Here is a 72,089-nt window from a genome sequence, read left to right as displayed (position 1 = left end):
GAGCTCTCCCTCGTAGGTGAACTCACTGTGAGAGGTTTTTCGTAAACCAGAAGGGAGCTGCACCAATTATTGCACAGGATTAATGTGGTGTGAATTGAGAAGGATGTTTCCATACAGGTAATGGGACATATATGAGGGTCAGTGCAGTGGCACATAAAGTATCCTTGGGGAGTATTGAAAGAATAATGAAGTCCTGATTGCATATGAACAGAATAGAAAGAAATACAATTGAACCGCCCAGTTGTCTTGAGACTGCTATGCTGCCTCAAGTTTTCTTTTCAGAGACCTAAAAATAGTCGGGATGATGCATGTCCTTTTTTCTAAATTATATTGTCATGTCAACTTCTGGGGTTTTTTTGTTTTTGCTTTTTGTACTGTTAGGGACCTGAACAATTTTCATATGGAGAGTCAGTATTGGAAAAGGCTTTGTATTACCAATAACACAATTTCAATGAGTGTTGAATTCTATACTGACTGAACTAATCATAACAGCAGACAAACATATATAATCCCCTCTATGGGGCCATGATAAATGGTTAAAGTCATTAGTGTGGGGTACAACAGGTTATCTTGTGTATTATATCAGTGTTGCACTGATACAACATGTCAGTGATTTATTAGTCAAAGATGTATTTCTCACACTGGTTTGTGTGATAAGAAGATTATTTCTGGCTTTCTTTAGTATTTGTTGCAACAATTCCTTGAACTTTAGTCACATCACTTTGGTAATAGGTTATACAGGACTCAGCGAAAAATAAAAGTTGGAGGTGAAGATGAGGTCATTATGGCGACTTTCTAAATAAAAGTAAACATTTCGATGGCAGAAACTTCAAGAAATGATTTATTTTAAGTGTTCAATCGACTGGTTTTAGATGAACAGATTTTAGAAGTAAATTTTTTAAAGGTCATGTAACTTATATGTCTCATATAATGTATCACTGAACAGCTTCTTTTTAATAGTTTTCTATATGTCATACTAACATATTGGACATAACTTAGAGGCAAAGTTAAAAAAAAAGTTAAGAATATGAAAAGTGTGTCAGACATCACATGTTATAAATAGCAATATCAGCATAAATGGCATCATATACCCCCTCATAAACTGCTCAGTGGTTAGATAATGAAGAATTAAGTGAAAAGAAAATAACGATTTCCAAAACTCTTGGCTACACTTCAAAATTTGTTGCTGCTTGTTAAAAGTTTAATTACAAGGATAAACCCATTGAGATGTATCGAGTCAATTTTCAAGGGTCGCAAATAACATGAAGTAAACAATGAAATAACTGAAGAGAAAATGTGGTACAACTACAGAGTGGGTTGATGGAGTATTAGAGGGTCTATTGTAAGAAGACAAACATTTGTCTTGAAGTTGCATGTCTGCTAGAAAAAAAGAAAAAAAAAGAATCGCATGTGAAGAACAGTGAACTTTCATCATGATCTTATACTTCAGAATAAATAAACTAAGTTTTTCCTCTCCCTGGAGGTGAATCGATTTGAGTCTCGACCTCGAGTCTGTGGCACAGATGCTTAAATCCGAGTTGCTGCAGGAAGGACATTTGGTGTGAAAAGCAGCCAAGTCTACAGTGCGATGATTTGCTGTTGTGACCTCTATGAAAGGGTGCAGCTAAATAGACACTTCATTTTCTCCAAAGTAATACATTTGAACAAAAGTGACCTAAAATCAGAGGCATATTTATGAGGAGATAATGGTCATGGGGTAATGTCACATATACTCCGTGCAGCAGATTTAGCTACTGAAGTTAGTGAGCCAAGCAAGACGTCCAACCTGTCCAATCTTGTTGTCCTATTTCACGCTACAACATGGCATATTGAGCTACCAACACCTTATCTGTTAAACTACAGAGGAAGAAGAAGCAATTCGGGCACTCAATGTCTCAATCTCTCTGCACCACAAAGTGTCTGAGCAGCTGGATTGAGGATTCTAGAGTGCCTCAATGCTCCCTCCATCCAATCCAATGTTTGTTTGAAAACATCTTTCGACTTTTCCAGCGATTTTGTGTTGGCTCGTGCTTTAGAAGAATATTATAATACACTAATATAATCTGGGGTTTTCTAAATAATCATGCAGGTTTAAAATCATCTCCATATAAAGCAGATCTAACCCAAAGAAATGCTGATATCTGCATGGAGGTTTGTGCAGACGCAATCACAAGCAGAAAAGGGGAATACATTGCAAAGCCATTTTCATATAAACTACTGTAAAGAAGGATTTCCATCAAGGGAAGTGCAGCTACACTGAGGTCATTAATCAGCACTTGCTCGAGGTGACTGGACACTGTAGTGCCTCTGCAGCAGCCGGGATGTAGTTTCACAGAGTAGCACTGCACACTCTGCCAGTCAGAAGGCTGTGTGTGTGTGTGTGTGTGTGTGTGTGTGTGTGTGTGTGTGTGTGTGTGTGTGTGTGTGTGTGTGTGTGCGTGCGTGTGTATAGGAGTGGATTTGGTGTAAGATGGCTCAGACACACCTGCAGACGTGGTGAGGCTTGTCTCATCAATTTCCATGTAAGCATGCCCTGTAGCTACAACAGAGCCTGCTGCTCGTTCAGCCGCTCCGGAAGTGTGAATATCGGACAAAATGTTTCCATCTCTGGTCACTGCCATAGATCGCTACAAAACAGCACCGGTGTTTTGATCACGTATTAAATACAGACCATCCAATTTTCTTTACTCTTAAGTGTCAATGTGCTTGTTACAACTTGTCAAATCATTCACCACTGACAACTTCAGAGATCCTTAAGAGTGAATTCCTCCTCTGGGTTTGCTAACACAGAGCATAGTTATAGTATAGTCTCCCATGAGAAACCAGCATCACACTGCAATTGTAATTGCACCGAGGTATTCCTTTGCTGAGTTATATATAATAGTGTAGAAAATAGTGATTGATATTGTACCATGATGCACAACATAACACTGTCAACAATACTGAGACATCTAAAATGGTTATAGCAGACACCTGAATATACTGTTACTGTACAACCACCTAAGCATGATGTAGGATTCTGTCTGAAAAACTATGGTATGGCATATCTATCGTATGGTCAAAAATATGGCGTACAGTATGGTGCTGTCAGAAGATAGCCTTGTATAGAGTATTGACATAGTACAGAGTATCATTATGTCACAATTACCACAGAAGAAGATCATTTTAATAGTCACATATAAAACCCCAATTGGCACCTGATGTGACATTTGAACCAAGACCCTCCGATCCAAAACCCACACCTTAGCCATGAATACCAGTACTGGATGATACTGCCAAGTTACTGTCAAATATGATATAATACTGCCAAATTGCATGGTGACTTGTACCAGACTTCAAAAACTACATGGTATCCATAGGGATACCATGGTCAAATAGGCCATGCTATATAAAGCATGACACTATCAAGCACAATAAATCTGGTATAGACATTAAAGAAACTGTGTTATACTCTATGACTATGTCAGACATGCTATACTATATAGTGTGATACAGTTAGAATCATTTGCTGTGTTAACTTGTAAAACATACCATGTTATGGAACATTTACTAGACAATTATGACTCAAATGCGATGCTACTATATTTTATACAATAGCTGAGCACGGTAAAAAGAAAAAAGTCTTGTGTGAACACTTTTTGAGTTCTTCCAGGCGGCTGCATGTCCAGAAGCACACATTATACAGTATGTGAGCACATATACAGGACACATCTGAATGAACTTTAACTCTAAAGTACCCCTTAAAGGAGCTACACACTTCTTTTTTTTCGTTTCCTCACTTGAATGAGAAATCTGCGTTTGCTCGACTGAACTGAAAGGGCATTGACCACAATGCCACAGGCACAAAACGTGTGTATGTGTGTATTTGTGTGCACTTTGCATGACCTCACTCTTTCATATCTCGCTTGCGTCTGACTCCTTCACCTGGTCGCGTTCACCACACATACACAGTCTTGCAGTCTTTGGTTCCCATTTGTATGCTCACTTCGGGGCTCCAACACGGGTGGTGATGTCGTTTGTTTAAATAGTCATTTTGGGTTATTGTGCAAAGTGCTTCAATCTTTACTCAGTGCAAGGTTTTACAGAGCAGTGCTCATGAGCACCTCTTTATGGAAAATGTGTTTTGAGACATTTAATCCAGCATTTTGTGTGACTATTTCACACATATCCTGAGTGGGTTTACTTAACTCTCTGCCTCTGCTCCTGACGTCATCCAGCTCTACTTGTGTGGGTTATAGTGAAGTAACCACAAGAATCCAGGAAACACATATGCGCAGACAGAGGGCCCATTCTTACACAAAGTGGGCAGGGTGCAGTGACGTTGTGACCAAAACACACACTCACAGAGCAAGGAGGAGGTGGAGTAAATGAAGGAGGATGGGAAACAAGGGCAGGGAGGGAAACAGGAACAGAAAGTGAAGACTTGTCAAGATGTTTGGGTGAGGGGGACCAGAACTGAGCACAAGCCAGATGCCAAAACAGAAACAACAGAAGTCTGAGCAGCTGACTGGATTAGACATGAGGGGAGACCTGACCTGCTACTTCACAAGTGCCTGCAGGGTAAGATGCTGCTTTCAAAGAGATCTGGAGTGCCAGCGAACACTTTGAAACTGTTCGGAGTGGCTTATATGAGCTGGTGATGCTTTCTTGTTGTGTGACTCAAGGTAAAACTGCTGCGTCTGTGGCAGACTCCACTTAAAAACATGTTGCTTTGGCTACGGTTCGTTTTGGCAGGATGTATGACAAGATGCAAAGATAAACTGATAAGTTTCTTCCTGTCTTTGTGTGCTCCAGAGTGTCACACTCTGAACCTTTCCCTTAGTAAATCCATTCAATTCAAATATCATTTCATGGAAAAACATTCACATTTAGCCATTCATTAGAGCTGCTTTAAGGGCAACATCATGCTTTCGGAGCAATTTGGTGATTTATGACCGCTTTTAGTGTCATCCGGAGACTTCCTCCTACGTTACAGTAAAACCTCCTTTCATGCTGCTCGCCTCATTCAAACATGATCGAGTTGACACAAGTCAGAACTATAACAGACTTGTGCAAATGCTACACTGTCGAGAACTGTACAGAATGTCAGCAGGCCTATTGCTAACTAAGTAAAGCCGCTGCCCTCTGACCCCACAAAACGTATGTCTTCTGCCCCCAAAATAGAGCAGCAAGCAAAAATGCATTGCCTCAAGTTGTTTATTGGTGTTTGACTCAAGTCCAACTGAGCGTGTCTGAGCGCTTTGTTCTGATACTGACTGATAAAGGAGCTGCTGTGACCGTGTGCTCGGGGCAACTCATTAAAGATTCCTGCTTTGCCTTCTGTCACAACTTTGTCTTTTAGGTCGCACATGTTCCTTGAAAAGCAGCAGGGGCTCACTGAGTGCAATCCTAACATTTCTCAGCTCCTTCCTGGCTTTGTGTGTTCCAGAAATGGCCTTTTCCTGTATATGAATTGCTCAAGGATAGGACAAAGTCATGAGAAAGCGAAGGAGTCACCGAGAGTCTTCAGATGGCATCTCAGTGAGGTCATTTGAAGTGGAGATATATTTAAAGGCTGGAGACTTGTTTAAACAGCATCGAGGGAATTCTGTCAATCGTAGCTTTACTCCCTTCATGGGTTGTATTTCATTTCTAAAATGACTTGTACTCTGTTTTATGGAAGTCAAAAGTGTCAAAAGTGTGAAAACATCCAGCCAGTTCCCTCTAAACTAAGATGTTAAAAAAACAGGAAGTCCAATTAAAAACTCATAAATCTCTTTTGGCTGAGGTACCGTGCATTTGCAAAACACAGTAACAGGTAAACAGACATATCAACCTCCTACAAACAGTATCAATTCTTCCTCAGTAAAACCTGTGTGATACCATTGAATCTATTAAATACGTCCTGGTATTTGTGCTGTAATACCTGCTGGCCTGCTGAGGCACAAACCTTTATTGTAATCACTTTGTTTACCTTCTTATGTGCAAAGCAGACTTAACTGGGGAGACATTGATTCACAAGCCACTAAGTAACAAAAAAAATGACATCATGATATGAATTCTCCAAGATCCCTTTTTACATTAAATCTGTTAGTTTGAAACCCACACTTTACCAATGTGAGCACATACCTTACAGGGAGCTCATTGTCCCCTGCCAAAGACTGTAATTATCATAACTCGTTGTGACTTATTCATTCTACTAAATGACTTTACAACTCATTCAGCATTAGTCACATCTTTCACGTGGCTCGATCATACCTCTGTGCCTTAGCTCTCTGTTCCCTCTCTCTCTCTCTCTCTCTCTCTCTCTCTCTCTCTCTCTCTCTCTCTCTCTCTCTCTCTCTCTCTCTCTCTCTCCCTCTCCTGCAGACTTATTGTTCAGTGACTCTGGCTTCTTGTGTTAACAACGTTTTCATAATGTGAAGAAGATCACAAAGTGCACAAAGGGGCTGCAGCTCAGTCACGCTCATCACAACAACATGTATTTGCTGCCAGTAATCAGCAAAGATGCGGCAGCGACATTGTGAATCCAAGGTCTTAAGTGGAGAGCCCGACAATAAAATGGGTTCAATAACTACAGAGATGTACTAGTTGCATTGGTCTACACAAGGATATGACAGATTTTGCTGTAAATGAGACAAATGCTCTACTACAATCACCAGTTTATTTCCATCCATCCATCCATGCAATTACAAATCACTAATTGATGTAACAAGGGTGGCTGTGGCTCAGATGGTAGAGCAGTCGTCTCCCAATCGGAAGGTTGGAGATTCAAATCCCCATCTCCTCGGTCCCCCGGCTAGCTCAGTTGGTAGAGCATGAGACTCACAATCTCAGGGTAGTGGGTTCCTGTCCCACGCTGGGTGCCACCTTCCCGTGGACTCACCACCTGCAGGAAGGTTCTTAAATGGTGCATTGTGATCTGGGTGACAGTGCTCAGACTGTCACCCCCGTGACCCGGAAACGGATAAGCGGAAGAAAATGAATGAATGAATAATTGATGTAACCTGAGAAGCAGGTCTTTGAATCGTGGGAGCAAACTGAAAGAGGGAGTAACATACAAACTCAAAAGAGAAAGGCCCTGACTTGTAATGAACCTGAAATCTTTTTGGTTGTGAGTCAAGAGATGCTCACCACTTTACACAGTCTGTTACTGTAGTACATTTATTAACTTAGTTGAAAACACTTTGTTTTGGTTCCGTTTCTGATTTCCATTTTTTCCCTAAGAAGAAATGTGGTCTCGCCACCTAAATGCTCTACTAGGTTCACCAGTTCTTCTGTAGTCTTTAATTTCTCCATCTTCCATGCCACTTTAATCAAAGTTGGGATTTCCTGCGACTGAGCTACGCCAACAATCCTGGAGTCTAACCTGGACAGGTCACCAGTTCATCCCGCCAAACACAGTGTGACACAGATAATTATCTCCATTCTGTATGTATGGACAATCAAGAGCCATTACCTCATCCAACATGCATGTCTATTAATTGTAGGAGGAAGCCAGAGCGCCTGGAGATAACCTACTGTATATGTATAGGTTAGCACAGGGAGAACATGCAAACACCACATAAAAAGGCCTCGGACATTGAAGCTCTTCACCAAGTGCTGCAGTGGTTTTCCAATCCCTGAAGGGTGAAATCTGGCTTTTTATATACTAAATACTGTTTCTTTCACCATTTTTTGTCGTGACATAAAAATATTAATTACAGATGTAGGACTCAACAAGGGCATATATATTCAACGTTTAAAATGCAAAGCTCTTTGTTGCCTTGCTTTCAAAATAGCTATTAAATCATCCCAACTTGCTACTTCAAGAAATAAAATAATAATATCTCTCTTGCTTATTAGCCTTACTTCAACCTGATTAATTCAACTACAGTATATGATAACTGTAAGAAAACATCCACCTCTGGGCCAGCTGTATTTAGGCTTTGTAAGCCAGTTTAAAGTTTCCATGCAATTATGATGTGAATTTAAGAGAGCGCCCTTAGAATATCTATGATTCTTTAGCTTTTTGGAAATGAAGAGTCGGTGAAGGAGCTCATTTTCCCCCTCAGTTGCCTTTAACTGACTCATTATGATGCGGATGTATCAGATGTTTTTGACTGTCATTATTTTGCTTCACATCACTGGAGCAATGATTAGCAATAAAGTTGCATGATTTGCAGATTAATCACTTGGTCTGTTTGCGTGTCGGGTTTATTGCCTCATCAAAATGTCAACGCAGGCCTCACAAGTTGAAATATGCATAAAAATAATTGGATGCATGCAAAAAGGGCTTGTGTTGTGGTGAGCACTCTCGTCTCATAACCAGACGTTTGCATGTTCTCCCTGTACTGGTGTGGATTTTCTCTGAGCACATTGGCTCCCACAATCCAAAAACAAACAAATATGGGTTTCTGTTGCTTTGTGTCTTTTTTGTCTGTCAATAAACACGGCTGCGGGTGTGACTTTTTAAATTATAGGTAGGAAAAATATATATATACAAAAATAAACATGTCTTACATCTCATGGAAATTACTTTTGGTTTGCTATTTCTTCTGCGATGAAACTGCTTCCTCTTGACTGTTGCTTCAACATCTCTGACACGACTTACCTTATAGGCACTTGTAGCTTCCTGTTGAACAAATGAAGAGGTGGAAGTTAGCCAGCCGACTGCGGGTGAACTAAGTTCGCACATGAGGCACAATGTGTGGTGACGCCAGCGTCAGATCTATTTGCTCTCCTCTTGCAGGTGCATCTTCCCCTGTCTCTTCATCTCCCTAAAAAGAAACTCAATGTAAGATGAAAGTCTTTTTGCTTTCCTGCGACTACAAAACAAAAGCCTCCACAGCTTTGGGCTAGGGAGGCTCTGTAAGGAGAGGACTTGTTAAATGGTGTTTGAAATAATTTGAAAGACCATAGTTGTTAAACACAATTTAAATAAAGATGTTGCCGTGAGGCTTCCGACTTAATCAAACAGTTTATCGTCTCATGGTAAAAAGGAACAATATCACTTTTATATCTAAGGTGGCCTCTTTTGCAGACTCTTCAGTGGCGACTGGGTTACCACACTATCACAGTGAGAAAAACTCCAGTTGAATTGCATGCACTTTGCATGTTCTCCCTCTGTGTACAGTACGTGTGGGTTATTTCTTATGCCTTCTTCTTGAAACCGAAGACATAGAGGTTTGGTAAGGGTACAGTATTTAAAATGTTCCCCTATGGGTGTGATTGTGTTATACTGTCGCTACTTCATTTAATTCATTGATTCTGAACTAACCCAGTCCCATTGACAGCAACACAAACGACAACAGGCTTTTATTAACATTAACATCAGACTGTATCCACATGTGACCTATTAGCTTTTTCATATTAACATCATCTTTCGAGAGCTGTCCTTGTCACTGTGTTAAAACGGTTTCTGTCAACACACAGATTATAAAGAGGATCTCCCTCCAACTGATGACTCACACACTGCTGACAGCTCAGCTAATGTCACTAAAATGAAACCACCACATGCACATGTAGACGGGGAAAGAAGAAGTAACAATTAACTGTGGTTTATACTGTGAACTTGCTTAACATTGCTTGAGAAGGACCCGGCATTCACCTAATACCTCCTGGGATTGACTTCAGCACAGCACATCAAGTGGGCTTAACTAGGTTCAAAGAATGGATGAATGAAAGTTCATCGCCTCACTTTTTTTTTTGTCCTGGATCGATGTGAGATTCTGGCGTCAGCTGGATAAAAAAACTGGTACAATCAGACACTTATGAAAACTTAAACCGCAATCCATCTATTTCATGCAATGGGAACCATTAGCTGAATATATTCGTATGAATCTACTGCAGCAGGTCCGTTTCTGACACTCTGTCGCACTCTCCATCTCAGTGGGCCGCTTAGGAAGATTGGTTACCTCTATCACTGTCCTGCCTTCTCTCAGACACAATCTCCCTCCATTTCTCCCTCTCCTTCTTCATCTCGCTCTCTTTTTCCTCAGTGGGAGACTTGGAGAGATCTGCCTTGAATCCTGAATGACTTCTCTGCAATATTAATGAGAAAAAAAAATCAGAAGCTGACATTGACAGTGGGAGAGAGCAGTGGAAGAGATGTTAAAGACAGACACAAAGATGGATTGGAGGGAGGGAAAAGAGAGGGAAAGTGAGGAAGACGAGCTGGAAAACCTCCTTTTTAACTGTCTTTACTTTGTTGTTTCACAGGTGCATCTATGTTGAAACGTCACTACGCAGGCTCACAAAAGCAAAGCAGAAGCCAAAGGGCGAGAGGACGAGAGGAAACAATCAGTGGAATGTCCCACCTGCATTAACAAACCTGGCTTTGGTGCTGGTTGTGGCATTCTTCGTCAAGATCTGGATCAGTTCTCCTGATTTCACAGGAGACCCGAGGGACCTCTTTATTTTTTTTTTTGAAAATTGCTGGCAGAGTTTGAGGTATCCATGAAGTGAGCATTCAGAGTCATTGTGCACATCGACAGGGGCTGTGAAAGTCTTTTCCTGGATCTTCACAAGTCAAAGGAGAGTGTCACAGTTGAATGTCAAGTCACAACTCACACAGAAACTGTCTGACTCGACAGCTGTTGGATTGAAGGTTGTTTTTTTGAAGACCGAGTCTAAAAATTCAAACTTTTAAAGTGGAGGCAGGCCACGTAAAACTCAAATGAACACCACATCGTCATTATTTCTGGTGTCCTGAACAGCTTGATGTGAACATTTACTGTCTTATAAACCTTTCCGGTCTTTGAAGGATTTATTAAAAAAATATATATTTTTATAAGAGCAGGGAGCCTCAATTAGAAGAAGCGACAGCTGTGCATCCGAAAGCCATGGATGGGAATACAGACGGCATTCTGGATTTTTTCAACCAGCTTTGGAACTTCGCTACGGAGAAACACAACCAGGGGGTGTATAACACCGTCTGCCTGGTGGTGCTCCTCACTCTGCCCCTGCTGGTGGTCCTCACCACGCTGGTGGTGTGCTGCCACTGCTGCTGCTGTCGCCATGCCAACAGCTGCTGTGGCTGCTGCCGTGGAGACGGCGCGGCAACCTCCAGGTCAGAAACGAAGAAGAAGAAGAACTCAGCCAACACCGATGACCTGTGGATCTCCGTCAAGACAGGGCCGATGACGCCGGACAGGGTCGCTCTGGCCATGGAGTAGCAGTCTGACCAGCGAGATGAAGAAGATTTGTATTTGGTGAATTATTTCTGGGCCGTGACGATGATAAAACGGTAGCAAACATATCATATTTATTTACACTTTAATACGATGATGAGTAAGCTCTGCTGCTCGTCCCACAAACGCACGTGGAAATATCATTTAAAGGTTAAATCAACAGGCTTTCCAAGAATTTCAGATTTATTGCCTTTAAGTATATTCACAGCAAAGAAATAATCATCTACCAAACAGAAATGTCCTTACTTTATGTACCATGTTCAGTCCTGAGTCCTCCGACACTTGTGGCCCTGGAACTGCTGGATTGTCTCACAAGTGTAAATCTGAATCTGCCCTGGACTCAATGGCGGCTGAACACATTGTTCAAACTAATAGGAATGACTTTGGGCACCGATTGGGCTGAAATATGTAAATTATGTGTATAGTCTTGTCACTTTGTATTCATACAATGCTGTGCACGGTGGTTTTATGACAATGTTTACAAGATTTTTATGAGCTTTTTTTTTTTTCAGTGTGTGGTACATAAAGGAAGAAATATGCAGGTAGAAGCCTATAACCTATACCTGCCAGTGTGCTTGTGTGTGAGAGGAGTACAGTGTTATTGGGAGCACTTTGTTCTTAGCGCTCCCTTGTGAAATTCATTGGCTCTGTATTTGTGGTTAGAGCCAATTTGAGGTCTGCCCAGTGTTCAAATAGCTGTATTACTGCTACTTTTCATATTCAATAGGACGTGTAGACCATGGTTGGCTCTCCATTTTTGAAATAAAAGGCACTGACATGCAACTAACTAAAAAGACTACCTGCAATGCAATACAATCTTCTCTTCATTTGGATATTTGTCCATTATTTGAAATCACATCATTCACAGGAAAAGAACTTCACCTATTTTTCATAGAGTTGCACTATTTTCTCAAAAGAAATCCAAATGTAAACCACTAAAACACAGAATATTGACAGTGAAGTTACTTATTATTACTTTGCATGTGAGGTCAGCATTATAAACCAGTATTGATATTGTTCTGATCAAACTTTGCAAAGATTCTACTGATGCATAGTTATCATGTATAAATCATGTTGACCAATGACTTAATATTAGTTTAATATATTTTTCAAGAAGACGAGGTGAATGGATATTGAACAATATATTAAAATAATAAGAAATGATCATTGCGACTATTAGCCCAAGCAATTATTTTTAAAATAAGCCTCAAAAAGTCATGGGTGTAGGGTAAACTTTACAAAAGCACAGGTTGCAGGTTTCGAGGTTTAGCTGTTGGTGGTCAGCGAGCCATGACTCTTTATGACTCCCAACAGACGTTACAATCATATTTCTCGTCAGACACTTGAGAATTGTCTGCATTAAATTTAAGATTGTTGGTAAAGTGGCATTAATCACAAAAAGTTATAACATTGCTGGATTAAAAAAAAAATGTTTGTCTTGTGAAGATGCTCCAACTTTGTTGATGAGAGGATATTGCAAGACCTTTTGTTTTACAGTCATCGTACAGAAATGATGTTTGAGATTGAAGCAGCGTCTATCATTTTGAAGACTGGCCCATTTTTTTGCCCTTGATCAGATGATACACTACTTTTTTCTCCTTTTGAAAACATTCCACAAAAAAACAATACAACGTTTTTGGACAAAGTTATAATTGCAAAACATTACAAAGAATCAGCAACATTTTTCTTTCATTGGCAGTATAGCTGTATAAATGTTTTCAGTGTTTTATTTTAATTTATAACATAGACACATCAATAGTGTTATCATAGTCTACTAAAAAACAGGCAAAATGTAATGATTATTGATTTCAATTGCAACTGTTGTTCTATTAATCAGGTGCTCAAACTTATTAAAGCCAAATTCAACAAAAAACATCTGTGTAGCATTAGCATCTTGTGTATTTAAGAGCTGCTGAGAAAACAGGTGTCACTCATGTCATTACAGTTCAGACAGAAACATCACATGACACGTGTGGAAATTGGACTTTTTTTTCTTCTAGTTGTGAAATCAATTACTGTAACAGCCAAAACTGTGAGCGCTCAAAATACATAGCAGGGGTTGCTGCATATGTTACTGAAGTTCATATGGAGTCAGTGTGGAATTTACTGACACTGTGAGTATTCAACTAAATTTAGAGGAATTTTTCAACATGTTGGGAAAAAAATAATTACTGCATTTGCTTGCTCGGATGAGTCATTGCCACTTTTTTGGGCTAAATGTCAAGTCAAGTTTGAATGACCAGCACTGAGGGGAAGAGACATCTGAGTGGTATCTATGGCTTCATCAGGTTGAGACATTCTCAAACCGCAAGCCGAGTTTTCTCAGCCGAGTGGACTGAGAAAAGTAATCTCAAGTTTCTGAGAGGCAAAAGTTATATGAACGTGTATTTATTGACAGCCACAGTTCAAGAAAACTTGCTTTGCTTGCAGTATTCTGCCACACATTTCATCCGTGTAATTCAAGTTGGGCAAGTTTGCAATCACTTTTTTCTCTTAACATGCACACACTATTCAGGCTTAATTATACTTTTTTCACAGTGTTTGTAAACAAATGTGGAATTGTCATAAATTGCTGGGATAAGAAAAGACTACATTCCTTTATATTCTAGAGTTTTTGTTTTGATTTTGATAGTTCATATACAAGAATTAAATCAAGAATGGTGAGTCAATATAAGACTTTTAAGTAATAATAATGTTACCATCAGAAATAGAAGATACGGAGATTTAAAGGTTAGAAGAATAAAAGTATCTTGAACATTCGCTTTGTTATTTTTGGAGGCTTGTTACTGTGGATCAAGTTTTTTTCACTTTGAAGCACTTCCACTGATTCACGGGCAGGAAAATGTACCAAGCCATTGTAAGATGAATCGAGACTGATTTATACATTTTAGAATTAACAAATGCATTACTTTGTGTGTATTTTTGGCACATGGGATCTCAGTTTTAGATATTTTCTAGTTTGAAATTGTACAGTTTCCTCAAATGTTGTGTTGAGGGACACATTTACCAGGGATACACGCCCATGTTTGTCATGTTGAGCCTGGCTGTGTTTCACTTTCATTCACTTTAATAAAACTATTTTCCCTGTTTGATGTATTATGTAAATCAGTTTGTGGGAGTCAATAATGGGAGGGGTACTAATATGAAGGGTATATGTTTTCCTTATTTTTCCCCCGTCGTCAGTTTTCTGTGATCAAAGGGAACGGAAGCGGGAGGATTTTGTCATCCGTTTGAAGACAATCTGCCCCACTGGATGGTTTCTCCATACAATGACAGGTTTTTTTTTTCTTCTTCTTTTTCTTTTTTTTTTTCAATCCCATCCTATTATGCATGACATTGTATATTTAGGATGTTTGTTTGTTGCGCCACAGTGGAAAAAATGCTGAGGTGATTTCTTCTTTTGTTTTAATTATGTGCCTGGCTGGTTTCTGTCGGTTCTTCCGCATGCATAATTTGTTATTACGTTGAGAGACGCAATGATAATGCACATACAGCTCAATGTGAAAGATGGCACGGGGGGAATAAAGTATTTTTCTATCACTCCGGGATCTTTTTTTTTTTTCTACATCGAAATGTAATCCAATGTAACAAAACTTTTAAATTTTGAGTTAATATGTTTACGCCTGCGCCAGGCTGTCATTCAATTTACTAGAATTACCAGAATAAACTTCATAAAAAATGTAATGAAGGGGTGGAAAAGAGTTTGTTACGGTACTAACTGTGTAATTAACCAAAACTGAACGCTGCTGAGGCGATGTAATTATTAAACACTTTTGCCCCCAGTGATCTTTTAGAAGATGTGATTTTCGTCATCATTTTGATGGCCGCGGCTGAGAAGCCTTTGATGCGACTAATCAGTTTGGCTTTAGGAGAGATTTGTCTTTTTACAATACCTATGTTTAGTCGGAATTAGTTCCATCTCACAGTTTTGTCACCTAGGAGGTGTGCGAGCCTTAACTTTGCTTAAATTTCAGATTGTAAACATGTTTGTTTATTTCATTCTTTGAGGCTCGAGGTCAAAATCATCTGATGATTTCTCACATTTTCCACACTGACGTGTGCACAAATGGCTATAATCGTGCAAGTTGCTTTTGATCTAGGGGTGTATCAACTCCATGACAACTGCTCTTTAATCATTGATGTGCTCAGCCTGGGTGTGGAAAATTCTCAGCAAACAATTGGTGTGATGACAGGAGGTTTTAACACTTCAGAGACATCGACTCTGAACTATTTATTAAGATGCAACACCTTCTAGTTCAGCTGATGTTAACCCATCCCCAGCAACACATGAGTGGTGCCAAATAAAAATGCCATGTGAAAGTGTGTCAGTCGTCTAACTGAAGATAACTGAGCTGTTAAATGAATGCGGAATATTCACTAAATGAAGTAGTGGGACTCTCAACATCTGTTGTGACATTTGTGATTCAAATCTATTTTAGGAAATTGTAACAACCACCTCACATTGTGGCTGCTGGGATTAGAAAACGAGCCAGCCCCTCTTCCAGCATGTGGACATACTTTGTCTGCAGTGTTGTACAAGTTAGTGAGAAGTAGTTTTTGATTACATTCACTCATTACTGTTACTGTATATTAGTGGAGATTTACTTCCTGTAAATGAAAAAGTAACAAGTTAAACATAAAACAACTCTTGCATTACGCTTGATATTCTCCCTCAGTTCGGCCTGTCCTGATGATGTGAACACTGTTGCAGAGTTTCTTTCCTGTTTTCTGAGGTGCAGTTGATAAACTCAATTGGTTCTACTAAAGCTCCACTAATTAGTTGGAGGAAGATGCTCAGAAATCTGAAGGTTAGCACTTTGTGAAAAAAGTGGATTTATGAACATATGACAATGAGAAAATGCACCGATAAAACAGCTGAGATAAAACACCCATGTGCAGGCAGCTCTTATTAAGTGACGGGAGGATATTTATTTAGGGCTCCAGTGTGTTGCAGCAGCAGCTCTTAAGGGGGACTGGAGAAATCACCAGGCCGCAGGACCCTTACTTGATCAGAATCAGCATTGCCTTGAGTGAAATGTGTCTTTCATACTAGCAGTCAGAACCAGAAGAACAGATCTACTGTTGCATAATATCCAAATACGACCACTCGGTGAGTCTGGTTTACTAGGATTCTGTATTAAAGCATACTAATTGGCATGCTCACAGGAATGGATTGCAATTTGCAAAAGAGTTTTGTGTGTACGAGAACCTGCTAACACAATAAAAATCTGCATGTATCATTTCCATGAAACGTAATTAGAGCATCGCATCAAGTTATTTAAAAAAACAAAGCAAAACAAAAAACGCATAGAAGAGATGATCGAGTGAAAGATCTAGGAAGTTGTAGAACAACAACAACAACAAAAAGATATCATGATGAAGTCTGCAAATAAAAGTCATGGAGGGTCAGCCGAGGAAGTACCTCCCACCAAAATAAAAGGGGCATCTTAGATGACATATGTTGCACCGTAATCTATTTCATCATCCTCCCAGTAGTTTAACACACAGCATATTTTAACACACTGCATATAAATGAAGGCCAACATTCTAAATGGATTGAGTGAGTTGTTAAGCACATCTGTCGAACGGCATCATTGCATCTCATTAAAAGATCAGCTGCAGCACGTGTGAAAGGTTTAATAGCATCATATAGTGACTAACAGCTCCATGGTGTCAGGAGGGAATAAACAATCAGTAGCCCCAACCCACAGTCGTGTTACACTAATGTGTCCCCTCATCGGTCTTAACTGAGCATCTTGTGGGGCACACCTGACAATTCAGCCAATCATGTTCATTGGTCTGAGACAAACCTCGTTTTTCACGCTCAACAAAGCACAATCATATGGAAACATGGTCACGTGGTAACAGTTGCCTCAGGGCATTCCCATACAAACTGCCCATCAGGCTACGGCAGGCTGATTACAACCACACAGTCATTAAACTGTTAAATTATAGTACATTTTGTCTCATTATTGCTGTTTAGAACTATCATAGCTGTCACATGCACATAGTAATGAATATATACGTAGTTTAGCAGACAAACTACTCATCTGCTGGAATGATATACAAGTTACTTGTTATCTTGATTGAGTTGTTCCTTTGTGTTCACAGTTAAGTTGGATATTCACAATATACATAGATAGATATGAAACACATTGGCAATATTGACATAGTAACCTTAATATCACAACTTTATCTAATGTTAAGGCTGAGATTGGGCTCAGCGAGCTGAGATGGGCGGCAGCTTTCCACCAATAAGGAACTAAACTAACATCACTTGCTGTAATTACATTACTAATTTCACAATAGTAATCAGTTTCAAGCTTGTTACATCCCCAAAACTCTCGTTACTATACTACAACATGTTATCCACAACACCATCTGTGTGTGTTCTTGCATGTGACGTGACAGCGAATCGTTTTTTTTCACTCTTTCCATTTTCGTCTCACACTCCACCCCTTTAAACAAACATTCCCTTGTTGCCACATTACCGAGACGTCTCATGGAAAAAACGCATCACGCTGAGCCCAAGACGTAAGTGTCAACTCAAGTGACACAGACAGACAAATGTGTGTGTCAGCATGCTTATACTGCACTCTCTATATGTGCACACACGCACGCACACACACACGCACGCACGCACACACACACGGGAAAGATTGAAAAAGAAACAGAGAGAGGCGGTAAAATGCTACTTCTCCTCCTTTCTGTTTATCCTGGCACACAGCACACCACTTGCCTCACAAAGCAACGGCAGGAACCAATCTTCTTAAAGTAATTTGCAATCACTGTGGCTGAAAAGGCCTCTCGCATCAATGAGCTTTTGTAAGACATTTCATTTCAAAGTTGAAATGAAACGTTATTCTCGAAATGTTTGCTGCCAAATTTCAGGCTGGAGCCCTCTCAAACACTCATTTGATTTTGATGAATAAACACTCACAGAATATTATCATTCCACTTCCTCATTTGGCTTCTTGGACGGATCGACACCCCTCCCAGTTTCATTGTTGCTTGAATGCATAATATCTTTCATCCATATCTGCTTGTGTTTGTGATGCGCTTTTATTATCCTTTCCGTGCACTTTTAACAGCTGTGTGAAAACAGTTCCTGCCCAGGCTGTTTCCGTGAACAGATTTTGGGAATTGGGGAAACTGTTATGAGACCAGACGGCGAACAGTTATCAGTTCCTGCAAGTACAGTTGCTCAACTCAGTGTGACACATGCATCGGTCTGTAGAAACCCTGTAGTTCTAAAAACAGAAACACAACTACAGACATGTATAATACCACACTCAGGGTAAAGAAGGAGTAGTTTGATTTATTGGTGTTGTCAAAGTTTAAAAAAAAAAATGAAACAATCAAAGACAAGCTTTGCAGGCTCTAAAAAAGAGAAAGGATCTCAGCTTGAATTGAGTGGAGTTCAATCAGTCAATTAGAAATATATTAGTAGAGTGGATATAGCCCCAATAACCAAATAAAAAACACAATACATTTTTTTGTGACATGCAACTCTACAATCATTGCTATGATATAAGTCTTCGCTTACAGAATATCCAAAGACAGCAGACGAGTTTTCGAGCACTATGGATGCTTTTTGAATTTGTGAGATGGAGTCTTTGCATGTCTGAGGTGCTCTTTACTGCTTCCTATTGGCCATTATGACATACAGCGTTTAGTCGGTCGAATGCTATGTTCTAATGCCACTAAACTCCTGTTTCTGCAGAAAGAGTCCGACCTTAATCCTGAAATAACTCCTCCTGACAGCAACATGAATGATCCAACACTGTTAGTGACACTTACAATGACAATTTATCTCCACTATATGATGCAAAAGGAGTATGACATTATAATTAACTTACATTTATCTGGAGTAACTCGTATAACAACTGTAATGAATTACTAATGATCAATAATCTGTATAATCAGAATGACGTATGATCATATTAGCTGTCAGCTCAAAGCCTCACTTAAATTTTGAATGCACACATTATAACACACCATGTTGGTGAAATCAGAAAAATTACCATGCATACACTCATTGGATATCTAATCAAATTCTTTCTAATTCTAATTCATTTTGACAATATTTGCATTTTGTAGCTTCTGTCACACCTGTACAGCATTATATTTACACTTTGCATGTGTCGTTTCCGTCAGCTATTTGTAAAGATCTTTATTGACTAAACTTTTAATTCTGTTTCGGTTAAAACTCATGATAGGCTTGTAACATTTGTACTAGTTGAATTTGATTATCGTTTCTTTTTTTTCAAAACTGCTGAGAAAATGAAGTTGTAGAAATCATAATGTCTAGCATAAAGCAAATAAAATCCATTGGTTTGACTGGAAACATGTGAACACAATAAGGGAGGGCCAACAGAGCATTAGTTCAGGTTTTGTCGACAGGAAAAGAAAAACCACCATGTCGTCATGTAACAAAAATTTAATGTCTTTATTTATAAATGGCGGGATGAATATGAATGTGCAACTATTGTGCCAGTTCGACGATACAATTAGTAAAAGAAATTATTAATATACATTTGTTTTGCCCGAAGTGAGGATCCTACTTCCTGACCTTGTATATGCTGATGAAGGAGTAGACGAGTGAAACTTTACAAGCTATGAAATCTCAAAAAGAAATCTTTCAGGGGGAGTAAAACATATGAGAGGAAGAGAACACAAATCAATTCTGGCAGATTAGCTGAAAGGTTGATTGATGAGCTCTGTCTTTGTCACATAAACCGAGTTTGTAGGGGAAAAAAAAAATGTAATTAAGTAACGTCAAAGTCAAAACAGTATTAATAACTGCTGTCAGGTTTCCCGATTGAACACACCAGTTTGGTCATTAAGTTCTCGGGGTTGGAGCAAACAAACTTCATTCTTATTGACATGTGATATAGACGCATCACAGTGATTGATATGAGCTGTCACCGCCATATGAATGTAAAGCAGGAGCAGTATGGCTAATCCAGACAGCCGTCTGTTGTTATTCTCGGGCTCTCCCCGTGCAAACTGATGCAATGTGACAGTGTTAGAGGCTCCGTGGCAGTTTAATGTGACGAAGACAGACAGCTTCAGAATCGATAAACTCAGGGCACTAACTCCTAATAGTTTGCACCTGATCCATAAACAAAGCAAAACAAGCCATCTTTGACACTTTCAGTTTTACATTTATGCCATCAAGACAACACCACTATACAGTTCATTTCAGCCGAGGTCGTGGAATAAACAAATATAATACAAGTAACTCAGGCGCGTCCTGAGGTTAATAATACAAATCAAATAAATGCAGTAATTGGAGGAAAAAGTTTTTGTTCTTCAGTCTACTCTTTCCTGATATATAATTAAAGTTTCTAGTATAATCAGGGAAAAGCAGTTTTCAAAATGACAATTATACCAAAACAACAACTTCAGCAAGGTTCTTAATTACCTTTAAAAAAAAATCATGCTAAACGTAGAACAGATAATAAGTTATGAGTGTGAGATTTGTCTTTTTTCCCCCCATAATGTTCAAAGATCTGTAGAGTTGTAGCAGTGGTGAATGGGGATGGGTATCAAAAACTAGTATTGAGTTGGTAAATTTAAATAATGTCATTTCAAGTTTGATATCATGCTGGTTTTAGTCTCTCACCTGTCCACAGACACAACGTGAGGCCACACGATGAGTGCGCATTAGAAGAAAAGAGGACGGCACAGAGAGACACAGCTGAGTGGAGAAGGCATCACGGAGTCATGAGGTCAACGCACATTAGAGCAGACAGGATGCTGTGGAGACATGGAGATAGCATTGCACAGTGTGGAGGACACCATGGAGACACAGGGTCAGCAAATATTAATGCTGAAGACGTGAAGTCATCGCCGATTAGAGGAGAGAGGACGACATGGAGACAGGCGTAGTGCATGGCGGAGGACACTTTGAGACACAAGGTCAGCGCACAATACGAGCTGAGAGTGAGACATGGAGACGATGGAGTCGATGCAAAGCACGGCGGAGAGGACAAAATGGAGATAAGACATCGAAAAACAGAAGGGCCTACACAATAAATCTGAAAGGAAGCCACAGAGACAAAATGCAAAAGCAGAGTGTGGAGGACATGGTGGAGACATGAGATCCGGAGCAGAAAGAACAACATTCAGACACAAAATCAATGTAAACAGCAAACAGCAGAGCTTAGACGACAACAAGGAGACGCAGGTTCAGAGCATGACAGCGAGTGGATGGTACTATGGAGACATGAGGACAGTGGACATGAGGGCACACAGGATGCTGTGGAGACATGAGGTTAGCAGACATAATATAACTTCATAATATAACGTATATGTGTGTGTGTGTGTGTGTGTGTGTGTGTGTGTGTGTGTGTGTGTGTGTGTGTGTGTGTGTGTGTGTGTGTGTGTGTGTGTGTGTGTGTGTGTGTGTGTGTGTGTGTGTGTGTGTGTGTGTGTGTGAGATCAGTGTCTTGCTGCACTATACATCTGGACACTCAGATGTCTCCATGAAGACACTGTTTGATAAATAAAAAGCCTTCTAGTATCTTGGAAGCAAAGGCTCATCTCTATTATATTTCAACGATTAAAGAAAATCCTGAAACTTGGGGGAAATATTGATGAAGTTAGTTAGATTGTTTAAAGGTTTATACCCATTCCCAGTGGAGTACCATCACGTGTGTGTGTGTGTGTGTGTGTGTGTACAAGACAAATCATAGCAGGGCCTGATGACTGGTTGTAGGATTTAGTTGCAGCTTCTATTTCTTTTGGAGCTTTGGATCTCTGCTTTTCTCTCTGGCCGTCAGCGATCGCCTCTTCCTGCTGGACAGAGCTCCCACTGGTCGGATCTTCATCTCGGTGAAGTCGAGGGACACTAGGTGGCCCTTCCACGGCTCCCAGTTCACTCCCTGGAAGCAAAACAGCAGATTGAGATGGAAAACAGAACCAACCATGTTTAGAGACAGACATGTAGCGTGGAGAGACGGCGTCTTGCAGACGGCGGACAGACAGAATGACAAACAGTAATAAACACCAGCCTCGGGCTTCATTTCATGTGAGTACAAACTTGTTTTGACTGTTATTGCATTTTGCCGACAAACATTGCAGGAGACATCTGCAACAGCAATATTATGGATGAAATCTCGACAGGAGCAGAGAAATCCCCCGGCATTTCCTTCAGTATCAGTCTCCCTTAGACATAATAACTGTTGTTGTTACCCTATCAGCCTGGTAAAAAACACTTATGGTTTATAGCTGGTGTGAGAAATGTGTTTTCTTATCACCGCTGATGGATTCTGGCCATTTCTGCAACACCTCAACAACTGTGAAAAAAAACAACTGAGGGTGGGCTGGAGTGAAGCCGTCTCTGATTGCTGACCAGGGAACAGCCTCCAGGGGGGCGGATTTTGTTGTCTTGGCACAAAAATGCTAAGGAGCCTTTTTATTCTTTTTTTTTTTGTTGTAATCCTAAAGAAGCAAATTAAGTCTTTAAGGTTGCAAAACAACTGTACAGATGTTTGCTTACTACAGTCATTTTGGGCTGTGACGGATTGGAATCAGCAAACATATCAAACCATTGTGAGAGCAATACTCTCGCAATTGTTTTTGTTGTTTTAGCAAAAAATGATTTGGAAATATCACAGTAATTATTATTTAGGTACTCCTACCGAAGGAGCTGTGTATAACTGCATTATTTCTTTATGTGGCACTGCTGAGTCACTACATTTTTGCCTGTTTCTTTATTGATTCCTAAATACTGAGATTTCCAGTTTTGTATTTCCAATCCAAACAGTGCAAGTTGGCTTGTTTTCTAATGGCAGAAAAACCCCTAAACCTAAACCTAAACCTCCTGCATGAAATCGCCTTACTTTAAATAGTACTGCATTGTGTACTTTTAAGATGCACCTGAACCCCGTCTGCGTTTACGGTGTTAAATAATTTGATCTTATAAGCAAATTGAAGGCATCATTTCGGTATATTCTTCAGAGGAAACGACTGTCAGTCTTTTTAGAGAATGATGCGGACAATTTGTTTATGAATGCATCTTTTTGAAGACATGCAAGTGGTGAAAATGATGTACAGAAATAACCGGTGTGGGCAACGGTGAGGAACTGCTATCAGTGGAAAAATATCAAAAAAAAAGTGGATGAGTTGTGCTGCTCTATGTATCCTCTGGTCCATCGATCCCCCTCTCTGCTGACAACCTTTTAAGCACTGGCAGGATCAACAAACTATCTTAACCTCCTAAACTGACTTAATGAGACCTTGCCATCAGCTCTCATTTAATCATCAATCTATCTTGTATTTTTAGTTGAACCTTCAGTTTCAAAGCACTGGAAGTGAGATTCACGCAATTAAAAACTGTATCCTCACACGTTCACATTTTTCACCTCGGCAAGCATGTTTTTTTTAGATGAATGACAAAGTTTCTGATGTGTTTCACATTAAAAGACGCCGTTGCTCAGCGGCGTCACGCTCCAGAGGCGACAGAGACGACTGGTGAGAATCTGCTCATTCAGGGGGTCTCTGAGCTATTTGTAGCATTCACAACACTAAATGTAATATATGTCATTTCTGTGTTCTTGTATGAAAGTAGAAAATCGTTCAAAAAAAGCATCCTGTTTGTCTAAAATGTCTCACGAGAAAATATAGTGTTTGAATTAATATAGACTCATTACAGGAAGGCAGCCAGAAATCATTTTCGTCATAAAGGTTATCAATCTTTTATTGTTGTTAAGTACTGTCTGCAGTTTCACTGCCTGTTTCCTGTTCGCTGTTTTCAATTAACCTCACTGATTTTTGCCATAAATTTTTTACTTGCAATGTATTTTGAATACCAGGTCCAGAGAAATAATGGAATTGTAATGTGATAATGTAAACGTTTGATTTGTCACACTTTAAGTGCTTAATTGATTTGGTGAATGCTAATCTTGTCAGAGAATGGACGGCATTCACATTGAGTTTGTATCCAAATCACATCTGTTTCATCTATTCACACAGTGACGGCTCTGATCTGCCAATGAAAGTCATTAGTGTTGTGTTCAATGAGAAAATGTGGACAACACTGTGATTACTGGCTAAACCACTCTGCTGCTGTCTTTTTGTTTTGCCCCCCCCCCCCTCCACATTTTCAGCCTTTAAAAGACCTTTTAATGGCCCATCTTAGTATAATTAGATGCAGCTGAAACACACCTCATCACAGGCTAATTAACATTTATTTGCGTGTTTGTGAGCCAATGAACTGCAGGTCAGCGATGCAGAGCCGCGTCCTCACTCACCAGGCTGTGTCTGTTGTCGTCCCACTTTCCGTTGATATTGGCCAGGTGACAGTTTTTGTACCACCAGGCACCGCGGTGGGTCAGGGCACAGTTACCCAGCGCGATGTCATTATCTGAGTCAATGGTGGTCCAAGGCCGGCCTTGGTGGTAGGTCATAGCGTCACCTGAGAATCATCAACAAAATGAGGAATTTCAAGTTAGTTGTGCAAGAAATCGTGATTATTCTGCTTAGATTTTTTTTTTTTACATTTCATCTGACGGGGTGGAATTTCAAATAAAGCCAAATGAAGAGTGATTCAATGCTGTGGGACATAATATTTCTGGTGTATGCAGACACAAAGTCCCACTTGTGTCCATATATGTCTGGCTTCCAAAGCCCACTTAACCCTTTATTGTGCAAGGGACTCTTATTTGTAATCCACAGTTACAATTGGAAGTTAATGAGAGTAATACAATACATTTTAAACTGTTTTAAGCAACAATGACTATGGCTGTTCTTGTACGGGAATATGTGAAAACGTGGACAAGAATCAAAGATCCACTCTAAACTTCTCATATTAGCATAAACAGCGTTCAAACCATTTGTGCTTTTCTCAAAAAGTTAATATCTTTCTTAGTTATTTGAATTCTCATGATACAAATGAAAAACTTTCAAGCATTTTCATTGTATTAATTATCACCTTGAATAGAAAAAAAAGGGGAAAATATCTCAAGTTAAGAAGTTTTAGAATGATTCAAGATATACACCAGATATTTCACTGTTCTGCTTTATGGGCTAAAATTAAGAATAAACGGAGCTTGAAATGCCTGTTTTTGGTATATATGTAATATATTGAAAATGTATAAAAGCTCAACAGTTTGAATTACATTTTGGAAAAAACTTCACTTTTTTTTATTACCTTTTATTCAGTGTATTTAGTTAATTTTCTTAAATGACATCACATTGTAGGGTAGTTGTATAAAGAAAGTGATCACAGAATTGTATAAGTCATAGGTCTCCAACGTACAAATTTGTAAGACAAATTTGATTTGTCATTTGGGAAACCGATATGAATTTTTATTTAATCAAAATTACAGATACTCGAGATTGATCAACTGTTTTAACAACAAGCTGTCAAAAAAAAACATAAACTGCAATGTTGATTTTGGCTTTTGACCAAGCTTTTATACGTGAATTGTCATTTTAACAACTTATTAAGAATTAAAATAAATGCGCATGTTTTTATTTTTTTGATACGGTATTATTGCATTTCACAACTTTTGAAACACATGCGTGTGATTTTAAGTTAATAATCAAATCACATGTTTTGTATTAACACACTTTGTATGTTTTATATCTAAAAACAAACATATTCACTTCTGTTTCATGGAAATTCACTACATGAGTAAATGCTACTAGACATGAGCTTTTTCGTTTTGTGAAAGTAGTAGAAGGTGAAACACTGGAAACCCCTGGTATAAGTATTAATTAAGGAATTAATCCAATTGAACTACATTTTTAAAACATTACAATTTTAAAACACTGTGTGTGTGTATATGATCGTGTCCCACAGCACCATGAAGCCTAATTTGAGTTGTCATCAGTTTTTCTCAATTTTATTTGACAAACAGGGAGGAAAAGCTTGCGCAACGGCCTGTATTCACATTCTCAATTATTTAACATATATATATAAAAAAAAAAGACTGAAATTCCCACCTGCTGTCCCTCTGTATTTGCCAACACTGAGTTTGAACTTCTGTTTGACCGGCGCGATCTTAAAGTCGTCGTACACGGCGTAGGCCCTCTCTGAGCCCAGGCCCAAGTCGAATCTCACCTCGTACCGAGTCGGAGTGTTGGTGAGCTCATATATCTTATCCAGACCTGAAGAGAAAGGCACACAGAGTGAGAGACAGACTCTGCTGTGCATGTTTCACCACCTGCAGAGACTACGCCTCCCCACCTATTAAATGAAAAAAAAAAAAAAAAATGAACCTGCTCACCGATCCAGAATTCGTCGGTCATGTTGCCAAAACCCGCTATGTACTGCTTCCAGCGTTTCATAAAGTCCAGCTTGCCAGTGGTACGGCGCTGAAGCACCTGAATGCAGAAAGCACAAGGTTGTTACTGACAGAGGTTGCACAAACATTTCAAAACATTTGCTTCGGGTTGTTAGTTATCATGTCCACCACAGAAATACAAGCAGTAAATGTGTCCGGGTGTCATGACCACCTGACGATTTTCAATTGCATTTTCATAAAGCTCGAGAAAAAGGCTGAAGCAGGGAAAGCTCTGTAAAATCCTTTTAGTCCCATGGCTTAGTCAAGCTACGAAAACTGGATTTGTTTCCCATAATGCAACTTCATCGGGATTATTTTTAAAAACTTACTTCAGAGGGGATAAAGACATTACACTACGTATTTCAGCGGCTGAGTGGCTCTTTGAGTTAATGCTGGGTAAAGGGAACGTGACAGTGTTTACTGGTATCACAGGGGCCCCTTTTAAACAAAGTGAGGGTCTAATTTACCGCCTTCTTCTGCTTTATTACCACAGTGATTAAAGTTACAAGACCATCACAGCAGAGAAAACATGGACATAAAATACAAGTAAGCAAACTCTCGCTCAGTGAATCTCCCAAAACTCAAACTCAAAAACGCATTCTTTCGATAACAACCAGTATTTTTAACTATTTAACTATTACTTTTACCATTATTGCTTGTTGTTTTCTCACAAATCCCAAATTATCCATGTTGCTCTCCTTCGATAGTGTCTTTATGGATAATCGTGTGATTATGATTATAAAATGTGGAAAGAGGCTTGTTTTAGTGAGCTTACCACCCAGCCGCCTCCATCAGTGTCCATGTCACAGTAAACCTCGATGGGTTTCGAGCGGTCATTGTTAATATAGATAGTATAAATGGCACTCTGCATGTTTCCGTTCTTCATGATCTGAAGACAGTCCATGGGGAAGGGGTACTGGACGCCAACTGAGGAAATAAGAAAAACATCACCACAGTTTAGTTTCTATTCATAACATGACATGACATTTCCAACACAGAATAATAAGACAAAATGCGGTGAATGATATCCAACCTGGGATAAACTATGATTAAAACAAAGCTGGTCAAAGCAAAGCCTGTATCGTATTACCTTATGAATACTTCCCCTGTCAATTGAATGAATACATTAGTATGTAGTTAGGTGGTGTGTGCATACTTGTTTTGAAGACGGTCTCCACCACCTTGCTCCTCTTGTTTCCCCTGTATGCAATAATGCTCACAATGTACCTCTTCCCCGTCTCCAGAGTGGATGCAACGAAGCTGTTTTCATGGGCTCGAAGCTGCTGCTCAACAGTCTGATCACAACACAAAACAGAAAATCTCACTGCATCACAATAAGCCAACAAAAGGCTCCTTAAGTTTCTGATATGAAAACAATATTCTCCATGAGAAAAAAAAAAAAGAAAGAAAAAAGGAACACATGTTGAATACTTCACTTATGTTCTTATTGAAAAGCACTTTTTTTTTTTTTGGAGGGGTGGGTGGGGGGGTGGGGGGGTGCAGGTGTTTCATTTATGGCCACAAGAGGGCAATGTTTTACATATTTTAACATGCCCCTTTAGCATGGCTCTTTCTCAGCCAGTCATCGTAATAGTCAACACCCCACCCCCACCCCCCCACACACACTTTGCTTTTACACAGTGGATTTATGTGACCTCCTTCTCTTCAGGTGTGCCACTTGCCATTTCTGTGATTGTGTCAAAAACAAAAGCAGCACAATACACTTGACGCACACTAATTCTGCTCAGCTCTTGCACGTTAACAAGAACTGTTCTCAGTGTAATTCAGAGCAGTAAAAAACAACCGCAAACTTCAATCTTAAAAATTAATAATTATACTGTTTAACGGAAGAATTCATGCTGTACCGGCTCATTTAAAAGCTGGTGAGTGTATTATTGTATCTATAAAAATGGATCAGCACCATATTGTCATAAGACACTTTTCATTGTATCTTTAGCATCGTACTCTATATATACATCTTGTTCATCTTACTAATATTATATGTCATATCAATGAACTGATAAATTGCAACATCTTTCAATTTATAACGTAAATCAAATAACCTGAAGTCTGAATAGAAATACTAGGACAGACAATATTTTAGAAAGAAAAGCCAAAAACAGCCCCAATACAAGCAATTCTGATGTAATGCGACTGAAAGACATCCTGGAGGTCCAGTTAAGAATGAAATGGTGCTTATTGTGCTTTAAAAACATATTTAAAAACAAAAAGAAACATTTGCTATTTGTTATTAAGATTATAATGTTATCATTTTTCCCTTAGGATCAAATTGTGTTGCGAACTCATACACGTTGTAATAACAGGTGACAGACAATGCTTTCACTGTAGGGATGACCAGAAAAACTAATAAAGAGATCATATTTCTAAAAATGGACCAAGATGTGTGAATAAACAGTCAGTTGTAGTGGTGATCGGTTCAAGTGAGTGAGTGAGTGGTTATGTACTTCCATGCTGCCCATTTCATCTCTGTAGGTGAGAATATATCCATCAATGTCAGCCAGCGGAGGAATCCAAGTCAAAGTGGTCGAGTCCATCGTCACATGTGTAGCCTTCAGGTCCTTCGGAGAGTCTATGTCTGTCAGCATGAGTGTAAATCAAAGTGGATTATTAGACAAGGTATTCATGGAATAACTGATCTGCCCTTTAAAGATCCTTCTGGGTTGGGGATATGAAGGGTTTTGCTGCTGCCTTCACCTGACTGCTTTATACACAAGAACTACCAAGTTGAATCTGTCATCTTTTGTTAGTTTGTGCGAATCTGTCCTATTTCCATTTTAAATGGTGCAAATATTACCATCTTTATTCATTTCTCTTTATTCCTCTGACGAAACTCAACTATTGAGTGTAGGATTTGTCTCGTACCCAAGAGCAGAAATGACCACCATCTGCTTGTACTGTCACCATCTCCATTATTTATAAGCTTTAGTGGCTTAATCATGAAACAGACGCTGAAATAATGTGTCTGTCATGTAGAGCTCTGACAGTAGAAAACTGGCCTGGAACCTCGTGATGGTTTTCAGAAATGAGAGGAAATGTGCTGTGCTGCAAAACACAACACAATCTTCCATCTTCATGCAGGAATGATCAGAACATCAATTTCACTGTAAGCCGTATAAAAGGTGTGAAAATCATTGGCAGCACTGGTATAATAAACCGAAATAAACATTCCTGAGAAGCCTGCCACGCTCTGAGATGTTGGTTTGAGCCCGTTTTAACTGACATATTAATGGCGCTTGTTACCATCCTCAATAAAGCCCCAAATGTAATAACATTCTTGTTTATGTATCCCAGATGATTTATTTTGAACATAACTGTCCTGTTTGAACCCACGGTTACTGACGGTATCTGATGAGTTACGACAAGCAAAGTTTATACTCCAAAACTGGGCCGTTTGCAACCTAATTGAAAAGGCTCCAGCTTTCACTTAGAGCTCCCCGGAGATTTTACACATCATCTCTCCCACACAAAGGTACCCGTGTTGAGTTTTTTAACACCACAGTGAGTTATGAGACATACCCGTTGACCTGGATTGGGCAATACGAAGCATTTCCTGAAAGAACAGGACTTTTTGTACTTCCTGTTCCTGGGACCTGTTGTCAGTGTTGACTTAATAGGAAACCTGCTAACCTGAAATTTGAAATGCTAAAGGCGTACCCTGCGTCTCACCCTGTGCTGGCTGGAAAAGGTCCAGCTCTGTACAACAAAGAAGAAGGAAAGATTGATGGATTACGATTAAGGATTGCACATGATGGTATTAGTTTAAGCTATCGAAGCAAATTTTTCTGAGTTAGTTCAACTAAAAAACACAATTTTTCTTTAATTTCATGTAAAATCCTGAAAAAAAAAACCCAAATGGAAGCTTTAAGACACTACTACAATTTAAAAAGTGAAATGAGTGACTACTTCTTGTTTTTCTAAGATAGCATGAACTTTCTAGATCCTCTGAGCTGGTGAGTGATGATTCTTGTGATACTTTTCTGTTTTTTAGTTAATTTAGAAGTTCGTTGGATAGCAAAAGCCCTGGGGCTTGCGGTTACAAAAACAAAGTCTGCATTTGTCGGGTCAGCTGTAACAAGAGTGTAGAAAAGTGGTTATTTTCATTTGAATACCTTTATACTTTTCTTAATCCAAACTTTAAAGGTGTGTGGATAACAGTTAAATCAATAAAATCTGAAAGTTAAGAGAGAATAATCACACAATTCAACCCCCCAAAAAGCAATTGCAGATCTGTTCTTCCGTTTTATAAATTATCTTGAAAACTGCTGCAAAACAACCATGACTGATGTCGGTAGCTTCTAAAGCAAACGATGGGACTAAAAAAAGAAGAAAACAAACAAATGTGAGCGACAGTTTCTGTAAACGTGACAGCAGAGATTCTGTCATGATGATTTGTCTTTGCTGTGGCTTCTGTCCGGTTCTGCAAAGACGAATACTGTCCTACCAGCGTTTCATAAGATCAAACTTTGTGGTACGGAGCACAATTTCTGGATTTCAAGACTGAAAAGATTAATTTGTAAATAAGTGTATATGAGTTTATTTTTTCCATTTCGAACATTTAGGGAATTTGAAATTGCAGTTATGTGGAATTTTATTGTTGTGATTGCTACATTTTGCGACAACAAAAGTTTTTTTTGTTTTAGATTTTTTTTATTTTTTTTTAGCTTGCTTATTTTGAAATTATATGACAACCAGGTTACATGATATTTTTAAATTAACCCACAATAATCTTTGCAGTCCGCCCATCAAGCCGTTTTCTTCACAGGCAGTCAAACACATGCCATACGACTGTGAACTGGAAAAAAAACAAAAAAACAAAAAAACAAAACATGGACACCAAGTCCACATGGTTGTTAAAACTGGGGATATTCAGTTGTGAGCACGTGCAAACCGCTACTCCACCGTGCCCATTTTTGGTACTGTAAGTTTAGCATAGGAGCTATGATTTCCTGAAATGCCAAATAGACTTTTCACACAATTAGTAATGGTAGTATGTACAAATAGAAAAGCATACATAGTTGTATTGGAGTATATAGTTAAGCTTTTAAAAGTATTATGGTAGCAAACTTTGTAATTGCATTTATTAAACTTAAAGTAAGTTTAACACAAGAAATAATATTAAGGGGACATTTCTGTATATGTTTTTTTCTTTTCTTTTTAATCTTAACCTGCTTTTATCAAAACATTTTCAAATTCTTCAAATCCCTTCACCTATGGCTCCTACATAGCGTCTGTTTCTGCACTAGTTACTATTCTAAAGGGTAAACTAATGAGTTCCTGCACTTTCATCACAAACTCCCACATGTAAGTCTGGCAAAAGACTGGAAAGGTTTTCATCTGAAACAAGATGACCAAGGATCTATTTCCTAAACCACTTAACCCCTCGACCCCTGTGAATGCCAAGCCTCGCTGTGTCGTCATTAAAAACAACTTAAAGGAGTCCTGTACAACTGCAGGAATCCCTGACCTAATCGAATGCTTTTCATCATCTGTATACAAATTACCGGCTCAATAGGAGTGAAATTACTGCACTTCTTGTCATCACTTGGAAGTGAGCGGTTTTCCTCCATCTGCACATAAAGCTGCTCCAGGAGGGTAAACGACTGTATCTGTGCTTCTGTGTTAACCATAAACCCCCTCCCCACTAAATTATGGCCACATGTAGCAGACCCCGGCTGAGTGGAAACTCTTATCAACGGTTTCAGACTAAGATCATTTTTTATTAACAGTTAATAGAGCAGTAAGTTTGCGCTTGTATATTTAACACCACCTGGGACTCATTACTGAAAGGCAGCATTGTGCATTGATGATAATGATTATGGTCTCACTTCTTCAAAACAGTCTGCAGTTGAAGTACTATAGGGTACCACACAGCTCTTAAGAGATTTCCACGATAACCATCTTTGGTATGCTAGGCATAGAAGGATTTCATAGGTTTTATTTGTTTGACTTTTAGTTATTTATTTCACTGTAATTGTTTCATCTTATGTGTTTAAAAATGTTGGTTAAATTATGTAGCATTGAAGATGGGTAAAACATTAGAGAAAATCAGCTTTTAATTGGAGGATAGAAAACAACCTGTTGTTTTGTTAAAGTGCACAATGTATGGAGAACAAATCTTAAAAAAATAAATAAATAAAGAGTTTGAATTTGCAGGAAGAAAAATGTGCCTGTTCAGACTGTATTAACCTGTCTCAGCTTGTGTTGAAATCTTCCTGGTGGCTTTATTCCCCTTGGTGGCCCAGACGTAGACAGTGTAGAGGACTCCAGGCCTCAGGCTAGACAGCGTGTAAGAGGTCCTGTCGGACCCAACTGGGATTTCCTCACTAGAGCCCTCAGAGGAGCTATAGGTCAGGATGTAGCCATCAATTTCTGCCTGGACTGGATCCCAAGACACGGAGAAGCTGGACTCTGTCTCGTCTTGGACTAAGAGGTTAGCAGGAGCATCCAGTTCTAGAGGAAGACGTTAGTGAAGGTGGATTAATACGCTACTCATGCAAACTACAAGAGGAGTTGTTTCATCTCGCACTGAGAGTGGAAATGAAATAACTCCAAACAACACAAATATACAAGCTTTAGTAATCATTAAACACTAAATACATACACATATCAACATTTTTGAAATAAATTAGTAAAGTACAGAAAATGACCATAGTACAAATATCTCAGTAAAGCAACAGTATACTGCTCCAGAGGGGATCTGTAGCTACAAAATCTGTGATTTATTCAGTGAAAGAAGCCCGTTCTCAGTGTGATGACAGCAAATGGATGGACTCCCTCTCAGACCAGGAACGTCCACATCTTCCAAGAAATTGCATTCTTGTTCTAATATAGAATTTATCATGTTTGGGCAGAAGTCATCCATTTTGAGTAGACATGCTCACAGATTCGGACTGATGCATAGTTGTAGATTTTAGTTAAGCTTCTAAAAGTTAAGCTCTATCCTGGTATGGCTGAAAAGAATGCTTTTATTTTTTTCTGCCAATAAAAAGTCTTGGCTCTTTTCATGCTGCAGGATGATATGGATGGTAGATGGAGAATGCTTGAGGATGACAAAACTGAGTAAGGAGTCCTTCTGGGCTTTCTTTCATCCCCACTGTCATAAAATGTCTTATCCCATTCAAATAGAGTGAGAGAAATGCAAAGGTCAGGTCAAATGCCGCCGTGGCAATTCATCCATTTATTTCACTCTGCAGTGTTGCTGATAGCAGGTGAGCAGGTGAGACCAGAGCTCATCAAACATTTCCACCAATGATTCTGGAGCTGCAAACTTGATATATGGGGTCAGCCACCTTGGGGACTAAAACTCATGAGGTCCTCACCGGTGGTGCCGGTAATAAAAGCGGCGCTATCGCTTGCAAATCAAGGATGAGGCCCCGTCAAGCACCTTTTGTTTGGACACAAAACCTTGCCAACATCCAAAGTTGGTTCACAAAGTTTCACATTGCTGATGCAAAAAGTGGTACCAAAACTTTTTTCCCATGCTCAGATGCTGTGAGGGCGTCATAGTCTTGCAAAGATTGCAAAGTCAATGTATCCCTCTGTGGGCTGAGCCAAGGTGAGTATTGACCTCTACCCTGCACCGACCATGGAAGCCGAATAAGTGCAGTTCTCCAGGACTTTGACATTCATGCCAGCAGCAGGGACTGAGTCAACGGAAGCGAAGAGTATCTGAGAGCTCATCCAGGACCTCTTTAGTTTCATCCAGACGGTATTCCAGTACGTCTTTGCTCGGTTTCATATGACTCCGCTCTCCAGACCCTCATAATCTTCTTTTTCTTCACTCACAGCCCCCTCAGAAACACATTATATACTCACGAATAAAAGGAAAATGTTGTCATGAGCATCTTCTTTGTTAAAATACTTAAGTTCTCCCACATGCTTGCGGAGTTCAGTCCAAATGATTGAAGGAAGGGTTTGTTAATCTAAAATTAACAGCTACTCAGCCAGAGTAACAAATAAAAGGGAGACTGTTAGGTCACTCGGAAAAACTAACATTGAGCTCTGAGTCTCTCTTTGTACCAGGATAAGCTCCAGCCATTGCATGGGACTACTGAGGAAGTTATTTGGGGGAAAGGACGTCTGGGTTGCTCTTCGTGACCCAAAGAAGAAGTTGGCAAGTGGGTGGATGAACCAATGGAGGAATACATCGGAAAACTGCTTTAAACAAACAAGCACAGTCTGATTGGTCTACCATGTGAGACACTTTTTTTTTTTTTTCCCCTGTCGGAGGTGCACAAGGGGCCCTTGTTGTCCTGTCAAAATAATTGTAGCTACAGGCTACTTGTAGCTCTGAGGTATTGAACATGGATATATACCCAATGAGTGATTTGTTTTGACAAAACGGTTTGACACCTGTCTCTGCTTGTGTTGATATCTTCCTGCTGGATTTGTTCCCCTTGGTGGCCCAGATGTAGACCGTGTAGGGGCGCCCAGGCTTGAGGCCAGTCAGTGTGTATGAGGTACGGCCAGGCCCTACTGGGATTTCCCCACTGGAGCCGTCAGAGGAGGTGTAAGTTAGGATGTAGCCGTCAATGTTTGCCTGGACGGGATCCCAAGATACGGTGAAGCTGGACTCTGTTTCATCTCGGGATAAGAGGTTAGCAGGAGCATCCAGTTCTAGAGAAAGATGTTAGTGGAAGATATTAATGACAAAACTACATCGATGCAAAGCCCAAGGTGCAGATGGGTGAAGAATTAACGGAAAAACTTAAACTTAGAAACAATCATTTACACTTTTTTCAATACCAAAGCTGAATGTTGAAAAACGTTATACACTTCCAAAAAAAAAAAAAAAAACGGATTCCTGATTGCTGTAATAAGGTAAATGTCCACAGCAAACCTAAATTACCCTTAAGTCACAGAGTATCATCTCTTAATATTGTTTCCTAATGTTTCATCAATATGTACTTTAAAAATTTTTTTTTATAACAAATTCATAAAGAAAAGAAGTTATCTTTTAACTTTGCCACAAACTGTCCAAAAAATAAGTTTTTCCTATAATCCGTCACCCATCTACATATTTGGATGTTCTTACTCACTCAAATTAAGATATATAACTAAATGCATCACAAAGACAAATCGACTTGTAGGACAGTTGCCTTCATGACTCCATCCAAGTTATAAAATATCTGATGAATGTACACATAAATGGTTATAAATTAATTTACAGACATTTTATATCCGACAATATTAGACAGAGAATCATGTTACAATGCTACACACAGTTAAAAAGATTTACTTTACAATTGATGAATAGTAACTCGGATGCTTAAAAGTTTTGGTTTTGAACGGAAAGCTGCTTGTCTGAGAGAAGTCTGAGCTTGTGCTGAGCTCCTCTTGCTGGCTTTGCTTCCTCTGACAGCCCAGATGTAGACGGTCTCGGGCCTCAAGCCAGTCAGCATGTATGGGATACTGTCAGACCCAATTAGGAATCCTCACTTGAGCCCCAAAACTATTGGTGAGGATGTAGCCATACATTTCTGCCTGAGTGCAATCCCACTCCACCCTGAAGCCAGACTCTGTCTCATCATGGGCCAAATCATTAGTAAGAGCATCGCGCTCTGTGTGAGAAATTAACGTTAGTGGACATGATTAAAAGACAACACAAACAAAGTAGACTCAGTAATGTGAAGTTGAGTCTGTATTCAGTGTATAAGAGGTTCAAACGGTGTGAGTATGTTAAACTTGGATCAAACTGGATGGAAAGGTTTTTCAGATAGATGCGTTTTAAACTTTTCCAATATCAGCTATGAAGTCTGTATTAAGCATTTTCTGCTAAATCCAAGTTTGACATCAAGAGGTGGTACTCAGGGTGAACTATGAGCTATGTTAAAATCATGCAAGATATGCAGCAGCACACTATCGGTTTCACTAAGACTAGACTATGAAATTAAGTTGTCAGCGGTTGGACGAATCACGAAAGTTGAATAAATCGCTTAGGTTGTTCTATTTGGTTCACTGACTTATAATCAAACGCTATGACCTATATTATGACCTAAATGTCCACAATGTAAAACTCCTGTGTATCTCAACAGTCAATATAATCACAAGTAATTATATTATATAGTATGAAAACTATAGGAATCTGACATACAAGCAAAAATTACTGGTGCAATGTGATTAGGGTGCTCTTCATAAGAATTCTGCACATTTAGTTCGGAAGAAGCTATTTATAAGCATTGGCTCAGAAGATAAGATTAATCTCTGCCTCTGCAGTTACTTTTATTGTCCTTTGCAGGGCAGTGTCTCTTAAAGTATATCCTGGAAGTAGTCCTGTGGACAAGTACGTTCTTTTAGTATTACGGAATTGTTGATATTTTCTCTGGACTTTCCGGGAGAACTTAAATGACATCTTCTGCAATAATTCAGATACCTGAGGCGCGTCCTCTCATGTTGTTTTTCTTTACCGGATTTGCATCGTGATGGATGAGTGATGTTATTGGAGCAAAATTTGCGACCCGGTGCCCAAAAGATCTGGGATATCAATCAGGATTGTTTTTAAAAATGAAACATGAAATTGAGTTTAAAAAGTGGAAAAAGGGACATGTGTTATTTTCACTAAACTGGAACTCAATGGCAACAGCTCAAAGTGATATGAAGCAATATCCCCTCTTAGATAGCTGCACTGTGAAGATTACGGTACCTTCAAAATACATATAAAATTTGAAATGTGATGAATGTAGATCATGTGACATGTGACATGTGATCTGCTGGTATTTAAGAGATGTATCATTGAAAACATAAGAATTATCTCTTTCATTACTCAGGAGTATGCAAATATTCTGGAAGCTTTTGATCCTGATGCTGAGCTGTAATTTTAAAGGGATTTGGATAAATGCCAGTCTGGACTCAAGACTGTTCTTCCACAGACTTTCCTCCAAAATGCAAATGCAAGCAGACAGCAACAGCTGCTAACCCCCACAACTAGATTAAGATTAAGAGACAGCACAACATAAGGGACTGCAAAACACAAAATAAGTGTCTTCGTTGACCAAGCAAAATCGTGTCTTCCTCATCCTTGTTCAGCCTCGGGCTACACTAAACCATGTTTAAATGAGGTGTCCAGACTAATTATGTTAAATAGCCCCTGTTGAGGGAGAGTTCAAGTTTCCCCCTTGGCATTTGGGTTAAGACTTGTTAGTGCGCTTGGTGAAAAATGTCTACGCTGATGCTTCTCACTTCTCAACACCACGGAAACACAGGAAAACTGTGCATGGATAACAAAATCAAGAGATCAAAAGGAAAAATGATTGGTGCATCGTACACTGGGCTGTCTGAAGGTAAGAGTGTTTTACACCTGAGAAACGAGACACTTAATGCATTCATCTTCCTGTTCAAAGGCTGTAAAACTCAAAGCGGGAGTAGATTCACTGTGGGTTTGAACACTTTTCTGAGAATCACAGGTCATTGTGCAGGTTGTAGAAAGGTTTACAGAGGATGGAAAATGTTTGTTTGGACCTTGTGGGTTCTGCATCATCTTTCAAAGCAACGGTTAGGAGTTTATCTTTTGTGTCTTACCTTGCGTCAACTGAGTTTTTAAACTTGGCGTCCACTTTTAACCCAAATATAAAGGTCTTCCGTGAAGCTGCAAAATAGCGGGTTCTGGTCTCCGGTTCAAAGTTTACCTGTCTCAGCTTCTGTTGAGCTCTTCCCACTGACTTTGTCCCCCCTGTAGGCCCAGACGTAGACAGTATGGACAACCCCGGGCCTCAAGCCAACCAGCATGTACGAGGTCCTGTCGCGTCCAACGGGGATGTCTGAGCTGGATCCCTCGGAGGACGTGTAGCTCAACATGTAGCCGTCTATTTCTGCCTGGACTCCATCCCAGGATACGGTCGCGGTGTCCTCAGTTACCCCAGTGGTGACAATGCGTGTCGGCGCATCAATGTCTGAAGGAATGAAGATAAATCAGAAAAAGAAGAAAAAAAGAGAGCTTCCTTACGATCTTACAATTTTGGCTGTTAAAACTCAGCTGGGCAGGTCGAACAGTCTTAACAGCTCTCATGAGACACATAACAGTAAAATGGAATATATTGGTTATTAAAAATAAATCATAATGATCATGGGTCATCTAGTTATACTATGTATACCTTCATAGAGTTATTAATCATTGAAGTTAGGGTTAGTTGTCTTTATTTATTTACATTAAATCAGTCGTCTTGTACAATTTTACTATGACTGATTTATTGAGTACAGTTAATTTTCAGGCTGATAAGTGGTTAGCACTCTTACATCCCCATGGGACTGTGGTGTGGGATGGATAAATCCTTTTTAGGCTTTCATTAGCAACAGAAAATATTTTTTATTATTTTGACTTGATTGCAAAATAGCATGGCATACCAAGGCCAGGTGTAAAAAGCCGTCACTTATATGTAGCCTTCGTACTTTTTGAGCAGGGGCAAATGCCTTTTGGCATTCGTCTAAAATAATGCTGTAAAAAGGTTTATGTTTCTACTTTCTCATCAAACTTTTGAATCAGATTTCTTGCAAGAGTTTTTATGAATGACCCCCCCCCCCCCCCCCCCCCCCAGAACTTTGACAACAATTCAAAACAAAACTGCAACGCCTCATATGAGTTGTCTTTCAAATAACTGCCTGTTTTCCTAATGTTATATATATTATTGATAAGGTCTATTGGGATATAGAGGCTTTAAAACAAATAATTATTGTGATGATAACTTAGATGATGTTAAGCTAAAATGACAATGTAAGTCTTTTATACAGTAGCACACAATGATGTCACTTTCTCCATTCTGTTCTAAAGTCATGTAGTTTAATTTAACAACTTAGTTCAACTTACCTGTTATTTCTATTTTAATTTAAGGGGGAAAAGCTGTGGAAATGAACCCCCTGGCCCCTCGTCTATTGTTTTAAAGAAAAATGGGCTGAAAGTTTAAACTCTGAGCAGCTTGGTCGTGGTAAATGAAATGCTTTAATTTGTGTCCGAAAAATATTTGTTTCTACATTACATGGAATCGTAACTGTTTATTGTGATTCTAACGGGCACAGTTAAAGACAGCTTGAAAGATAGTTTTGATGGAGATTAGTGAGGTGTAATAATGCTTTGCATATGTGCGTATTTTTTCTGGCAGGAATGTGCAATGTTACACTTTCACTAATTTGTTTGAGACAATTAACCAAAATGGTTTAAAAAAAACAACAACAAAAAAACCCTGTGAACGATGTTTAAACTGCCAACTTTGTCACTCCAGCACAGCTGGGTAACATGAGTGTGAAAAATTGCAATCCTGACATGGGGCGTCTGTGGAGAGAGGCCGTTTCTGGAGCTGTTTGACCAATTTGGCAACCCCCTCTATGGGTATACTGCCCCCTCCAGACTAGACTGTACAACACTTTTTTTCAACAGTCCTGATAAATTAGGTAAAATTGAGCGATATTTCACCGAGCCAGACAAGTTTTCTTGATGACACTGGAAATAAGTATTTGAACAATAGAAAATCGACTTATTAATGAGAGGGTTGTGTGGTATGAGTGTGCTGAAGATGAAAGGTGCATGAAAAGAGAATTTGTACTCTGGCACAGTTGAAGTGCTCTGTGAAGCTCTTCAAAGGAACATCACAAGCAAGCAGCCCGGCGCATGGCCCTCTCCTGCTTATTGAACTCCACAGCAGGAGCTGCAGGCGGAGAAGGACAGGCAGGCCGAACAACACACAGAGCCTCTGTTTTCAAACATCGGGTGGACTCGAGGAATCACAGGAGACATATGGGAAGATGCGGGCGGAGCAGTTGGTGGTACACGTGTGTGGATTGGCGTTAGGGTCTGCCGAGGCAATGAATGCAAAGACAGGGAGCAACAAAGGGAGGAAGGCAGATTATAAAAGAGAGAGTCGCAGAGGCCTAGCGGGAGACGCACAGAGGAAGTGGAGGGAAATGTAAAAGTAATCATCATTTAGGATTATTCCTCTGTGGCAGCCGAGGTCAGTCTGGTGTCAGTGTGCAGTCTGCATCGTGAAAACTGATTGATGATGCATCCAGGAGAAGAAAGGAGCTGCGCAACTGTCCAACTCCATATCCCCCTTTTTGGTCTCTCCTCCCATCCACTTCTGTCACTTCCGTGTCCTTGTGGCTGCACAGCCTGACAGTCTGTCATGAGCTAGGCCACAGAGAGAATTTATAATGGCTCTGCTTTTATTAGAAATGAGCGTCTCCTACAAAACATTAAAAAAAAAAAAAAAAAAAAAAAAAGTGGTTATTCAATAGTGTAAGTACTTTAAGGGAGCTCAGGATGCTGACTTAACGGCTCACTCCAAGAAAGAACATGTTTATAAAATCACTGAAAGACGGTGTGAGACGTCTGAGGAAAATCATTACCAGATATGGAAAGGGATTCATAAAACTTCACAAAAATACTACATGTGGACATCCCATTTCAATTACAGAGAAATCTCAGAGGTGCCGTGTGGGTTTTTAGAAGGCCCCTTCTCACACAAGTTATATATTTCAATTTCAAAGATCCGTTACAAGGCCAGACAAGAAATACAGATCGTAAATGGTGAGATTTATATTTATCCAACCATATTCTATCCTGATATATTAGGCAAACATTAGGTAAAAGGCTGGGTGCACACGGGATAATCACATATGCACATATTTACACCTACGAGTAATTTACAAGCCAAACCACAGGGAGAGCATGCAAACAGAACGACTGAGCAACGAATAGAATGCTAGCCACTACACCTTTTCACAGTTATAAGAGGATATCTTAAAAACACAAGACAAAGTTAGTAGAATCTATCACCCCAGTATTACCACACTTTGTATAATGTTTCCGTTCTTTATTTTCTGTTAACTCTGCCTGATGTCTCAGTTTATCCGCATGAGTTCTCGTTTTCTGGATCCATTTGCTGCTCATACACAAACTGTACTCAAATACAATACAGGCCTGAAGTCATAATCTACTTGGAAATAGTCAGAGCCCTCGAGTATAAGACTGAATTCTGAAGTGCTTTCAAAAAGTCAGAAAAACACATTTGCAACTCAAACACTTTCACAATGGCATTGTCATCCCAACATTTTTCCCCCCCAGTAGTACTGTAAAATATATTAAAAGCTGTTAACTGGTGCTGCGTTGCACTTTCGCACCACTTCTGCAGTACTAATTTCACAGTTTCACACGCATAAGTGCATAAGTGGCAGCATGGGCTACCAGGCCCCCAGATCATGTCTGCAGCTTGTTATTTGGCGGAAACTGCACAGTGACCACCACACATACTTCTCTCATTAAACCTGAGGCACCATTCCCATGTTTACAATTATGATTGTTTCGCTATGGATGTGTGACCGTCCCTTTACAACTGGAGGCTGTGGGATTTCACCACCTCAGATGCATATTTCTGCAGACTGTGACGCATTTCACTGATTTGTCGAGCTGATGATGTGATGTTTTGCTCACAGCAACAGTCTGCATGTTCCACCTGTGCATGTGTGGCTTTTAGGTTACTGGTGACACTGAAGTGTTCTTTAGTGTATGTGATTCTATGTCTGTCTGATGTAATGTACTATGACGTGTTAGGATGTCCCAGGCTACTTTGTGTTTAACAGGCTTGATAATGACAGAAAAACATTGTTGTATTTTATCACAAACATCAAAGGTAAAGAACAACTTTTATCTTATTTAAAAACAAAGTGTTACAACAAAGTCTGACAGTAGACATTATTTTTCATTGCACCACTCAAATGCATTAGCGATTCAAGTGACAAAGTGTCTGATTTCTTTAAAGGTTTATTTGAAAATGAGCTGGTTTGCAACCCAGTGAATTCAAAGTTTCCTTCTCCCTCTCTGCGGTGTGTTTTTCTTTCCTTCTTAACAAAGAAAAGGAGTTTCCTTTGCCACCTTGGCTTTCTAACATATTCTATATGTTATTACATTTTCCTCGAGGTGCTGCAAGCTGCAATAGCATCTGCGCTGACGTTTCACCATGTGATGGATCCAGTTACTTCAGGCGCTCTGCCTCAGCAGCACAGCAGAGTCATCGGCTATCAGGCAAAACACAACACAAGCTGTGACCTCGGCCATTTGGAAAACAGCTTATCCATTACGCGTGGCGTGTTCAGCAGAGGCACTGACCACAAGGCACGCAGTAACAGGCTGTCTCTCACCATTTTCAGCCTCACTGTATGCTGGAAGAAAACATTGTGTCCACAGACGGGAGTCAATAAGGTGCTACTCGTTTGGAGACTACAATATGTCAGGCGTGACTTATGCTCTGCTGTGGAGTCCTCCGGCAACTGTAGAATTTTTCTGTTCGCCAGAGAATCTATAGATAACATAAGCAGCTCATAACTCTTCATGCCAGCCCTGACTTATTTATTGAGTTACATCCAGACCTAATATGTGATAGGAATGATATGAAATCTCTTCCACTGGGTTTGTCCACTGGAAGGCAGCTTCTACAGCCTGGCTCAACCCCTCGTCCAGCTCGGCTTTGTTTATGTTTGTCTTTAAAATATGTAAAATCCACAATCCCCATTAAGCAAACGCTACCATTTCCCTTGCAAAATTATGAAAGTGTACTGAAATATGAACACGTAAAAAGCTTAACATGAACATCACTCAGCCAACCACAAATATATATACAATCAAAGTAAACATGCATGTTTGCATTGGAAGAAACATTATATACATGCAAACATATGTGTGTGTTAAAGTAAGTACTATTCTACCATGGAAAATATTTGAGATTATTCTGTGGTAAATCATTGTATTTTTGACTTTATACTACTTACTGTAGTATATACACAACAATACTGTATACCATTTCACACTATTATTCACTATAATATTTCCCATTATCATACTGTATATCTTATTGCTTGTTATTTTATCACATTGCATGCCATAATATGTTTTACTTTATAATAATAAGTAACACAAGACAGTATTGTATTTTATTGAGTATTTTGTATCCGAGTAATCCTGTGCAGTATGATTTGTAATAATGCGATACATAGACAAGGCATTGCTTTTTCTCATTAGTATTTGTGAAGTATCATGTATACCTTGTTATTTATGACATTAACATATTGTCTGCCATCATAATTCACTATAAATCAAATTGTCCCGAGTGTTTTGACACTACCATACAATATACTATAGTATAGTGCTTATGACAGGACTATACTCTACTCTGTAGTATTTTGATGATACATTTGCATTAGCAGCACTATATTCCACAGTTAACCTTCTTGTGGATACTAGATTAATTCATAGATTGCTACAATCTTTATCTAAATATTTCAGAAACAACAAATTTGAGCACTTTCTCTAGTTATGCTCCAGACCTTTTCAACCCTTAAAGAAGCCCATTCACGGTCTTATCACACTAATGTCCTGGCTCACATTCCGTGTATGTATTTATCAGCCTCAGTTTGACTAATCGATTTGTTTTGAGCCTTCATTACTTGCAAAAATATTCCATATCACACTTTGACTTGACATTTTTCCTGCATCTTACACATAGAGCGAAGTAGCATTTTGATGGACAAGTGTGAGTAGACAGAGTAATCCCACTGCACCACATGAGATGCTATAGTGTATCCCGATAACAGAAAGCCTTAAAATTCAGGCCGTTTTCTCCAGCCAAGCCATCTGCTTTTGGTTATACAGGCCCTAGTGGCGACTTTACTGAATCTGAATCAGCGCTCACAGCCGTGGTATATTGTGTTTATACTCCTTAGAAAAGTTTGGCAGGTCATTAACTTTGCGACGCCTCCTCCCAATTGAAGTTCCTTATATATTTGCCATTTTCCTAAAAGTTGGCCTCCACTAGATCAGTTTAGATTGGAGCTGCTGGTGAATCAAAACACAACCACCTACAGAATCACACATCTCGCACGCTCTGTAAGAGGAGCATAACGTTAACATACCACAGACTGAAAGATGATGATATATGGAACCACACTGGAAGCACATACTGAGGTCCAACCTCGCAATAAATAATAAATGTAGATTTTGGAACTGCCGGTTCATTACTTTGTGCCTAATATAAAAGATACTTCAGTGTATCTGTATGAAGCCGCCAGAGCACGGACTCCATCATCAAATTTGATTGGTTAAATGAAAGGAGAAATCAACTCGCTTTATATGGAATATATTTATTTTTCCATGAATGTAGGTGAGATGGAAAGTTCTTTTCACAGTGTTTACATTGAAATAAGAGAAAGGTTTTCTGCTGAGATCCCTTAGAACATTTCAATGACAATTATCATAGTGTGAGCAGCAGAAATGTAGGACATATATGTCCAGTGTTAGTGTCGCCAAAACATTTTCCATCTTTTGTTTTTCCTCCCACATCAGCCATGGTTCATTTCAATCCAATTAAATTGGTCTCATGTAAACACTTTGATCTGATCAGTTTGGACCGATGTCATTGAAATTACGATCAGAATAGAGGAGGTGGCACTTTTTCGAGAAAGTAGTGAAGTACTCTACTTTTTGAAGATGTAAATATTTACTCTGTTCAAGTACTGAGGTCCAGTAACTTTACCAATACTTGTACCATTTTTATTTTCTATGATATTATCACATTTGAAATGTCAACATTTTATTCACCCACTGCCTGAATAAATATACAACTCAGAGACTATGTTTGACGCCCAATGTTTGTGCAAAAGAATGATAAGAATTTCTCTCAGGATAACTATTGATTATTTAAAGGTTTCATGTTCTAATATGGATCAGGACTTATCATGACTTTGATTTATCTTCAGCAGGTTTGGTCCTGTCACTTCATGTTTAGTAGAAAGAGGGAAGCATGTGATCAGTTTTGGTTTCTTTTGTGTTGAGACATATGACAGTTTTCTTTTAACCACGATAAAGCAATAAATCTTTAAGACTCATCAATAAAAAGTTACTTCAGTTCATTTGAGTTTCTAGTCGGAAGTCAACCACAGGAATTTTTTATTTTACTTAGAAATATCTGTGCAACTGCTTATTATTAATGACTCATAACCATCCTCCAACTATTTTAAATGTTTTGGAGCCAAGACACCAAATGAAACAAAGCAAGATGGTTATTCTTTCACTTTTTGAGAGATAAACATTAAGTATTTCTTCAATTTGAAGGACTCCAACAAATTATTTATTGTTAAACGATATTGAGAAAGAGAAAAAAGTAAAGAGCCAATATAATTGATTCTTTCAACAGTTTTTAGAACACAAGTCATCGGCCAACATCAGCTTAAAACTAAGGTGCTCCACTTATAGCTCCACAATACTGAAATGCATGTTACATAATAGTTTTATTATTTGTACAACCTCATATTTGTTGCTGATTTCTCCTTTTTCAAACTTTTATTTATTTATTTATTTATTTATACCTTGTGAGGCAATTTGTGTCATATTTTACTTTATTACTGCTCGCTCTGCATGTGTGCACTTTCCCTATTTCTTCTCCTTGTGTTTCCTTTCATCTCCGGCGCTGTGTAGCCACACTGGCCACAGGCAAACGGCGTGTTTAGTGAGATAATAGGTAAGTGCGCTTTCCGTTGCGCCGTGCCAGTCATCATGAACCCGGCGTATCCTCTCTGGCAGCCGGAGCTGAGGACTATCCTCTTCAATCACCTCTAAGCCTGTTCGTGCTACACCTAAAATGAAGGATTGTAGCTACTGGAGTGGAGACAAGCCACTGTCTGTCTGGTGTAGATTAGCCCATTCACACACACATAAACACACATGTGAGTTGAGACACACGCAGGTCGCAGACTCACACAGAAAAAAGGATTAGCGAAAACGGGAGCCCTTGAGTACCTGCCTGCTTTCAAAAGAAGAGGGGTGAGGCTTGAAAATACCCAGCTAACGCTGATGACTAAAAAACCTTAAATTGGCTGACGTTAGGGCCAAAAATACGGGGAAGAGGCATCAACCCGGGGCCTGCTTTTTAACTGACTGAGCTCTGGAGGAGGATGGGAGTGAAGGTGAAGGAGGAAAGAAGGGAAGCAGGATGGTAAAGCAGAATGAAGCGAGATGTTGCTGTGGAGCAAAATTGAAAAATGAATTCCTCGTCACGTCCTAAAACCAGTCCAGACCGGCATGCTAATGTTCTACATTACCAGACGGGCTCGGTAAATCGAGGATCTTCTCACCTCAACCATGAGGGAGAATCTTTTAGTCGTCACACTCTTCATATCATATTTCCCCCGCACTCGCCACAGCCACTAGAGTAGTCGAGATTATTAGACTGTAAATTACAGCCCCTCGTCATTAACCCGTAAGCTTGACTCTTGCTGGTTGAATCCCTTATGCTATTATCATTGGCTGTGTGTGGAAGCTAATAACAGGTTGTGTAATACAGCATGACAGTAGTTTGTACGACCGATTATGTGTTTTTCCTATTAGGCTGCGACCACTGGCGAATGATCGGTGACTCGGCATGAGCAAAGAGCCGTTTATGATACTGCATCCAATTCAAAAATAAGTGGAATACGGTGTCTCCGCCGTATGCTTTAATGTGTTTATTGCGCCACAAGTGACTGATTCATTCTTTCAAGTGTCATCCTCAGCCGGTGGTGTCAGATGCTGTCGCAGAGTGCAATTAATGTCAGGCAGCAGTCAAATTCAGGAAAATTGAGACTATTTTGTGCTTTATAATAAGCACATAAGTCCCAAATACTGATGTGTTGGCACTGACCTGTGACACCAGTGACAGAAGAAGGCTTCCCCTCAGTGTTTCCTCTGATAGCTTGGACTGAAATCTGGTACTCGGTTCCTGGATATAGACCTAGAGATAGAAAGAGACATTTTAATGCGACGTGGGATTGAACGAGGCTTCATTCTGTGCCGCTGTGCTTTTAACCATAGGCTGACAACAGTTACAAGATACTTAAAAGGATAAAACCTAAGTATCTTCATCTGTTTCTATTTTGCTGGCCTTGATTCTTGAATACTTCTAGGTTTCAAGCCTAAAACCTGACAAGGACAAGCTCTGAAGAAAATCTGAGACACAATGTTTTGATTTAGGGACACATAATCTGAAAGAATTAATACCATTGGGAATAATATATGCAAGTATGTTTTTTCTGAGATTTAAACCTAAGAAATGACATGTACTGTATGTCAGTGTTTTTTGGTAGTTTTGACTCGATATTTTATTGTTAATTATGTATTTACGTCCAAATATTACAAAAATGACTTAAAACAATTTATCATTGAACTTGAGAATAGATGATATATATGCATGCAAATTGTACCGGTGACAAAAGAGATGTTTTTTATGCTGCTAAAATCTAAAAAGCCTAATATCACCTGAACTGGAAGGTTAGCTGGTAAGAGTCTTATTATGATAGAATTGAAAAGCAAAGATTTACAGCCTCCAGACGTTAAGAAAAGCTTCAACTTCAAGGTTTTTCCCTTTATATTATTAGATTTTAAGTAAATATGGCAGGCAAAACAATTTCAGAAATGACCACAGGTGTTTTTTATATCCTCTGTATAAATTTGCGCTCCCTCCGCTCCAAGACTTACCCACGATAGTGTGTTTGGTGCGGGCCTCCTGGCTCATCTTCACGTTCATCTCCTCTTCCTGTCCCGCCGGGTCAGTGTGTGTGAGCCTGAAGTAATCCACCGCAGCTTGTGGGTTCTCCCAGTCCACCTGGATGGAGACTTTTGTCTGGCTGAGGACTTGGATATTGTCAATGGTGGAGACATCTGGGAACGACACAAGGGTCCATGGAACTCAGTGTTCAGACACTAAAGTCACACTGAAAAGTCGGCGTTGAAACTTGTGTCACCGGCAGCGTCTGGCCTGGCTCGCTCACACAAGTCACACAGGTACATGAGGACACTAAATGACATCGATACTGATGATGATGATGATGATGATGATGATGATGATGATGATGATGATGATGGTGTTGAAGCCCATGACATGGAAATGACAAAAATCAGTGTGCAATATAGGATTAAATAAACTAAACTGGACAGAGCATTGAAATAATCTTGAATCTGCAAAAAATGAAGGAAATTGGCAGAGAGTGTTACATTTAGAGTCTGTTCAGAAACTTGCACACAAAATCAAATTTAATATGTAAAATCTACTTTATGAGAACATCATCGTGAGAGAAAGAAGACTGTTCCCAAGCAATTACAAAAACTAACACAGTGAATTCACACGTTGGCTGTATTTGTTCCTTTGGTAAATTTTCCCTTGTTCTTATTGTGACTAAAGATGAATTTGTAGAAAATCACTCATTATAGTGTCATAAAACATATGACATATACATAAACATATATAGACAATATGAATGATGATAATATCAAAATGCAGTGATTGCTATGTTTATCTTTTGTTAAACCTTACACGAACACCCTGGCAGAGTAAATACATCAAATAAATGATTAATGTAATTGTTTTGTACATTTATATTTAAAATGATGAAAGAAAAAAAATACATGGTTAAATTGCAGAGCGTGATTTATATTGAATAATGCTCAAGCACATATTGTCTACTTGTAGATTCATTCAAGAATAAAACACACAATCACAGACACACTTAACTATTTTTAGCCCATCTAATATTCACTTTGAAACAGACCCTGCTGTAACAGGCTACGAATAAAACGCACAGGACAAATTGCAAACAAATGGAACAAGATAAAAGAAGCAAAGTCAGCAAACAACAGGAGGGCGAACCCTCTCTGCACCCAGCTGATGTTCTGGGGATAAAGTAGCCTACATTTTCCCAGTAAGTGAGCCAGGAGCAAAGGTGCATATAATTTAATGGCGTCATGTAAGGGGGCCGTGATTATTACTCAGAGTTTGTGTGGGCGTAAAAGAAAGTTTCATCCACTAATCCCATGACTAGTTTAATGCCACACTCAGTAATTATGTTAAGTGGCACAAATTAAACACAATCATGTTGCACAATCAAAAGGTGCATGCTGGGCCTGAGTAAATGCTAAAATGGTTGAGGTGGATCTTCCAGCTGTTTAGTGAGGTCTATAATCTTTGACAGTCCATGCTGTGACTGTAAAGCAGCCGGCCAACTGTGCTGCTAAAACGCAGATGCTGAATGGAAATATTATATTGTGCATTAAAAATAAAATTGCTTTTTTTTTAGACATAAAAAGTACCACCGATAGAGGAGGAATTCATTGAGCCAAAGCTCATAGAAAGTCATTTACAACAACAAGCTGACTGATAGTTGTAACTCACTGTCCAATGGGTCTCATTGGATTTTTAAAAGCTAATGTTAAACAACTCTCAAAAGCACTGACTGTTGAAAATTGCAATTCAAAAAAAAACTGTTAATGTGATGCATCTTTAACAATTTCACCGTTGATTAAGTTTTAAACAGTAAACAGTGAAACAAACATTTTGTGAAATTCAGTGCAGCACTGAACTTCCATACCTTCACATCTTCAGCACTTTGAGCTGGACTAGATTGCCTATTGCATTAGATTACGCTGATCTTCCCCAAATCCTTGAGCTTGGATATTTTTTTCTGTTACATCAACATTAAAGAAATACAGTGCTCACTTACTGCTGAACACTGACAAGAGTAAGGATAAATAGATATTCATTCATCAGGTACTTAACCCGTCAGTGGTCATATGGTTATGATCGATTAGTTTATCGCTTTATTGCGATTACTTCTACGTGAATAGCTGTGAATCATTTTTATTCAATTCCCGCGTTTGTCCGATTTTGTGTCTGATTCTAGTAGGTCTGCAGGAATGCAATAGTATATTGAAAATCATTTGTATGAGGGGAATGTATTATTCTGCTTACTTTATTCAGTACACCGTTTCACTGACTTGTCTCATGTTTTTTTTTCACGTAAGTTATTTTTCCTCGAGTTGATGCAATTAATGCATTTTTTTTTCTTTTCAAAGAATATAAAAGGTGAGTGTGCGTGCGTGCGTGCGTGCGTGCGTGCGTGCGTGCGTGCGTGCGTGCGTGCGTGCGTGCGTGCGTGCGTGCGTGCGTGCGTGCGTGCGTGCGTGCGCTGCTCACTTCAGAAACAGCAATTTCCTGTAAAGAATCGATGAAGTGCTATTATATTCTCAGCTGAATATTAACTGCATTCTACTACTTGAAAGTGTTTTAAGTAACAGGTTCTTCACATATTTCCAGTATAATTTCCATGACTACATATTGCACATATAACTACTGACTATATTTAGAGGCGTATTCTTCCACACCTGCTTGTGAGGAATATATACCTCATACACTCATACCCTCATACACGTATATACACTGAATGTACAGACAGTGACCATATGACAAAACTGAATCTCATCATAATCAGGAGAGACTTCTGTATTTGTGGCATATGATGAGAAAAAAAGATCATGAAACAAATCAAACATCACCAAATGAAAAGGTTGTCCATTGTTTTGTGCCAGCTTTCTCTTTTTTCTTTTTTTTTTCTGACGGGAAACAGAAAAGTATTCACTTAAACCCTCTTTTGAAGTAAATCGTCCTTTGAAGTTCAAACTATGCGACCAGTGAAACGGCTGCCTCATACTGTGCACAACCTCACACGACATATAAGCCAGATGATGGCCTGTTTTCATATACCCATATGGGAATGCCATGCTCTGGGAGGTTTTCCACAGGCAACCCGGGCCAACCACACGTGAGTCAACCTCAGTCACTCCTACTTTCTGAAAGTCTCAGTCACGCCCATCAATCCTGTCGAGTACTGCCTGTCTCCACACATCTGTCCTCCACCACATCTGTGAGCCAACGCAATTTACATTAAACACATCCGTGCAGTCATTTCCTTGTAATTGCTTGAACGGTTAATGGTTAACAAACCCGAGTGTAATGAAACACTTAGTAATGCTAGGCTTCTGCTTGTTCATATGTATGGGAGGTGAATGAATCTTGGGAGAGTATGTCTCATCCTGCAATAATAAATATAGAAAATTCAATAGGGTCCTTTTGCACCGTCAGCGTTCGGACCCTAATTATATTATTTAGCATAAAGGATCTGAGCTGTCAAACTCACCTTAAATAGAGGAACCCTCATTCTTTCTCTGCTGATCTGCAGTGCCAATTTTCTTGCCTCATCATCCTCATCTATTCTCTTATGTGACTATGTAATTTCCCCCCCAAAAAATTCTAAGTTAATCCTACAAACGTGCAGGCCACACCTAACCACATGAGCATGTAATGAGTCACATCTGCCTTCAGCTTCATACCGTCCCCTCCTGTAACTGCAACATGTTGCACCCAGCTCGATAGCACCTCAGCAGGAAGAAAGTTTATTCTCAAAAGTACTAATATAGTCAAAGCCAACTCAAACTTTAAAAGCCTGGTTGTTGTTTCTTTTTCTTTTGTCAGCTTTCTGTGCTTATTATCAGTGGGTTATAAGGTTTTAAAAGGATAAAATGTCAGGGCATTTCTGCTGAGATTCTTAAAAATGTATCCGTCAACCCTAAAGTATACTCATTTAGTCAATCAAAAATGCCAAACAAATTACTTTGGGGAGAAAAAAACAAACCATTTTTTAACAGTTTTTTTGCTGTTTCTGTCTTTCTTTTTTCTAGATGAAATATTCCACCATTTGAATCATGTTTTCTATCCCTATCACCACAGTCATAAGTTATTCAGCTCAGAGCTTTCAGAGACTAAAGTGTGTAACGATGAGGACATTTTTTAAATGCCTCTCAGTTGCAACACGCTCGTGGAGCACTCACTGCTGATTCTGCTGCGGCTTTACCTGGTGTGTTGCTTCTGTGACAGAACCGAGACCATCAGCTGAGAATTTCACTTTTCATCTATCTCGGGTGAAATGAAAAAAAAAATTTGCTTAAGAGGTGAGACATTATATCATCGTATGGGGGCTGTACAGTCACGTGGTTCTTAGCACTTTTGCTTCATGGTGAAAATGTCCCCTGTTTAACTCTGGGTTGTACTCGGGTGATTTGCACCTTCTCCCTGTGTGTGTGTGTGTGTGTGTGTGTGGGGGGGGGGGGGGGTTCCTCCAAAAACAAGCCCTTGATACTTTTTTTCATTTAACTTTAAATTGCCTGTCAGTATGAATGTGAGTGTGTGATTGTCTCTCTGTCTTATGGGACATATCCAGCTCTCACCTGTGGTGGCTTCAATCTTGTCGGCTTCACTCTGGATTTCTTTGATTACAGCATGGACTTGGAGAATGTAAGTTACTCCAGGGGTCAGTCCTGTGATGAGATAGGAGTTGTCTGTGTTTGGGATACGGACCTAATACAGGGAGGATCAAAGAGGAGACATTTACAAGACACTATAATAACAATCATAATAATAATGTTTTTGTACAATACTTTTTGTATGAATTTTAGAAACTATAATTAGCATCATTTACAGACAGAGACATGCTTATATATATATATAGTACAGAATCTAGCAGCAAAACACCAAACAATTTTTCCATACAGATAAAAAGTTGCAATAGCATTAATTTAAACGCCATCCAAGGTCAATGATGGGGAAAGTTAGTAGGAGTCTGTGTGCAAGTTACCCAAAAGGTATAGATAACTACAGCCAGTAGACACTTTGAATTATCTCATGTGCTCAAAGTTCTATTTTTGTATTGTCACAACAGATGAGCTGAGCCGTACGTGGGTCAGTTTATTGACTGATTCACACAATGAGTTGAGCTGAAGTTACAATGAGTTAGTTGGTAGAAGATGGCAGATGTTTTTGAACGACATCGATTCCTGAAAAGGAGATAAAACAGCTTGAAAACAGCTGAAACAAGAGCAATCTACGATTTCTGACATCCGCCGAAGGTTGACCTGGACTCAGAAAAAAAACTTACCAGATCACCTCCAAAATCTGATGGAATCTTCCATGGCCTAATATCAATCTGTGGTGAAAGTTTCGACATAATCCATGCAGTAGTTTTGACCTAATCTTGCTAACAGACATACAGACAGACAAACAAATACACGCCAATGATTTTATTACATCCTTGGCGGATATAATAATCTAGCTGCATAAAGCAGCAGACAGCTCTTATAAAACCTACATTTGTAGATACAGGTCAGCTATTGTCAGTCTAAAAGTGACACCATTGCTGTTACTATAACATGCAACTCAATATAAAGGTATTGATGAAGATGATAGTACATACTAATCACTGGGTAAGAACCTTTTTATAGTAGTTTAAAATATTTTAACCCTCCAGAACTGCTTTTTCCACCTGTCAGGCTTGAATTACAGCTGTATAGAAGCCCCATGCAGTTGCACCAAGGTCATACAGTCAGAATGTGGTGGGGTGGTAGACCATAAACACAGTCATGTGTTTTTAAGCTCTAGCAACAGGACCCAGGTTATTGTGTGTTATGTTGGATAAAAGCATGAAAGAATAAAGTCATCCAATCAATATGTTTTGAATTACATTTTTCCAGCCTATTTATATTTGTATTACTAGATTTGGTTTAACTTGGTAGGCCCCCCCCAAAACATACCTTTTCCATTGCACCTTCATCATGTTTGGGATGGTATGTTAGCAGGTAATACTCGGCCCTTCGGACGGACTCCCACTCAACCAGGAGAGAGACGTCGGTCACCTTGACCAACCGCAAACCTTGAGGTCCGAAGACTGGGGGAGATGGAAAGAAAGAGGTAAACACAAGCAGAGCAAAGGCCGACGTTCAAAGGAGTCGGAAAACAGTTTTCATTTTAAATTATTTCATTTGATTGTTATCGGAAGTCCTTCTGTTTTCTCCCTTGTATGTTGATCAACCTCATGTAACTACTTGCTATGTTCTATTTTGGCTTGTTTATAGGTGCGAAGAACACAAAGGGATGAACCAGAAAAAAAACTGTACTCCCTTGCACACTGTGGTTTCTTCCCAAGCTGGAAAGAAATACTGCTTTTCAGTGGTTATACAAGGCCACAGTGCTTCATTGGAGATGATGGAAAAAACTACAGTCGGGGAGGTGGGTGAGAAGGTATATAACTATGGAGGTGTACAATAACAAAACACCAGCCAAAAAGACAGAAGACAGGACGTCAGCACTGCTGTGTGGAGTGGGGCTCCCCACAAACAGGATGAACTTTCTGCGGGTGCGATAGGGGCAAATAAATAATGGACAGCAGTAGATTGAAAGAAATAAAACACTGTGCACAGAAACATAAGTATATGTCGACGGGGAATACTGAAACGGGTGGTGGAGGAGTCTGCCATAAGTTTGGCCGGGAAGGAATTCACATCAGGTTCAGATGCTGTTCCACAAGTCAAAGTCAGGAAGCTTAATGTTTTTCCTGACAAGTAGCACTCCTTTTCCATCCAGTAGCACTTAATATCCCCCTGTTGCCACTTCAGTTCATGACTGTCAACAGTCTTCACCCTCAAATAATAGTTTGTCACACTTGGGGTGAATAAATTAACATATTAAAATTGTAAAAGTGGAAAGTGATGGTCATTTCTGTTTTCTCTGATTGAAAATTATTGAAAAACATTGGAAAAGGAAAACATTACATCTGGAGGTCTCAGAAAGACTATAAAACTGCAGAAATCCAACACTAACTGATGAAATGAAAGTATAAATCCACATCTGGTTATTCATACTCTGGATAGGTATGTGTGACATTCCTGAACGACTCACCAAAATACGGACAAATATGGTTCCAAAATGAAGGTGGATTTCATAAGATACATTATGCATGACTAAATCTCACCAAATGTGTGTATATATGCAAAGAAAATATTTCTTAGACGGCAACAAAGACAAAATAATAGTATCAAATATAGAGCATTTCACTTTCACAGCAAGAAAATGCCCAGTTTTGGTCCAGTCAGGGCCTTTTTGGGTGGGCTTACTCACACATACACATTGTGTTTCCTCCCTCGATCCAAAAATGTACTTCTGAGGTTAATTTCTGAATCAAAATGATGGATGGATGGATGGATGGGTAGATGGATTGATGGATGGATGGATAAATGGATGGATGGATTTTGTCCCCCCAAAATGATGTAACTGTATAGTAAATAAATTAACTAAGTTTCCTACAAAAGCTATTGCAAGTGAAGAAATGCATAGTGACTATCTGCAGAAATGAATTATTGTATTCTACTTTTATTGAAAAAAAACATATTTAGCTTTTTTTTTTTAAAGCGTTTCTTTAATTACATAGGCATGAAGTCTTTCTTTTTTATTGCCTGTGTGCACTTTGTGTTTTCTTGAAATCAAATGATTAAATAAAAGGAATAAGAGATGTTAAGTGGGTGGTAAAACTAATATTTATTTCATTTAAACACATATTTGAATAACTGAATGCACTATTGATGTGTCGAAGATGTGGCGTGAAAGGGCCTTTTGTTTTTCCAAGGGTTTCTGAACATCCACCCTAATCTTTGCACAGCCATCATTAATACTGTTAGTCACAAGCATCTGCCTATAATACTGAAGATAAAGCTGGGAGCATTAACATCATTTGCGCCAATTGAAACTGCACGACGCTGAATGGATGGTACTGTATATCTAAAGCCATATTTCAGGAACCACATTGCCTTCATCACCCACCAGAGAGCAGATTGACGTCCATCATCCAGGTGTTCAAATGGAAACGAGCCACATAAAACAAAGAACGTTTCCACTGTTTTGCTTTTGTGATCCCACTCTCCTGCTGCTTATTACTACTATTATTACTAACACCTTAAATCAACACAATGTATTTTTGTATCCATGACTCCCACTCTCCCTTCCGCCCTAACTTTTCCTCTGACACTGTGCCACTGTTGATGTTGGACTTTGGTCAACGGCACCTACACACAAAGCTGTAGAGCTCGTTCTCTTTCACCGGCTATTCTCTGCCATCGCGGAGCAAAGCTCAGCGTGAGGAAACTAAATCGTCATCTAAGGTTGGCCATAACTGACCTGCTACTGTAAACCCTGGACAATTTATGCTCTGACACCGTGTCTACAAGTGGAGTTGAGGAACAGATGAAATGGTTTATGGGGCTGCTTTTGATGGATCCACTCAATGTCAAAAACCCTGTGCTTCAGAGTTTAATCTCATACTTTACATTAGACGCAAATGAAAACATGCCTGAGACAGATGTTCCCAATAGTCTGCTGAAAAGTTAAATTTATAGTGTGCTCTTATAGCCATCTGTAGATCTGTCCATTAAATTATCTTCTACACCCACTTTTGAACCTTGGGGTGTGATGCTGGAGCTGATCCTCGCTGATAATGGGTTAAAGGCAGGTTACAACAATTATTTCCAATTGTTGTAACAAACATGTCTTTGGACGACGCACTCACAGGGAAACCATATGAACCCAAGACCAGAATTGACCAGGTTGTTCTCAGTATGGACTGAGAGAGATAACCACGTCACAACCATGTGCTCCCGCACTTGCACCCAACTTTTTTATTTCTTTCTTGAGAGCCTCAGAGTGAATAAATGACTGTTATTGCTCATGTTTTTGCCTTAAATTGCAACAAATTGCAGTTTTGTCCTGAACTCCTGAAGCTGCATGGTGCTAGTGTCTCTCTGAACTGCACATTTAGCAACAAAAGTGATCATTTGTCTGCAGGCTAAAAGCCAAACAGAGCCCCAAAAGACTGATGACTGTGTTTAAGTTCCTGCGCTATCCTGTGACCATCATGTCATATATGGTATGGAGGCCAGAGATTCAGTGGTCGTGAGGTCAGCCCACTGAAAGCCCCCCTTCAGAGGCTATATCTGGAATAACTGTTCAAACAGATGCTTTGGATGCCACTCAAGTAGGTCACAATGGACATCAGGGTAACTGGCAACACTTCATGTTCGGTCAGAAAGTCTTGCATCATAATTGAATGAACCAATTATCGCAAGTGATTCACAAAGAAAATGGGAACTACTCATCATTGAAAGGCCACTAAAGTCCAAATGACATTGAAACTGTCTTGGTCTTTCACAATAAAATCCTCGAGGCCAAAAAACATTAGTAAGAATGTGTGAAGGCAGTGGTTCCACTGACAATTTAATGTTGGTCAAATATGCTGAGCTGCAAACTTCTGATTAGACTTTTATCTTTGGTGTCTGTTAATGATTCCAATGCCCAGTGTGCTGTCAGGTGATTATCATTCAACTGATGCATGAGCTGCCGACACGCATCAAACAGATGGCAGCATAGTAGCTGACTCAAGCCCAACCACACTGAGTCGCCAGAATCATTCAGACGGGCCCGAAAAGATTTCGCTAAATTACTCCAGGAAGAAAATTTATAAGAAGGTGAACAGGATATGAGGAACAAGCCTAATAATTTTAATGGTCCCAAAGCTCCCGGCAGCATCTGTGAGATAACTAATAAAATCCGAGGACAATGGAGGTGACTGTATAACAAAGTTGGAGTCTCCGGAGGAACACAGATCAAGCTCAATGCAAACCTTGGTCATGAAATGTTATCATCCGCTCACCAAATACATAATTGGCCCATTAAAGGTTCATGGTGGAATATGCTCACTCAGACACTAATATCCTCCACAGAACACATCAAATGTCGTCGGACAGGATAATGAGAACCGACCACAGGAATGAATTCTTTAAGAATGAGCTATGTGTGAGGACACGAGTTATGACAGCAAATCATCGCCAGATAAAAGAGGAAAAAATAGTAGATAAATGATTTTCAGTTTTTCCTGTGGCAATGTCTACAGCTGCAGCCTGTAATATTTCCACCAGGTACCGTAATTAATGTCTTGATATTCTGTCACAGCTCCTTCCACTGTTAGTGCCACTTTAGTTTTAGCAGTTAAAAGCTTTCTACCTGACTAATTGTGGTGCACATGTTACATCTGATGAGATTGTTTTAGTAGTTTCCCAACAAAAATTAACTGACCACTTTTTGTTGCCTCTTTCATTAAGAATGTCTCAGTGAGCATTTGGCTTAGGGGAGTTTAAACCTCAGTGCCGACAGGTCACTGTTGTGAGTCCCTGAGCAAGACCCCAATCCTAACTGCTCGGGTGTCCAGCGTATAACTTGTGCCATATAAAACTTACATAAACCTGCAAACACAATAGAGCGACCATAGTCAGATTAGTCTAATGTCTGATTTACTCATTAAGTTTATCTGAAGTTACATCAGTTAGTTTGAAATTAAACTGTGGTTTGAATTTTAAAGTCTGATATTTTCAACTCCAAGCACTCTTCTGCTCCTACTCCTGCAAGGGGAATACAATGTTCACCATAACATCTGTTCTTGAGGGAAATAGATCAATGAACAAATGAAGATAACAAGAAAGAACAAGAAAACAGACAGCAGCAGGTAAGTTAATGGGGTTTTTCTGGGCCTGTAAATGTATTTACATTGTGGAGAAAGGATAATGTGGGCTAAAGCTGACGCTCACAGTAGTCCTGTTTTCATCCACGGCAAAAGTCAATAACTGATCCAGCTTTGAAGAACATAGTTAGTCACTGCTGAGTGGCAACATATAAGCAGAATTAAACCATAAAAGGTCCTTTAAAAATTGGTGTTCACATCAATATAATGCAACTAAATAACAAAATAATTCAATGAATTGTTTGGTTGTTGCAAAAACACATAAATTGATTATGTAATGTAACTATAATAACTATATTAAACTATACTACAGGCCATACCAATGGGCATTACCTGTCACATCCAATTGAAAAAATAAATAAATAAAAGGACATTAAAAGCCAACCTTTTAACCTTTGAAGAAAGTAATATAATTGCACTTTCACTAACACTGAATTTTGGATATTTCTGGTTAAATGTTTATTTAGTCTACGGCTGAATATCAAAACTTTCCCCAAATCTTTTGGTCCTGATTCCTAACAACAATGGATAAGATAAATAACTAACTAACTAACTAACTAACTAACTAACTAACTAACTAACTAACTAACTAAATAAATAAATAAATAAATAAATAAATAAATAAATAAATAAATAAATAAATAAATAAATAAATTTATAATGTTTAACCCAAAAATATCCTTATTGGCAGGATTTGCATTTTGAGATTAAAGCAGCTCACCCAACGAACAGTCCTCTCCAAAAAAGCCTTCATCGCAGATGCACTGGCCATCCACACACCGCCCGTTACCGATGCAGTCGTTGGGACACTTCTGGAGGCTGCAGTCGTCGCCCGCGAAGTGTGGGAAGCAGACACACTTTCCATCCACACAGTGTCCCTTGTCATTGCAGTTGTCTGGACACAGCAGCTGACTGCAGTCGTCTCCTGTGAAGCCCTGGTGGCACACACACTTCCCGTCCACACACCGGCCGTTGTCGTTGCACTCATCAGGGCAGGAGGACACGGAGCAGTCTGGGCCTTCCCATCCAGGATTACAGAGGCAGCTACAGGTGTTTTGCTGGTAGATACCATGGCCGCTACAGCTTGTGTCCACTCCTTGAGAGTGACAGAGTGTGACTGTTTAATTTAGTCTTTATTCAGTGTAACTTTTTTCCAATGTATTGCAACCCCACACTTGTAAAATCTCAGCTCTGCATTCTATCATTCATCGCTCACCTGCAGCACCAGCAGCTCCACAGCATCCCTGACTACACTGGGTCTTCAGGTAGTTTACCTCCTCCTCCAGTCCATTAACTCTGTACAACAGAGACTTGAAGCTTTCTGACTCTCCGCAGTCACAGTTTGGCATTTGCAGCCTAATGTTGTGTCGAAAGGTTATGTCATTTTCTCCATTTGTCGTGGTTTCCGTCTGCAAACCTGGAAAAATGAAAGAATGAGCTTTTAAATTGGCAATTACAGAAAACCTGAGTCACAATGCTCATCAATAGAAGTATTTTAAATTAGTTCTAAATGACCTGCTTCATCCTGAGAGGGCACTTTTTCTAGTTTACAACTTGGGCTTCCCGGGATGTCAATTTTATAGACGTGGCTGAAGGTGACTCCCTGCTCCTTGGCCGATGGGTCCGGGCGATTGTCTGCAGAGCAGAAGTGTGACACGGTGCAGAGCAGGGCCAGCAGGCACGGGGGCCTCCACAGGAATCGAGTGGTCATGGCTAGATCGTCGAAATACAAGCACAGATGTATTATTATGTTTGTTTTTTTAATGAAATACAGATACATTTCTAATGATTTTAAGATGAATCTTGGAGGGTTCAGTTTCAAATCCAACTATGGAATATAACAAGTGTCAAAGGTCTAAAAAACAACATCCAGGAACCTCTCTTTTATTATTTGGAGAGAAATCTGAGCTAAGAGTACAAGTCTTTTTCCAGACTGAAATTCTATCATGAATACAATATTTCCATGACCCAGTAAAAAGGAAATAGCTTGGGTCTCGCAACACAGAGACACCATACACAGATTGCCAATCCACACCGGTGCTCACACTCAGAGACATTATCACCCACGCAAATATCACCTTAATGCCAGTTTGACCTAGCCTGCATGTCTTTGGATTGTGTGTAAAGGACAGGATACCTGGAAGAAATCCACACTCAAGGCTTTATTTCCTGATTCAGTACACAACATTTCGGGGATTTTTTGTGTGAAAGTTTAAATCATTTTGTCCGTTTGGCTGAATATCTGTAGGAAAATGTATTGGGGCAAAGTAATAATGAACCAATGGAAATCGATTTATTTAGACTTTGAATATTCTTAATCTAAACACACCTGACTGCAAAAAGAAGATGTGTTCTCCACAGGCCAAAAAACATGGGTGAGAAAAAAAACCTATAAAACATGCCTCAGGGTTTGTTTTTTTCTTTCTTATGTGTATGTATGAACCTATTTCCCAAAACGTTAAACATTTTCTTTAAAAAATAAAAAGTAAAAGCAAGTAAAGATTGTGGCATCAGCTTGAGAAACACCCCTCAGCTCCTATTCCCATAAGGTATGAGGTATACACGTGCCACAAAACTTTCAGCAAAAAGCCATCACCTTTATTGTTACCAGCATCTAAAATGTGAGCGTACAATTTCTATAGTGTTGAGCCAAACATCTGTTTTTGACTGCACATTTGAACAGATGGATATATTGCTTCTCACCATTTCTCAACATCATAGTGAACCATCACATACTATGTAACATCGAAAGAAAAGTTATGACAGCAATAAATATGAATAATCTCAACTGACAAAGCTCATGTCTTCATGCAGAGTAGGATGACGGTGGGTGCTCCTTTTCCCTGTGCTTAATTTGTTATGAGAAGTGAAAATAAAGTCAACTTGGGCATTGAGGTGAGCACACTGTAATTTTGGGTTGTCCCAAACAAAGAATGAGTACATGTGGCGTAACCTTTTTATTTTGGCCCAAAAACTCTGTTTATACAGAGTGAAAGTGGTTCATGGACAGCTGTTATTATGCTGTTGTGACTGAAAATAAAGCCTGCGATAATCCTCTGAGATTATCAAATGTCATCCTCCAATGTGACCGGTGCTATTTTCTACGGCTATTTGGGAAATGACAACAATCAATGCGTCACTGAGACCAAACAATGATTCAAACTTTCCCATTGGATTAAAGAACAAGACAGTGTTTTCAACTATCCATGTCCTCCTGGGAGACACCGGTGGCACACACTGATGACATTACGTTATGAGGACAGAACTAACATACGTCATGGTCATCTTCTTTGATTTACCAGAGACTGACATTATGCAGTTTACACATATCAAACTTGATGTGAAGTTGGTATTTATGTGTGTTGAAAGTGTTCAGACTGACTGATCTCTGTCAAATGGTGAAATCTGTCTTTCCTTTGAGAACTAGAAGAGGAGCTGAACGTGTAAACCAGAGATCAGACCAAGTTGGAGAAGGTCTATATGGATGAGTGACATTGGCATCATGACAAAATGTCAGTTCCTCTTTATAAAAGCTGTCCACTGTTATTGTGGTAGTTTATCTCATTATTATCCAAACTTATTTTTTAGCAACACTACTCTGTGGAAACGGTCTCTAAACAAGGCTGAACAAATCTCTGCTGACCGTTGGACACATCAAATTCACTTCCAAGGCTCTCAGTGAGTGGCATGAGTAAGAGCTGTACAGATGAAATATCCCATCTGTTTTTTTACTACTGGTCTTTACATTTTGCAAATCTTTGGCTTGAACTACGTGCAACAGACCAGTGAAACTATAGATGTTTGTCGTTGCGCCTGACTGAACCCGAGTCTCCAGGTTGAACCAGGGTCACGTTTGTGCTCTCCACATGTCAGAGTTTTACAGAAAACAGAGGACTGTCAAGATACATAAGTTACATTACACTGGCGCTACTGTATATTTAGTCAAAGGGAAACCTGAACCATGAGGTCACTGTGTGTGTTTGCGTGTCTAATCATACTAAGTCTACATCTTGGCAACAGAAAGTGAGCAGTCATCCTTTTGATCCCTCTGCTCTAATCCATAAATTGTGCTCGGTCAGGCGTCAAAGCTTGAGAGAGTGCCGGCGCTTGTCCTCACTGCTGATGTCATTGTGTATAATGACAGTGATGTCATGTGAACCCAAAACCTTCCAGCGGCTTCCCCAAGAAGCTAAATTACATGCTTCTAAAAATGATACGCCCTTTTCTCTCTTTTTTTTTTTTTAAACCTTCATCCTGTCTTTTTTGGACTTTGCTGTGAATTTATCTTACCGATGTAAAAGTTTTAAAAGTGGCAGATGGGAACATCTGATCTAAGCCTGCTGTGCTTGTGTGGTCTATGGAAACATAAAACCACTAATGGAGTGAATGAAAGTTCAGCAATAAAGAGTGCAATGCTTGACAGCTTGCATAGAATTATACAGCTTCACATATGGGACGTGAAATGATCTTTAAGAAGTGAAAAATACTAATGAATCCAGAAGATCTGTTAAAGTATTGCAGACAATAAAAGCTTGGCTAAACTTCTCCAACCTGGAATTTTGCTGACAAACAAGGCTTTTCTCAAAGTTTTCTTCCCCCAATATTTTACTATAACCTGCAAAGTGACATTTTGAAGAGGAGAAGTGGATCTTCTGGAAACCCCTGCGGACTGAACATTCCCTCATCGAGCATCAAGAACCAAAACAGCTGGAAAAGTAGAAAGTGTGCAGAGATAGAAACGGATCCTAAAAATCCCAACAGACCCATTGAGCTTGGGCTAGAATATTAAAATATCAACAAGTGGACCCAGAACCTGCCAACCCTCCGTCTATCATGATGATACCATTATCACATCTGCAGAGATCCTAAGAGGGGATCCGAAGAACATGAAAGCATATGACATTTTGAGTTATATGAAAATATTGTGCTTTTTTCCATTTATTTCTAAAGTGGAAAGCCATTTATCTCACTCAACTGGATCTAATTTGTTTTGCACCAAGCGTATGTTGGCACACAAATCCTCAACCTGATGATTTATAGATGATGTAACTCAAGTACTTCTGTGATTCAAATTACTCCTGAGTTTTTTCAGTAAAACAAACAGGGGTTCAATTATTGAGATCTGTTTCTAACAAGTCCAAACTCAATATACTTGACCTTGTGCGCCCTTTTTTTTTTAGCTGTCTCCATAACTGCTGCTGGTCAAAAGTTTTAGGTTGGAGACTGTGCAAGCTGCCCAAGCTATGACATCACTGGCAAATTGTTTATTTTACCCTGTGTAGTGGTAAAAGCCTGGATATGGGTGGATGTTGGGTTATTTTATCAATGGCCAAGTCTTAGGAGGGTAAACCAGAGATGACGGGAATAGATTTTAAGACGAAGGACTGGGGGGGAAAAAAAGATTGAAACAGAGACTAAGTTTTGAAAATAGAAAGAGATTGAGTGAGTGAGAAAGATTGAATAGGTGAGGGAAGGAATGATGTAGAGTGTGGGTTTAAAGCAGTGGCACATTAAGGACGGTATACCATAGGCATGTGTAATGGTACCAAGCGTTGGCTTACAGAGATGCTTAACAAGCATGTTTATAGCTCCCCGTCATGGTTTTATTTGATGCCCGCAGTTTTCAGGCCCTTTTCTTATTTCTCTTGGAGGAGACAGCACGGTGACTTTCCAAGCACAGCAGCAAGCTGCTACCGGCTGCTGAGAATATCCTGATGTGGGAAAGAGAGGCAGATGGAGGGATTAATGAAGGGAGGAAATAAGGACTAGAGGAGGGAAGTGGGACCGTCGCACGAGATGTGTTACCGCATAGCAGAATGGATGAATGGGTAAAAGAACGGTTAATGGATAAAAGATGACTACCTTGATGATGGATGGGTGATGGCCAGATGGATGGATGGATGGAGTAAGATAGAAGAATATACTCAATAATATACAAAAATAAGTACATTCCAAACCATTTTTTTAAGTTTTACATACACTAATGTCCTTTCTGGATAGTCTTTCGCCTGCATCTCCATCGAGTGCAATCCCTTTCTCTGACGGAGGTTTGCATATTGACTCCAGCAGTTTAAAAAGCCTCCTGTAGATGATGAGAGAACACATTTGGTGTTCTCTGAGATTTCATTTTGGATCAAACACTCTTCTTGGACTAACTTTTTGGAGACAGTCAATCCAGGACGTCAAATTTGTACCACATGAAGATGATATTCCTCATAGTATAAAAAAAAAAAATTAAAGGATCTTATTTCAAATGATTTGGGGATCTTTCAAAACCCTCTGCCAGGCTCAAAGAAATCCACAAGATTTTTTTTTTATTATTTTTATTCCCCGAAGGCCCTTAAGAGCTTATTGGCATGGCAGCACCACACACTTAAAAAATGTGGAGAGAGGCAATGTCACCTCTATTAAAAGGCATCATTTCAGAGATGATCAAATGTTTAATGGTCCAAATATGCCAAAAACCCAAATATTTCCTTGGGATGTACTTACTGGTGAATATGACTGAAGGGATGGATCAAATAGACAGAGATAATAAAATTAGGGGTTTTCAAATGATAATTACTAGTTAATGGATGAAGTGACCAGATGTGGTTGGAAGTGAAATGACAGGCAAGATTAGGTACCACTAAATGAAATACTAGATGTTTGCTGCATAAAGCGTCTGTCATGACATAAGCCAGAACAGCAGGCTTAGTTCAATTATTATTAAAACAGAGAGGGTTTATTGGCCTTAACCCAAAAGTCAAAAATGAGAAGTTAACCCTCTACTGTCTCTATTTGGCAACCCCAGAAATTCTGCACATTTCTTTCAAACTATATGGCTATAAGGTTTAGTCACGTTTAGTGACTTGGCATATCATTGCATCAGTGAACCTAATGAATGCATTTCTGACTTACTGAGAGTTTGATTATTCCACAAATTCAGAGAACTTTTCTTTCCATTTCCAAATTATGTAGGGAAGTAGCTCTCAAAAGTGTATCGGATGTGTAATCTAGAGGCTTTTCGAACTATAAATTGTGTGATTTTACTCAATTTGACAATTTCCAAAAGATATTTAAAGATGAAAACAGGACATCTTGGTGTTTATTCACAGTGGCTTTAAAAAGAAGTGCCCTCTAAATGCTTCAGTATGTCTTTAATCGAATGGGATGTGACTGTCACTTGTCATTCTGGGAATGCAAGACCCAGACCTCAGTTAGTGGAGGCTCTACGTCAGCACATGGCTCCCTCAGACAGTATCTCCACCAGCCTGTCAAGCGGAAGCAACTAAAATTCAACATGTCCATAAACACTGTGAAAAATTCCTTCCCGACAATAACTTCTCTCCATGTCAAAGCTGAGCTATGTCAATGGGCCTGTAAAGTGTTGTTGCCTAGATGTGTGTTAGGTCTTTTATATGAGAGAAATAAGCGCTCTGCCCATGTGTGTACAGTATGTGAAACTTGGCATTTAAAGCTTACAAAAGAAGGGGAGGGTTGGAGGACCTCCACAGGTTGCTACAGTTTAATCACCTGGAGACAATACTGTCTGAATCAACAAACACAACTTTCTTGAAGGCATCTTGACAAGCTGAGAGGGTAGCTACTTCAGAGGTTTGAAAAAGGGGATTGCATTGAACAATGGGCTTCAATAAAGTAAGTCAGGCCAAAACAGACAACTGTAAAAGAAACAAAAGCAAACAGTGGTAGAAAAAGAAAACCTGCTGGGAATACAGATATAGACAAGCAGAGGTAGTAGAATAACTTTTGGTCAGTCTGAGCGCATGTGCCCCTTCTTCTCTGGAGATCCATTAACTGTCAGACAAAAGGCTGACTGTTTCACCAGGTTGCAACTCAGGACAAATTTCTTTGGAACAAACCACCAAGCATGAGGAGGGTTGGAAGTGAGGTTAGGCTATGCCTTTTCAAGTGCGGTTGCAAACCTGTGGATGTCCACCTCCTCCCTCACCTACCCCCCACCACCACACAGCAGTTCATAGACGGAACATGGAAACTAAAACGAATAAAACGAAGCTGAAAGCAATTATCGTCTGAGTGCGGAGCTCATATCTTCATGATTCTCCCTGCCCTGCGGACCACAAGGAGACCTCGGTAAAGATCCTTGACCACAGAGGCTCCATTCACCGCAATGTTGAACACCAGAAAAAGTATTAATGAAACAGCCGAGGTTCTCGGCCCAGACAACTGCTAACAGATAAAGTGTGATTTTATTCTAAGCAGAGGTCATTTTCAATCATGAAGCTAAACAAAAAAAAATGTGCTACTTGACTTTTGTTTGGATGTTTCCATGAAAGCAGTCACATTGTATAATCTCAACACTTTTTATGAGCCACCCACTCAGGGCCATGGGTCTCTCTCTCTCTCTCTCTCTCTCTCTCTCTTTTCAAGCGGCTGAGGTCCCACATCTGTAGCTCATTTTGCGAGGGGCTTCTGTGTATTTCCCGAGCCAACACAGTAGCATTAAAGGTAAATCTACTGGATCGACAGTCTTGTGAGAATACACATAACCCCCTCTGCACAGCTATTATAAATATTTAGTTAGTATCAATGAGGAAAATTAGTGCCGACAGCTTTGTTGACAGACAATATGAGATTATCGACAGTACAATGTGCATTTTAACTTGACACAGCATCTTAAATAATAATCTTAATGCAGGGTTAAAGGCAGTGAAGTCTTTCACAGCTATTCAAAAGGGAAAATATCCACATTTATTTGTGTCAAATTATGTCAGCACTCATAAAAATGTCTCAGTTTTATTATCTTTATGAACTGTATAAATTTCCATATTTCAGGAAATGTTCGCTATACTTGCTTTCTCTATTTTTCCCGTATTGAAAGTGTAAAACGTTTCCACCATATCTGGGTCAAAAATATAGGCTTTCTCTCACATATAAACATTTAATTGCACTTCATCAAGGAAACAATATCCAACATTTACAAAATGCTTTCAAAACCCATGCACAGCTGTGTTGTTGCCCACATCACCGAGATCTCCATCGTGTTTAATCAGGAGCTAATCACTGCCGTGCAAACCCCAATAAAGTTAAACTAAAGGTGGCATCATAACCTTTATATTGTCAAGTAACTGTCCAGGTGAGAGGCTGTGGACACGCACTGATTTGTGTGTGTGTGTGTGTGTGTGTGTGTGTGTGTGTGTGTGTGTGTGTGTGTGTGTGTGTGTGTGTGTGTGTGTGTGTGTGAGTGAGTGAGAGAGAGAAAGAGAGAGACAGAGAGAGAGAGAGAGAGAGAGAGAGAGAGAGAGAGAGAGAGAGAGAGAGAGAGAGAGAGAGAGAGATTCTCAGGATTAAAAGAAAGATGAAAATAAATATATATACTAAACAGTGAGGAAAGATCTACACATTGAAGAGGTAAATAAGGCATATCCCCTTGACTAAGTAGAAAAGAACAATTGTAAATGACCAGTTATTAAAGATATTTTGAGATTATGCACAATGTCACACTCAAACTGAACAAAAACTAAAACTTGTGAGAGATCTACTGGCCAATGCCACAAAATCTTAAATCTTTCCAAATAGAACTAATTTAGAAATATATTCCAAAGTTGACTTACCCTTTCTTTAACTTTCTCCTCTTTTCTTTCACTCTTTTCTCTGAAGGACTGGACGTCACTCACCAAGCCTCTCCCTCTGCCACCTGCTGACTGGCCAGGGCCAATGAGTCAAAGATCTCCAAACTTCCAGTGGCTTTTACTCTCTCCTCCTTCTTCAACTCTTAAAATCTCCTCCAAATGCCTGCAGGCCAATGGGCAGCGAGTTTGGGAGTGTCTCCTCTCCTCTCCTCTTCTTGGGTGATTCAATGAAATGGGAGAATTACAGGAGGAGGAGAAAAGATAATGAGGAACATTTACTTGTTTTCCCCTCCTTTCTGGAGCTAATCAGTCTTCACCCAAACACACATCACTCACCTTGGTTGTGCTCCATCATCTCAAAGAGCTCTCATTAATTGATTCCTCCCCCTTTGTGTGTGTGTGTGTTAAGTTACAGTAGCTGTTGTAGCAGAGGGGCTTAATACTGATCTCTTTAACAGATGCGGACGGATCATGAATGCAGCGACTGAATAAGGGTTGGGTTGAATGGGTCAAAACCAAAGCCAAGAATAATCGTGAAGGGGCTTCGGAGAAACTCAACCAAAATACATTTTTAAAAAGTAAGACAAGACACGAGCACATTTTGGTTTCGGAGAAGCAGAAGCTGTCTCAGGGCATGACTTTGTGAAAATGGAGATAATCTCTCAAACATTTGCCACCGGTTGGCTGAGTGGCAGTCAAAAACCAAGAAGTCTTGACTTATATTTGACAGGTGCGAATTCAGAAAAGTTTCGTCGACAGAAAAATTAAATACAATCTTCAAAAAGTGACCCCCCCCACACACACACACACACACACACTGTGAAGCATAAACAGAAAGATAAATATTCAGATGGTTCCAGTTATGCAGAAATATAGAATAAAGCATGCGCATACATGCAAGCATGGACAGAAAACACGCATCAACGTCCAGCGCCATGACCACCGGCTCACATCCCAGGTGTCAAGGTTGACTGTAGTTCACGTCGACGAAGGCCGTTTGTCTCTAAATATATGAGTGAGGTCTCGGATTTCTGTGGCGGCACACAGGAGGATGGGATTGTTCAAGTGAAACTGGATCTGAAGTCAGGGGGCCAAGTGTAGTTGTTTGTGCAGAACAAACACTGCTCAGAATTTTAATTGTACCCTTGTTCATGTCGGAAGAGAAAGAGAAAAAAAAGGCACCTGATTTTCCTTCGTCCGTCAGTTTAATCAGAAAATATCCAATGAGGTGCTTTTCACTATTCAACATTTAATTAGATGTAAATAATCAAGAGGGAAAAAAGGTGTATGGGGTGGTGAATAATACTGTTTGTAAAAGTCTTTCTTGATATTTGTACAGAATTCAAGTATCATAATCATAAATAAATGCTAATTAATAATTACTCTCTAGTACTAATAGAAGATCTACATACCTATTTTTTGTGGGGAAAAAAACAAGTTATCACTATATGGGTGCCATTTTAGAAATAAGAGCAACAAATAGAGATTAAAACTAATTGTTTCCATAAATATATTTTACTTAAACTTACCTGAAAGTAATTTAGTACGGTTAACTGGAAAGGTTAAGTAAATGGTTCATTCATTGTTCTGTCAGTCTGTGTGACTGGAGGCTTATATGAGACTGTCTCATAGTTAGAACAACTTGTCTTGCCGAAAGACACTTGAACACATGGAGGTCAAACAGCCAACCCATTGACATGAGGAGGATCCATAGAGGAGGATACACTCTATCAAAGTATAATAGATGGATGGTGATATGAGCTTTGAATCAACACACATCAGCAAATGCTATTTATTGGTTAGAAGTCCCAACAGCTGTTAACATCGGTCCATCCAGCCGCAATACCTGCAGGATCACATGGAGCTAGAACCTTTTCCCAGACGGAAGCCCGAGTACCTGTGGAAGACTCACGCCAGCAGAACACTTTCCATTACTTTCAGAAAATGTGTTTCTTGGTCGTCCTGCCGCGTTTACTATTCGTGTGATGACGTTGCATACCTGCGTCATTACGCGGCCGTTCACAACCTTGACTACATTTTAAACGTGCTCTCTGCGGTGGGACCGCGCAACAGACCAGGGTCAGGGTACGCTTTGCTGTATCGTACTGGTACATACTGTGCAGTGGAAACGAGGCCTATCAGGCTCATTTATCGTCTGTGTCCAACAGTTTAACTCACCTGGTTAAATAAATGTTAAATAAATGTTAAATAAAAGACAGATAACCAAATAAAGTGAAAATAAAGGCGATTTTTGATCAGTTTTGGTTTGCACCACATTCTTGAACTGTAAATCTGTTAAGTTGATGAATGCTGGATTTCTAAGCAATGAACCTACTGGTTTCTTATAACCAACAATGTATAACATTCCCTTTTCAAAGTTCATGAAGCTGCTTCAATGTGTTATCATATTACTATATTAGACATGCAGATGTTTTCAGTCATTGTTTGTTCAAGCATACATAAATATAAACATGTATAATACTGTTGTGGAAAGAAAGTAAAATAATTTTAACATACGATGTGTCCTCCAGCAGAGGTCCCGGGATAGAGATGAAGGACTCATCAGATGCTCGATGATGACACAGTCACCACAGAAAGTTTGTGTTTCAGAAGTTACAGTGTGACCTTGGAACATCAGAGCATGCTCTGTTCAGTCTCAGATTCAATCACGTACCAGACTTTTTCTTTGTACACCAGCTTTCAAATTTGCTTCATGAGAGAACTACAAAACTGGGACGCTTTCAATTAAGCGACGCCTCGAGAACAAAGACCAGAAATTATAATTAAGATGCCTTGAATTTCTTTTTTTATCGTGTTGAAAGATTAGTTTTAATGACTACAAAGCTGCTCAGTCCTCATCTGCAGATACGAATCTCAAGTTAAATTAATTTACTTTGTAAATTCCGAAGGTGAATTACAGAAGTTGCATTAGAATATAAGAAAGGCTGATTTGATGACCTCGATGAAGGAAACCCTTTGTCCCAAATGCCAAAGACCCTTCACTTCATTCTGCATTGTGTTCAATAATTCATATTGCATTCTGTCCAATCTGAGTTAACGAAGGTTTATAGTTTGGGCTTCACATGATAAATATGTAAACTCTATGTTGATGTTAGGACACTCTCGCTATCAAGAAGAACGGGTTAGTTTCTCTGCAAGACTTTCACATATAATCATCCACCAGCCTTGGAGGAGAGGGAGCCATCCTCATATCACATCAGCATTTACAATTCAAATACATACCAGGGATTGCTGAGGAATATCATAGGCTTTTATGTCATGATGTATTTTGAATGACTGCAAACGCTATTAAAGTGTCTTGCATGAGTAGCTTGTTCATTTTCACACTTGGAAGCTAATTTACAGTGATTGGCCGTGTCGTCTCCTTGTTGGATAAAATCACCATCAACACCCACTGCGTGACACAGACAGGGGGTCTACACCTGCAGGTGAAGTGGAATGCAGCAAAGAACTACGTTAAACTCAAATGAAATGTTATATATTGCTTCCGTACCTTCAGCAGAAAACTGCGGAAATTTAGAAAATTAGTTTGAACCCTTTAGGAATGACTCTGTAAGAGCAATTTAGGAGAAATTGCCATATTCACCAAATATCTTCTTTAGTTGAACATCTGCTCCAGACCTGACGCAGGAATTCCCTGCGACTGGTTTACCATAATGGATCTTTAAAGCCATTTCTATGAATTAACGCTTTCTGCGATGTGTCGGAGGAGCTTGCTGATCTCCACATGCAATAACCGGCGCTGCGATTATGGAAATTCATTGCATTTTTCAGTGTCA

General features: G+C 39.4%; 2 protein-coding genes across 3 annotated transcripts; one reads left to right on the top strand and one right to left on the bottom strand.

Annotated features, from left to right (window-relative positions):
• The first annotated feature begins 4,349 nt into the window (after positions 1-4,349).
• kiaa0040 (KIAA0040 ortholog) lies at positions 4,350-13,008 on the top strand. The gene is made up of 2 exons (XM_080472975.1): positions 4,350-4,560; positions 10,180-13,008. Exon 2 carries the CDS (start codon positions 10,803-10,805, stop codon positions 11,133-11,135), a length of 333 nt encoding a protein of 110 aa, XP_080329101.1. The 5' UTR covers positions 4,350-4,560; positions 10,180-10,802; the 3' UTR covers positions 11,136-13,008.
• A 6,574-nt stretch (positions 13,009-19,582) lies between these two features.
• On the bottom strand, positions 19,583-68,377 carry tnn (tenascin N). 2 transcript variants are annotated; one of them, XM_080483859.1, is made up of 18 exons: positions 68,272-68,377; positions 60,212-60,409; positions 59,913-60,113; positions 59,418-59,792; positions 53,889-54,022; positions 52,530-52,659; positions 47,952-48,134; positions 47,119-47,208; positions 38,092-38,355; positions 34,820-35,083; positions 32,654-32,917; positions 28,912-29,042; positions 27,603-27,741; positions 27,222-27,373; positions 26,390-26,486; positions 26,106-26,270; positions 24,410-24,573; positions 19,583-22,039 (listed from the first exon to the last, which is right to left on the bottom strand). In XM_080483859.1, exons 2-18 carry the CDS (start codon positions 60,405-60,407, stop codon positions 21,890-21,892), a joined length of 3,099 nt encoding a protein of 1,032 aa, XP_080339985.1. In that variant the 5' UTR covers positions 60,408-60,409; positions 68,272-68,377; the 3' UTR covers positions 19,583-21,889. The 2 variants fall into 2 exon arrangements, with proteins under 2 accessions (XP_080339985.1, XP_080339986.1); XM_080483860.1 differs by lacking the exons at positions 32,654-32,917; positions 34,820-35,083.
• Between the last annotated feature and the right edge of the window lie 3,712 nt (positions 68,378-72,089).

Source organism: Lipophrys pholis (assembly GCF_963383615.2).
Source record: "Lipophrys pholis genome assembly, chromosome: 1".
NCBI classification, from domain to species: domain Eukaryota; kingdom Metazoa; phylum Chordata; class Actinopteri; order Blenniiformes; family Blenniidae; genus Lipophrys; species Lipophrys pholis.
This window is presented reverse-complemented; position numbering and strand designations above follow the sequence as displayed.

Coding starts and splice junctions, on each gene's coding strand:
- kiaa0040 (XM_080472975.1), top strand. CDS start 10,803: ATGGATGGGAATACAGACGGCATTCTGGATTTTTTCAACCAGCTTTGG.
- tnn (XM_080483859.1), bottom strand. CDS start 60,407: ATGACCACTCGATTCCTGTGGAGGCCCCCGTGCCTGCTGGCCCTGCTC. Junction 52,660..53,888: donor ATGAAGGTGCAATGGAAAAG/GTATGTTTTGGG, acceptor TCCCTGTATTAG/GTCCGTATCCCAAACACAGA. Junction 38,356..47,118: donor TTCTGTCACTGGTGTCACAG/GTCAGTGCCAAC, acceptor TCATTCCTTCAG/ACATTGATGCGCCGACACGC.